Source organism: Vicia villosa, linkage group LG7 (assembly GCF_029867415.1).
Source record: "Vicia villosa cultivar HV-30 ecotype Madison, WI linkage group LG7, Vvil1.0, whole genome shotgun sequence".
Taxonomy (NCBI): domain Eukaryota; kingdom Viridiplantae; phylum Streptophyta; class Magnoliopsida; order Fabales; family Fabaceae; genus Vicia; species Vicia villosa.
This window is the reverse complement of record NC_081186.1, coordinates 101,276,513-101,331,810: the sequence shown is the minus strand read 5'-3', so window position 1 is coordinate 101,331,810 and position 55,298 is coordinate 101,276,513. Positions and strand designations below refer to the sequence as shown.

Sequence of the window (55,298 nt, the reverse complement as noted above, 5' to 3'; positions counted from 1 at the left end):
GGAAGACGGAGCCCTAGGGAGGGAGAGAGAGAGAGAGACGAAACGAAAGAGGAAGAGTGTGAGAGACGAGAGAGTGAGTGAAAGGAGAGAGGGAAATAATGAGGAAATAAAAAAACTTAAAAATTTATATCAATGCTTACCGGGTACCCGTTGGATAATTGGTCCAATTCTTCAATCTGGATATGGATTAAAATTATATCCATTACCAGACCAAGAGACGTTTCGGTCAATCCAATGGTCTGGTTCCAATGGACCGGTCCTTGGGTGGTTTTCGGTTCTGCAGGTCCAAAAACAGTCCTACAAGTGAGGCAAAGGGAGCACATGAAAAGCAATTGACAACCTCTTAATTTCAAGTCTATGTATCACTGACACTTCAGAAAAAAAGGTGTCAGTGTTGGTTATGGACACTTACATCAATATTTGTGATTACTTTCAATTTATTTATTTTTTCGAATTATGATTAGTGTTGTCGGGTCAGTGTCGGGGTCAAATTCTAGGTATTGTGTTTGATAGCTTCAAGTTATCATCTATAGGGATTTTATTATACATCATGCGTCAAACTAGCATGGATTTTGAAGGCACAATATCTCTGCACCAGAGGGTTTTGGCTCCTCTTAAGATTGTAGGTAGTTTTTATGCAGGTCCGACCCTAGGGGTAGGCAAACAAGGCCACCGCCTAGGACCTCACTTTGTTAAAATTATTTGCAAAGTGTGTATATATAACCTCCAGTCACTAATATCATATGGAATTATATGGGTCTGTTTTACAATTTGGTGGTCATCTATCTGGCTGTTTTACAATTTGACTAGTTACTATTTAGCAGTTATGTTTATATCAGTACTCTAATCAATATTATAATATCAAAAATAAAAGGAAAACCTAGAACAAAATAAATAATTAGAGATTTGAAAATCAAGAGAAAACAAATGAGCACTACATTTCTTTATTTATAGATATTTAATGAGCACAACAAATGATTAAAAAAATAAAAATATTTTTTATAGGATTAATTGGTATGCACTGTGGGTATAAATTTTTTAAACCATCAATGCATCATCACCATTTAAATAGATGACTTTAATAGAAATTGAAATAAAAGTCAAATAATTTTAACAAATCAATGTTGAGAATCAGTCATAGTGTAAAACTTCTTTCCAACATAAGTGTATTTTAATTAAATTCATTTTTTATTATCGGTTAATATATTTACAGTTATAGTAATTTTATAAAAAATTGTAATTTATAAAAACATGAACAAATTGTGGACTTTTAATATTTTTACTAAATTTTTATAAAATATAATATCTTATTTTTTTTATTAATATAAAGAAAAAATTACCGTAAAAAATAATATGAGATCTATCTAATTTAGATTATTTTTAATAAATTCATATTAGATCAATTTAAAAAATAATATTTAAATAAAAAATTAATAATTTTACTAAATTATTAGTATTAACTTTTATTAAAACACTTTTAACTAATTTGCCCTAGACCTTAAAATATGTTGGGTCGGTCCTGTTTTTATTAGAATTCGATATTGGATGGCGAACTCTATGTGTTGTTGATGATTTATAGTTACTGATAGATTAAGGGAGCATGGTGACATCCTCTATATTCAAATTTTAACATCATGAAAATCACATAACTTTTTTCAAAAATATATACACAAAATTAATATTTATGAAAAAATTATTTAAAATAGTCTCAATTTTTAGTGATATTTTAAAATTTTAATATATGAAAATCTTAAAATTATATTTTATGAGAAGTTAATTAAATGATTTATTTATTTATTTAAAAAATCTTTATAATTTTTTTATAAATATATATAACATTTTATAAATCATTTAAAAATAAAAGTAAAACAAAACAACCAAAACCTATAGGAATGTAGGTTTAAATTTCGTAAAAGTAGTATAAAACAATAACTTCCTCATATAGTGCCTACAAAAGCTTCCTCATAAAGATGTTAACTTGATTTACGCAAGTTATTAGGCGAAATAAATTGAGAGAAACTTAATAAACCTTTTAATTAGAAGAAACTAAATCATCTTTGAACAATTAGAGAGAGTTGAAGCCGCTTGCATCACTTCATTATCAAAACGGTTAGTAATTCCTATTATCATCTTCTCTGTGTTTTTCTTCCTCTTCATACACTCTATCTGAATATTTTGTTTTGCTTACATTATTAATCCTTTTATTGTTCAATCTTGTACCCTTTCAATAGGTTATAAAGTTAAATTTTTTGATATTTTTGTTTATGATGATATGATTTTGACAAAATTGCTATGACAAAGTGCCATTATTACTCATGAAGATTTTAATTTTTTTTTTGTAACGATGGAGGCCTAAGCCGAAAAAGAAAAAAACTACAAGAAAATTACACTGGAGAAATAATCCATAAAAACTCATGAAGATCTTTTGGTTTTAAAAGTGATGACTTCATTTTTGTGTCAATTAAATATTATCAATAGTGGATTAATTTTAAACAAATCATTCATAAGCCGGTCATAGTTGAGAGTTCATGTTCAAAACATTAGCATAGTGGCGGCATTGTATTTATAAGCTAAAAAATTGTAAACTTCAGCATCCAGTTATATTAAGTTATATTAATGTCAAGTTATATTAATGTCGGCATCCATAAAATACTGAAAACCAACATAGTTTAATATAACATATATTTCAAAGTGTGGATCTAAAATTTTAATCTGACCTAAAATAAATAGGTGTAAAATAGACATTATTCAACCAGTCAGTTTTGCCACCTATTACTATTTAGGTTTATTTTTTAAAAGGTGCATATTTTTTATCAAATAAATAAATGATTATATTCATACGAATATCAAATCATGAGTATGTCAAAATCAAAATTTGATTTTTTATATTATGTACTAGGCTAAAAGAATTTTCTTTTATCTTTACTAGGGTTTAACGGTTGTTTTTTTTTAATGTATATCAATGAAAATGAAAATATAAACGATATTTTTTATGTAAATATAATTTTTTTTTTAAACCTAACATGTGGAAGTTAATAGTAGGAAGTTATGTGGTAGTTAATGGTGGGAAGTTATGTGAAAGTTAGTAGTTTTTATAGAAATTATCATATAAATTACTTAATAAAGTAAGAGTAAAAATGGTAGAAAAATAAGTTACTATTTCCTTTATATATTTATTATATATTGCTAAGATGATGATTAATTCTAATGTAACTTTACAAATATAATTTTAAAATTGACTATTTTTGTATTATGTTAAAATATAAGTATTTTTAAATTTATTGCGGACTCAAATTTAAATGTTTGGGCTTAATATTTTAAACTAAAAAAAATGCATTGTTGTTTATAAAAAATAAGTATAAACACTTGGCTTACCTAAAACAAAAAAATTAAATTTTATATTAACCCTTTATTATAATTATACTGTTATTGTGTCTATATATTTGTAAAAAAAAAAATAATAGAAAGATAGAGTTTTATATATCTCTTAGTATTTAATATTAAAAGTTCTTATTATATTTCTAAACTCCATTCTTCTATTGCATTTCTGTGCCTTAATTTTATAAGTAACTTTAAACTATTACAAGTGTTTCACAGAGCTGGGAAAAATGGATACACAGAAAAAACACATAGAAGAAATAAGAAGGAAAAAGTTCTCTATTGGTGCCAAGAAACAAAACCCTTTGACTGAAGATCTTCACCAAGCTGTCAAGAATCTTTCTGCTGAACTTTATACCAAAGATGTTCATTTCCTCATGGAGCTCATTCAGGTTTCTTGTTTACCAAGTCATTGTTTTTCATGGTTTAGTCTGCGAGTTGAGTCTAATAAGTAGTCTACCAGTTGAGTCTAATAAGTAGTTATCCCTTTCTACAGAATGCTGAAGATAACCACTATGTTAAAGGAGTGAGTCCAACATTGGAGTTTATCATTACTTCAAATGACATAACAGCCACCGGGGCTCCTGCCACATTGCTTATTTTCAATAATGAAAAGGGTTTCTCTCGCGAAAATATTGAGTCTATCTGCAGTGTTGGACGATCAACTAAAAAAGCCAATAAGAACCTCGGTTACATTGGCGAAAAAGGTAAATTATTGAATTTAAATGTCTGTTACTAAAATTTTGTATTTCAAATATTTGACAGAATCTTTACTATGGTTGAATTTCAGGAATTGGTTTCAAGAGTGTGTTTTTGGTTACTGCACAGCCTTATATTTTTAGCAACGGATATCAGATACGCTTCAATGAGATGCCTTGTCCGCATTGCAGTCTTGGTTATATAGTTCCTGAATGGGTCGAGGAGAAGCCATCCCTTCTTGACATAACAAAAATATATGGTAAAGATTCTCTTCCAACTACAACGATGATCTTGCCTCTGAAGCCGGACAAAGTGAATCCTGTGAGACAGCAGCTCTCAAGCATTCACCCAGAAGTTTTATTGTTCCTTTCAAAAATCAGACACGTTTCCGTTAGAGAAGATAATGCGGACCCTGATATGAAATCTGAAACTAGTGTATCTATTTCGAGCGAGGTTAAACTTGTGACAACGAAAAACATGAATGTTGAGTCTTACACAATCCATCTATCTGCGGGGAAAAATCGTAGTGACAAGAAGGAATGCAACTACTACATGTGGAAACAAAAGTTTCCTGTGAAATTGGAAAATCTGGTGGAAAGGAGAATGGGTGTTGAAGAGTGTGTTGTGACACTGGCCTTCCCGCATCACGAGAGGCTTCGCAAGAATACAAGTTTACCAGGGGTTTATGCATTTCTTCCTACAGAGATGGTGACTAATTTTCCCTTCATAATTCAAGCCGATTTTGTCCTTGCCTCATCAAGGGAGACAATTCTCTTGGATAATAAGTGGAATCAAGGTATACTTGAATATGTTCCATTAGCTTTTATAGATGCATTCAGAACACTTGTCACGGAATTAGATGAAGCTCCGGTATGCGACTTGCTTTATATGTTCAAGTTCATTCCAATGGATAATTCTCCTCTTGAGAGCTTTACTCACATGAGGGAGAAAATCAAAGAAAAACTGGCTGAAGAAAAAATTGTTCCTACCGAGACATTCTCAAGTCAAAAGCACTTTTGTAAGCCTCGCGAAGTTAGCAGGCTCCTACCTAGCTTTTGGAATATTTTGAGAAAGGCCCAGCAGGAAGAAGTATACTTGCTTGACCTATCTTCTCAAGATGGGAGGAAGATCCTGAGTTCTTCATTTGATAAAAGCGAGTATGATCAAATACTCAACTTTTTAGGGGTGAAACTGGTGAATTTTGATTGGTATCCAAAGTGCATCCAGAGTGCTAATCTTGTGGATGGAGTATCAGAAAACCTCTATGTTGAGCTTTTACATTTTGTTGCTGACTACTGGCCACGGTTTCATGGCTCCAACATCATTCACATTCCATTGATTAAATATGTGGCTTTTGATGGGATACCGTCATTTTTCAGTATTGTTGAATTCAAATCGTCCGGTGGCAAGCGAGTAGTACTAAAAGATTCAAGTGGGACTTGCCCTTGTTCTTGGTTGATCAGTTGGAACAGTATATTTGCAAGTGCAACAAACCAATTTTTTATGCCCGAAAGCACACAACAAGCTATCCTCCAGTTGCCCGATAAGCAAAATTTGTTGAGATGGTTAGCACAGGATGTTTATGTTCGCACTTTGAATCTGTACAGCTTTGCACAAGTCCTCTTAAGTTCTATTAATAATAACTGCAAACTTGCCGTTGCATATGCTCATTTCTTATACCACTCTTTGTCAAAGGGTTATTTGACAAGTAAGCAGGTTTCTAGTCTATCTAGTTCGATGCCACTTGTGGATAATTATGGACAAATAAATAAAAGCAGATGTGTGGTTCTTCTGCCTGCAAATGTGAGCAAGTGGGCAAACTTAATGGTTTCTAATCCATGGAGAAATGAAAGATATGTTGAGCTAGGAAAGGCGTACCTAAATGCATCTTCATATGCAGGCAATAGTACGGATTCTGAGATGTTTATTGGTTTCCTCAGAACCTATGTTAAAGCCTCCGATATACCTAATCTATCTCCTCCAAATGCTGGGTTTTCAGCTGCGGATACACCACTTACAAGAGACAATGCATTTTTGCTTTTGGATTGGATTCGGAACATAAACCCTACTGCCCTACCGGTGAGGTTCTTGGAATGTATTAAAAAAGGAAGCTGGCTTAAAGTTACAAGTAACGGATACAAGCCTCCTTCAAAGTCATTCTTAATTGGCTCATCATTGGGAAAACTTTTGCATAGTGGTTCGGCTCTTGTTGACATCCACTTGGTTGATGAGAGCTTCTACGGGGAAAGGATAAATGAGTACTCTGACGAGTTGAATAGAGTTGGAGTGATGCTCAGTTGTGAGGAAGCCTGTAAATTCATCGGAAGAGAGCTAATGTCTCGTGCATCTTCTTTCTCTTTAAGCAGGAGTCAAGTTCTTTTGATGCTTAACTTCATCCAATATCTCCGGAAAAGTTTTCTTCCTTTGGACAAATTTATCGATAGCATCAAAGAGGGAAGTTGGTTAAAGACATCTCGTGGTCTTAGGTCTCCTGTTGGATCTGTCTTGAATGATTCCGGATGGAAAGCCGCGTCACAAATTAGTAATATCCCTTTCATCGATCAATCTTATTTTGGTGAGGAAATATATAATTACAAAGAAGAGCTCAAGTTGCTAGGAGTGATAGTTGATGTAAGTGGAAACTACCAAGTTGTCATTGAGCATTTAAATACAAATTTGACCTCTTTGACAGCGGAGGCTGTTCTTTTGTTAATGGAATGCATCAAATACTCAAATGTCCCTATTGAAGTCTTAAATTCGATAAAGGAAACAAGATGCTTGAAGACAAACACAGGTTTCAAAACACCTGGTCAATGCTTCTTGTATGATCCCGTGTGGGGCTGCATTTTGAAGGTATTCACTGGTCTTCCTGTTATTGATCGTGCATTTTATGGAGATAGATTATTCTCTTACAAAGATGAATTGAGGAAAATCGGGGTGGTGGTTGATTTTGTAGATGCTATCAAAAAGTTTGCTAGTCTCTTCGAACAAAAGGCATCTGAAACTTCAATTAACCAACAAAATGTTATCTCATTTCTCTCTTGTTGCAGGCTGTTGGAGGGAACTGACTATAGTTTTCCTTCTGATTTCAAAACCATCATACGTAAATCGAAGTGGTTGCGTACTAGTGTTTATGGTTTTAGGTGTCCAAAACAATGTATTTTATATGGTCCGGAGTGGAAATTGATATCTTCGATAACTTCTCTCCCTTTTATTGATTACAGTGACAAATGGTGTGGCATGGTAATACATGAGTACAAGGAGGAGCTGAAGAGATTTGGTGTTGTTACTGAATTGAAAGATGGAGTGAAGTTTGTGCCCGAATGTCTGAATTTTCCTTCAGATCCCTCCACCATTAGTCCTGAAAGTGTGATTTCTTTGCTGGAGTGTTTCCGTCTTCTAATGCAAGATAACAAGCTTTCCATTGGCGACGATTTCAGAAAAAAATTGTCCGAAAATTGGTTGAAGACACGCGCTGGTTTTAGGCCTCCAGAGAAGTGTTTGTTGTTTGATTCCAAGTGGAATTCTTTCTTGAATCCAACTGATGGACCTTTTATTGATGAGAATTTTTATGGACCTAACATTGCATCTTTCCAGAAAGAACTCAATGCAATAGGAGTCATTAGTGAAGTTGAGAAGGGGTGCTCCTTGCTTGCCATTCACCTCGAGTCTCTCTCTGATCATGATACCATTGTGAAAATATATAAGTACTTGTGTAAACACAACTGGAAACCTAAGGAGAAAGCCGCAAGAAAGGTTTGGATTGTGGATGGAAACAAAGCTGGGAAGTGGGTTGATTCTAAACAATGCATCATCCATGACCCTGCTAAACTTTTTGGCTCAAAATTTTATGTTCTAGAAGATATCTATGGTATAAATATTCTTCATTTTTTCAAAGCATTGGAAGTTAAGAATAAGCCCTTACTAGAAGACTATGTTGACCTTTGGAATGAGTGGGGGAATTCAGTGAAGCAACTGTCACATGATGAGTGCTGCAACTTCTGGATGTCTATCTCAAAACTTTTGAGTCCAAAAGAAGTGAAAAAAATTGCCAAGAGATTGAAGAAACTACCTACGACATCAGAAAATAATGATATACTTCTGGCAGATAAGAAAGATGTTTTTATTCCTGATAACCTTCATATGAAGAAGCTTTTTGAGAGCGAGAAAGTTTTTGTATGGTATCCTAAGCATAACGTAACACCGTTGTTCAAGTGTGAACTATCTGATATTTACAGAAAAATTGGTGCTAGAAATATCTCTGAATCACTATCCAAAGAAGAATCGTCCGTAGTGAATGATGATGTTAAATTGAAGCATGTTGATCCAAATAATATTTTCAACTTGAAGGGCTTGGTTAAGCTTATTCTTGGTTTCCTTGCATGTTCTAGCCTGAAAATGGAACAGAATAAGAGACACGAAGCTGTTCGAAGTCTTCTCAACTTGAGTTTCCGCGAGACAAAGGAGCCAATCAATGTAAGCTATAGTTTATCATTATCATCAGGGGACGTCATTACAAAAAAATCAAACAAAAGGGTGCGTTGGGAAAGTCAAAGTTCCATGTTTATAATCCAGAAGATGGATGGAGTTCCTGGTGATTCAATGAAATATGCTTCAAATTTCTCTGAAGCAATATCTGAAGGTGTTTTGCGCGAGAATCATGAACATATTCCTGCACTCGCTGAACTAATCACATTTGGTTTCCTTCTGAAATTTAAGAATGAAGAAATTGATTTACTAATGGAATCCAAGAATCTGCAGATTGAGCACGAGGATGAGATGTTCCTCAAGTCTGCCTTCCCTTCAGGCTAACAACTATATTGCCACTGGCTACATACGTTTTCTGTTTGAATATGTTTTTGTTTTCCTTTCAGTTGATGTTAGAAGTTTTGAACTAGTTTTTCTAATGATGCGTTACAATAGTTTGCTGGTTTTACATTTGTCTGCTTAGCACTTAATTATGGTTGAAGAATTGAAGTTTTAAAGTTAATTTTCATTATTATGTATGACGAAAGTTATTGTTTCATATTTTTTGAAATGCTTTCTAGGAAAACTTTTTATAGAAAATGTTTAGTAAAGAATCTAAATTTGGGATAAAACCAACTATATGTTCCAAAAACGGTCCTATAAACTTAACCACATGATGACAAACTACTTCATTCTAATCCTAACACATCATATGTTTTTTACATTATAACTATTTTTGTTATCTAATTCATGATTTTAAATAGCGGGTGCTGCGACATGTATTGCATCTTGAAGTAATTTTAAATTTCTACAAATTATATAAAATAAGGTGATGATATTTCTCTGTTTTAAAGTTTTTGTTAATTTATGTGTATATGCTATTGATTATTCGTGTGTTTGTAATTTGTTCGTTATTTAAATATTCACATGTTTGTAATTCTCTCAATTAAGACCTCTTATTATTCATGATAATCCGTGATCCATTTTTAGCCTAGCAAATATGTTTTTATCGTTTCATTAGGTGTGGTTTGAATTACAAGTTAGAACGCTTAAAGCAAAGTGTTGTCATTTTATTTGAATCATGTATAATGTGTGACTCGAATCATGTTTATTGAAAAAATTAGATTTTTTCTTTGGATGATTTGATTCGAATAATAAATTGAACTTGACTCGAATCACAATCCAATGTGACTCGAACCATGTTTTAAACTTGACTCGAATCATAGCTCTTCATGAAAGCTAGAATTAGGCTCGACTTACTTTGACTCGAATCATAAGTTGAATTTGACTCAAGTCAGAATATCATGTGTCTCGAGTCATGTTTTTTCACTTGACTCGAATCATGGCTTCAAAAATCCAAATTTACACCTTATATTTAAATAGTTGTTTCTTGGATCCAAATGAAAAAGAGACTTGCATTATAATATTTTTCATGATGAAATTTTTTATGAAACCTTAAGACAAAAATGTCAATTTGTCTTTTCTTCTCAAGTGTGTTTATTTCTACCACCTTTTTTTCTTTTTCTTGTTTGACAAACAACTTCTTGAATGTTAATCCATGTTATATTGCATCTTTTTTTTTGTTATATTTTGAGTGTGTAGTTTGTTGGTTGAGGGAAACTAGAGAAAGAGAGTTGATCAATCTTGTAATGATTCATTGTTGATCACGCTCTTAATAACCATCAAGATCCAAGACCCATTTTACCCATAAACTTGAGAGAACCTTTGTATGTGTTTTTCATTCACCTACATCTAATTCCTTGCCTAATCCCTTATGAATTAGAGTGTGTGAGAGATTTCTTTGGAATTATTCATCATCCTTAACCTTAGTTCTTATTTGTTGTTGTGGACCTTCATCTCTAAAATTTGAGTGGTTGAGGGAGACATTTGGTACTTTAGTGTTCTCAAATGTTTTATGTGAAGTTTGCTATTTGTAACAGGTGCATGGATAGTTTCTTGAATGTAGTTTGCATTTTGTGTTATCTATCAAGATGAGAGTTTCATTATACTCCATATACGACTTTGGCGAAGTAGAGTACAAATTGTTTGTAAGGCGGAGTTGGAAGTTGTCCAACTTTGGCGAGATCGTGTAAAAAATGTTCGTAGACAAAATTGAGAGTTGTCCAATCAACACTTAGATAATGAGAATCGCTCAAACAAGAAATCATTGGGATCAAGGTGAATGGCCACATACGAAGACTTGGAGAAGATTATTGTGGATAGCAAGGTTATTGGATCAAAATTATAGAGGATCTTATGTTTGTAAGTGGTTTGAGTATATGCATAAACAAAGGAATTTATCGTGTGATATTCGGTTGTAATTAAAATGATTGTATAAAACTTATTCAACCCCCTTCTAGACCTATTTTCGCCCATATTATAGCTCAACACTAGTCTCTCTATGAAGGATCTCCGGAGGAAACCTCTGAAGGCGCTCGACTACTATATCATTAGAAAATTAAGGATTTCTTTCCTTTCGCAAGTTCCTTCTTCAACAATCACTGTCAGATCCACAACTCCTTGAGGACGAGCAACTAAATCATTGAATACTAATAGATCTCCTCCGCCATACATATTCATATCCGCTTGCTTGATACCTATCAGATCCATCGTATTCGGACGTTACACAAACTTTCCTCGTCTACGAGAAATCCGGTTAGATTGCGATCAACTATGGTGACTGCACAAATCATAGGCACGAATCAATTTCATATGCTCGGACCTCATTTATCTTTCTATGTGATGCTGGTAGCATGTGTGTGGTCTCTGGTTGTTGCAAAGAGTGACTGTGATCCTCTATGAATTCATGAATAACAAATTTTTCATTCTTCAATACAATAGAAATCCTTGCTTTGCAATTAGTTCTTGTTTCAGCTCTATGGTTACTAACAAAAGCATCTGTTTTGTGTGCTTGTCGTAGTCCTTCCTTGCAACTAACAAATCGGCATGATGATATAGAGCTTGTTTTATTATTCTTGTTCACGAAACGTTTTTTAACGCCAAAGCCAACGTGTGCACTGTATGCGAGCCAAAATTGAAAAGCTGCCTCTGATGAATCAAATTCCATACCAATCATTGGCTTCCAATCAATATTTGTAGATGTCATTTTTTATCATACTTCCAAGTTCCAAGCAAAAGAACCTGAAATTTTGAATAATATAGTTAAATAATATAATTGAATAACATAAGTTACATACGCATAATTAGAAATTAAATACAATGAACTTTGTTTTGTCTAATGAATAATAGGAGATAAACCACAACAACAACCAAATCAACTTTGATGAACAAAAATTAAAAACAGATTCAAAGAGATAACAACTTAAAATGATTGTTTCTTGTTTAACAACTTTCATCAAAGCCAAGAGTAAGAGTCAAGAGAAAATAACTTAAAAACCTTGAAGAAGTTTATTATTTGTTATTAGAATAGATTAGATGAACATATCTTAAATTATTTTTTCAATCAAAGATATTCTAACGTTCCCGCCAAAAAGAATCCGCTTCTGATATTTGATTAGGATTTGAAACCCTAACAAACACATTCGTCATTCTTTCATTATTATGCATCTCCATCAGTGTCAAAACGACACCGTTTCCACTGCCATTGTTCTCTGGATTCCACCAGAACAACTCATTCCACCGCCTCTCTTACCGGAAGAACTCATCACAGATATCCTCTTACGGCTTCCGGTAAAGTCTCTTCTTCAATTTAAGTGTGTCTGTAAATTATGGAAAACCCTAATCTCCAATTCCCAATTCGTAAAGAATCATCTTCAAATCTCACGCATCATCCGTCCACAATTGGTCTTTTCCGTTTTAGATAAACCGTACAAAATCGAATATCACTCTTTGGCGCCATTATTTGAAAACTGGCCAACCCCTGCTGAACCTGTTACCTTCGGCTCCATGAAGAATCGCATCAGGTCTATTATAGGTTCTTGCAATGGCCTGCTATGTGTCTTTCATCACTATCATAATACTGTCAAACTGTGGAACCCTTCTATCAGGTTTAAATCCAACAAATCTCCACAAGTTGTTTCGCGTGATTGGTTTGTTATGCAATATGGCTTTGGATATGATCAAGTTAATGACAAGTACAAGGTGTTATTAGTTGCGCGAAATAAGCTTGATTTTACTCGATCTTTGACCAAAATTTATACCTTTGGTGAAAATATTTGGAAAACCATTCAGAATTTTTCCATTAGGCCCACTAGGAGGATAGGAAAATTTGTGAGTGGCACTCTGAATTGGATGGTATATGTTAGATATTTAGGTGTGATAATCCTGGATATCTTCAAGAACCGTGTTCGTTCACTTTCCGAACAAAGTATTTCGACCCTATACTTGTCTGGGTTCACGAAATCTTTGCGGGGATAATTCTTAAAGAATCAATCTGTTTCTGACAATGGAGAACAGATCAGAATGTAGAGGAAGTATATGATTTTTCGTCCTACAAATCGAGACCAAAAGACTCCTTATATAGGAGACCAATAATAGAAACGAACAGACACACCTGTTCGCTAAAACAGTTATGTTGGTTGGAAACGAAGCACCTGTTCGGTAAAACGGTTATGTCCGTTGGGAAAGGGTGCACCCCGCCCGCTGACCTGGCAGCGGGACCCCAGCCAGGGGCGCTGCCCCTTGGACCCCGCCAGGGGCTCCGCCCCTTGGACCCCGACGGGGCGCTGCCCCGCACCCCGCCAGGGGCTCCGCCCCTTGGAGCCCCCGTTTCTATTATTCGTATTCAATTGTACGTTTGGCTCCACGAGCGTGCACTCCGCACTACCCTAACTCGTTTCAAGCTTAACGCATAATTGCATTGGCCTTCAGTAAATCACATTACTACCAAAATTACATTGATGATACTAAAATCACCAACAGTATATAAAGGTGGTGTTAATTCTAATCAATTCATGATTTTTTTTCCTTTGATGTAGAGAAGGAGACTTATAGAGAAATGTTGCTACCTCGAAATTATGAGCCAGCCCCAATCTATATGCGCTCAAAACGATATCTATATGTCTTGAGGAATTGTCTTTGTGTGTGGGACTATAACGGTGTTGTGTGGTTGATGAAAGAGTATGGTGTTATTAAGTCATGGATTAAATTCATTATTGTTCCTCCAGTGAATAATGTTTCTTATTTTGAGGACCCCTTGTGCATTTCAGAAAATAGTGTTCTTTTCATGAGAACATGGTTTTGTGAATTTTACACACTTGACTTTTTTGATATTGGTGCAAATGGAATTTCTTTTGCTGAACCCTGGTACATTTCAGAAGAGGGTGATTTTATACTACTACCAGAATCAGAATGGTCTTCCCAACTTGTCTTATATAATTCAAGTATTGACTGGTGTTATCCTTTGATAAATATAACTGACACAATTGGGCTCGACCAACATATACATTGTGAAAGTTTGGTATCACTGCAATGGTAAATCACAGTTGTGGAATCTTTCTAGTTTTACTTGTTTGACTTCTGAATGAAAGTAATTTATTTGTTGCTTCTTATCATTTTTTTTAGTTGTGTCATCTCTTGGTATTTATGTTTAATGTTGATGGTTGGTTGAATTAAAGTCACTGCTTTGTTGGAATCCAGTTAATGTTAGCAGGAATCTTCTTTTTGTTCTACTTAACAGAACTTATAAACTATGTAGTTCATTTTTGCATTGGTTTTCTTTTTGTTCTATTGAATTTAGAAACTATATTTTTGTTATGTTGTTACAATGAACTCAATAATCTGATCTCTCACTTGCAAATATTAATATTATCAAAAAAAATATGATGAAAAAGCCTTGTGACGTCACGACCCTATAGAACAAGACCCTGATGCATCAACATTATGACATGTTCTATTTTTTCATGCTTTCTCCTCAATAATACATTTAGCATTATTATCAAATTGTATATTTTTATTAACTCGCCTAATTGTGGGTGTTGCAGAAACGAAATTGGAAATATAACTGAGCATGAGATCAATGTGTAAAGTGAGATAAACATTTATGATATATTTGGGTATTTGTGATATATTTGGAATCTGTTTTACTCATGATAGAATCTATCTTAAAACTTTATATAGAATCGCACACAATTTTTTAGTGAACGGTGACTGATCCTGATTAGTTGAAGAGAGCTAGAGAAGATATCAAAGAGCTTCTGATTACTAAGTTTTGTTATCCTCTTGTGGTAAATTCGAAGTGTTTTTAATTTTTACTTTGGATTTATGTTTAAGAGAAACTATGATCTCTCTGTACAAGTAAGTATACTGCTTTTGATTTAGCGTTTCCTTTGTCTGGAGCTGAATTAGTAATTTAGCTCAGTGTGACTTCAATCTTAGATTTTTCAGTACTTTTAAGAGTAGTTTTTTGATGATTGATTATTCTAGTGAGGGGTAGGTATGAAGTTGTTCTTGATGAATGATATTTAGGGATGATGAATGAAATCATTCCTTTCAAAAACCCTCGTATGCTAGCACCATTATTTTCTACATGTTATACTCTTAAAAAACACTGTTTCTTCTTTTCAAGCAAAAGAAAATATTTCTTTGTTATTGCAAATATGAGATGTGAATGTGTGTAGAGAAAATGGTGTATAGTAAACTTGATTTACAAATCACTGCAACACAGTTTCCTTAAGACACTATTCTCATGTCAGTTCTTACTCTCCCGACGAAAGAACAACCTCAGCACCAAGATGTATAGACTCTGATCCTAATCACTTTGCAAATTACAGCTTCGTGTCAAGTTCCAACCTCTCAATACTTTCGTTATCCCAGCACCAACTTTAACTTCATAAGCTGCAACAACCCCTGCCTTCCCCGTTATTCCAATCTTCTAAACCGGAATTGTCACACAACCTCCAATAATATTAACAATTTGGTTCCAACAAACTCGTGAAGAGCATCTACATTTTGGTACAATAGTAAAACATAAACCTCTTCAATGAGAGACTTCTTCATATTAAAGAGAATCGAAAGAAAATTCTTTCTTATATCGTAATTGAGATATAAGTGTTGCTAGACCACTCTAGAATTGCTCTATGGGGCTCCCGTCAAGACCGTGTTGTAGCAAAAAAGAGTGCCATAATTGTCAAAAAAAGCATCATCACTGTCACCTTGGCCATAATTCTCCACATCAACATTCGAAGACCACTTGAGGACCGGGGGAGCTACCTACAAGCTTATTAGGCATATGCCCCCACTAGAATTAAAAGTTGATTTTAAAATATTACATATGTACATTAAATTAAATGATTACTTTATTTCAAAATATATTGCATAATAGTTCATTAAATATTAAAAAAGCTCTTAATCTGTTGATGTTTATATCTTTTCTTTATGATAGTATATTTTTGGAATTAAAGAAAAATTAATGATTCCAATTGATTTTGATTTGCGGAGACAAAATTGTAAATTTAGAAGAGATTAAAGGTAGTACATTGTTGGTGTAAAATAATTTTAAACCATAATCAACACAACAGTAGACCAACCAGAAGAAATTAGATAGCAAAGAGACTGATGGACCAGCTAAGGCCTGACTAAGGTGGACCATTGCCCAGGCTGCTTCCGCTAACATTTTTTATGGACTGTAGAAAAATTTTGTTTATTATATATTTGATACTATCTTAGAACAAAAGTGGAAAGTGGAAGAGTTTAAGAAAAATAATACAAAAGTGGAAGAGTTTAAGAAAAATAATATTAAACACCCAATGAGAAGTTGACATTTAGGGTGTGTTTGTTGGGAGAGAAGTTGTGAAGAGAGAGTTTGAAAAGAGAGAAGTAAGAGAGAGATACTAAAGTTATGTTGTTTGAAATGCAGAGAAATAGGGGAGAGAGACCAGAAAAACGTGGGTCCCACTCCTTTTTCTAATCTCTTCTCTTGTGCATAGAAATAGGAGAGATGCTCTATCTTACCATTTATACCCTTTATCCTTATGTTTTGTACTGTGAGTGGTAATGATAAATTGAGACTAAGATGCACTAAAAAATTAATAATGTGATAGTGAAACCATTGAAAACAATCTTTAATTTTAACAAAAAATATACCGAAACCACCACTTTAACATAATCAAAATATTAATTAATTAATTAATTAATTAAAAATAAAATATTACAACAACTCCATAAAGTAATAACAAGCATTTTTTAATGTTTGGTGAGGGTACCATTAATGAGATGCACCGGAAGAAGAACTGATGGCGTGTTACGAGAGTAGCGGAGAACAAAAGGTTGTAAATGGCAGCCAAGAGTACAGATCCTGATTTGTTATAATATCAAAAAGAAGTCTATAAGCAGATTGTGACCAGGCCTATAGCTAAAAAGACTTCATTTAGAAGTGTTCAAAGAGTTTAAAGGTATACTAACTCAATTTGATGAAACACATCTTAATTAAACAGTTCTGCTGATTTTATGAACCAATACTGGTCCATTGTGTCTTCCCCATTATCATGTTTTTGAGCAATTAACCCGAATCCCTTGTCACACCAAGTATTCCCCAGGAATTTAATACACACGCCAATATTTTATCGACGCTCCATTTATTCTTTTCCGTCCATAACCAATAATCAAAACTGTATTTGCTCCTTCTCCCAACGGTTTGTATATTTGTCCCTTCAAAACAATAGCTTATGAGTTTTAGTTAAATAAACATTCGAACTATCAAGAAAGTACAATATGAGTTTTAGTTAAATAATCATTCTAACAATCAAGAAAATACCATATGAGTTTTAGTAAAATAAACATTTAAGACCGAGTATGAAAGTACCTTAGATAAGTATCCGAAGTCCTCGGTCTCATAAAAGCCTCCAATGACTGGACCTTTAGTGTCCAGTAGTAGCTCCACATTGTTAATTCCGTAAATTATGTCAAATCTTCTAATTTTTGCGATAGTGTCTCTGGAAATTTTTGATTTTGACCCTCTCCTAAATTTTTGATAATGTTTTCCTCTAAAAGGTCTTTCTCCATAATCAATCAAACTCTTGCTTTTCATAACATTCAAGCATCTCTAGCATCTCTTAATGGTAGTGTTATATGTTTTATAAATATCAGATTTAAGGAGATGATATACCATGTTTTTTTAGAAGTTGTAATCACGGTTTCAGAGAAGTTTTAATCAATATTGATAAAACATATGACACTACCATGACACTACCATTAAGAGATGCTTACATGATATGAAAAACACGGGTGTGATTGATTATGGAGAAAGATCTTTTTAGATGAAAAAAAGGTTATCAAAAATTTAGGAGTGTTAAAATCAAAAATTTCCAGAGACACCATCGCAAAAATTAGAAGATTTGACAAAATTTACGAAATTAACAATGTGGAGCTACTACTGAACAATAAAGGTCCAGTCATTGGAGACTTTTATCAGACCGAGTTCATACATATCAAGAGTAGATTCAGAGAAGTTTTATCCTCCCCCGATATCCAATACGTTAAGATAGCTGCAATCCCAATGCTCACTTGTCATTCTGATTAACAAACCATGGATGGAGCTTTCAGAGCTCGAAACTCACTCTCGAAATTTCTCTCATCTCTCACGGTCACGATCACGGTTCAAGTAGAAGCACAATGGTCAAACAAGCATATAATCCCAATCTCCACATAAAGATAAAAAACGATAAAGGTGCAAAAGAAAAAAAATTACCTCTTGCAAAGGCTTCAACAATGATCCTCTTCAGGTATGCGTCTCCGCTCTTCTCTTCCTTTCTGCTCCGTGAATCTTGTTGCTTCTGAAATGGATGTGTTCTGTTGGTGAATGATGAGTCTTGTTGTTGTGTTTGGGATGTGGTGAGCTGGGTTTTGATTCGCGATTTCGTTTTGAATGGAGATGATGCTGATGTTGGTTCTGAAGCGCAACGAAGATGGAAATGGGTTCACGATCTCATAACTCGGCGAGGTCCTTCTAATCTCTCTTCTTCTCTCAATTTCTGAAGGGTTTTATTGATTAGGAAAACGATGATGAATGTTAGGTTTATGATGAATGATATCTGTTTCTTTTCCTTCTTCTCATAATTTCTGGAAAATTTTTGTAGATGAGAAATTTAGGGTTTTTGGTGGATTGTTGTTTAATGGGCAGAGGTTTGGTCGAGTAACTGTTGGTTTGTGGTTTTGAGAGGTAGTTTTTTGAGAGATTTTCAGAGTTTTTCTCCTTTTTTTTTTATTTGCTTGCTGTTGCTTCAGTTCCCTTTATAGAAGGATTGGAATAGTTTTGGGGGAAATTTTTTGAGAGGATTTAAACAATTGTGGTATTCTGATTTGCTCACTTTTTGATGCAGGACCTGTTATGTCATTTTAGTGTAAGTTTGACATCATTTTTGGAATGGTGTAGTAGAGTGGTCAAGAGGTGGAGCAGCAAGGCTTGATGATATGACAGCTGTTTCCAACGTCTCTTATCCACCTCACACAGCTGTCCTCCAATACCCTAGTCGTGGCAGTCCCTCAACATGCCACGTGTCCCACACACGTTTTCCTTCAAATCCTAATCCCTCCCTTGCTTTACCCGGCCCAATTCCACAATTATCCAACCAAAGTTCCATTCAAATGGTTTCTTCTCCTGTGTACTTTGCACAATTTCTTTATAGATTTTGACAAGTTGAAAACATTCCTAAAAATCTTTTTCAGTGGTGTATCTTCGAAAACATTCAAAAATAAAGATTTTATTAATTCTTATATACATCTCAGAAAACATCCCAAAATATAGTTAAAGATTATTTATGATATATATAATCGAAAAAAATTAAAAAAATTAAAAAAATTTCATATTATTAATTACTAAAATTATTACTATTAAACAATAATTATAATTATATAAAAAATAAATACATTAATAATTATTCAACAAAAATTTAAAATAAAAGAGATCAAGTAATAGCAAAATTATTTGCTACTTTATTCATATTTTAATATAAATTTCAAATTACATAATTTTTCAAAATAATAAATAAAAATGATAAATATACAATTATTTTAATAATTAATTATGATAAAAAATCATTTACTTAGTTTTAAAAAATTACAAGAGTTTTTGTCTAATTTTATTTAGTGAATAAATTATATATTTAATTTTATATGATTCAAAATTTACTTATAAAATATAATAAGAATGTTTTTTATATATATAAGTTAGTAAAATAAATTTTAACCTTAAAATTATTTTAGAAAATTTGTTTATAAAATGAATTTTTTTTTACTATTTGTTTTTGAAAATTAGTTTATGAAATGATTTTTTTATTTATCATAAAAAATAATAAATAAATAGCAAATACTTTATTATTATTATTGTTATTAATTTTAAATATAAAAATTTAAATATTTATTTTGCTAATATTATTATTATTATAACTTGATTATGATGATATATATTTAATAATATATTTTAATTAATACAATTAATTATTCTATTAATTAAATTGATTCAATTTGATTTTAATATTCTAATAAGTATCGAGTTCTTTCGCGTATGCATATTCGAAAAATCACTAGACCAAACCTTGGAATATCTCGTATATGCATCTCTGAATACACATCTTTCCCAAAAAAAAAAGGTAACTTCGGATATGCATATCTAAAGTCACATTTTTTCTAAAAAAAATGTTTTCGAAATATAGGGGCATTTTTGGAATTTCGCTGCGGGTTCGTAAGAAGTCATTGAGGTCTATAAAGAAATTATCGAACCTTTAGGACAAGGTTTTTAACGTTGCCTTGAGTATTGATAAGAAGTTGGGCATGCTCAATAGAGAAGAGAAAATACCGGTTCTCTTTAAGGACTTTTATAACTTAAGAGATGTTGTTAGTAATTTTTATTGTAACTTTCTCTTTTATTATTTCGGCCCACTGCCTTTTAGCCCACTTAGTAGGCTTAACCCTAGCTATTTATAATGTATTTACGAATTGAAGAAGTTCTAAAACCGTTTTCCACTATTTTTCAATCATCCCTTCCAATTTATCAGCAATTTCGATAATTTGCCCCTCAAATTCATTGGCGGTTATGAATTTGAAATCATGTTTTTCAATCTTCCCTTCCAATTCATTTGTAGTTTCGAGAATCTGCCCCTCCAATTCAACGACAAATCATGGTTTCACAAAGGTATCATTCTATTGATTCCATATTCAAAACAGATACTACACCATTAACTATTCAACTGTCCTAATAATCGTGCCTATTGAACATTAAACTTTTATCTTCTGCACATTCCCACTGTTATTATAGGACCAGGCCTGTGAAAATTTTTGGGGATTTTCCACTAATATCTACTTCTAAAACTGTTTTCCACTCTTTTTCAATCACCCCCTCCAATTCATCAGCGGTTTCGAGAATCCTCCCCTCCAATTCATCAGCGGAATTCATCAGCGGTTTCGAGAATCCTCCCCTCCAATTCATCGTTTTGGGGTTTTCTATGGTTATCTACTTCTAAAACCGTTTCCCACTACTGTTTTTAAATCATCCCCTCCAATTCATCAGCGTTTTCGAAAATTTACCCCTCCAATTCATCGACGGTTATGAATTTGAAATCATGTTTTTCAATCCTTCCCTCTAATTCATCAGCGGTTTCGAAAATCTGCCCCTCCAATTCATCGTTGGTTATGAATTTGAAATCATGTTTTCACAAAGGTATCTTTCTATTGATTCCATATTCAAAACAATTTCTACCCCATTAACTATTCAAGCGTCCTAATAATCATGCCTCTAATATTTATAACCCTGAATAATTTTAACATGCATCTCATCGTCGTCGCACAAATCCTCAAACATCGAACTTTTATATTTTGCCCATTCCCACTATTATTACATGACTAGACATGTGGAACTACTTTTGCGATTTTCCAATGTTATCTACTTGTAAAACCGTTTTCCATTGTTTTTCAACCATCCCCTGCAATTCATCAGCGGTTTCGAGAATCTTCCCCTTCAATTCATAATTTCGGGGTTTTCCACGGTTATCTACTTCTAAAACTGTTTTGCACTGTTTTTCAATCATCCCTTCCAATTCATCAACTATTTTGAGAATTTTCCCCTCCAATTCATCAGCGGTTATGAATTAGAAATCATGTTTTTCAATTATCTCCTCCAATTCATCAGCGGTTTCGAGAATCTGAATTTGAAATCATTGTTTCACAAAGGTATCATTCTATTGATTCCATATTCAAAGAAGTTTCTACCCCGTTAACTATTCAACCGTCCTAATAATCGTGCCTATAATATTTATAATCATGCATAATTTCAACTTTCATCTCATCTTCTTCGTCGCACAAAATCCTCGAACATCAAACTTTTATCTTCTACCCATTCCCACTGTTATTAAATGGCCAGACCGGTGGAAAAACTTTTGGAGTTTTCCACTGTTATTTACTTTTAAAATCGTTTTCACTATTTTTCAATCATCCCCTCCAATTCATCAGCGGTTTCGAGGATCTTCCCCTTAAATTCATCATTTTGGGGTTTTCAACGGTTATCTACTTTTAAAACCGTTTCCACTGTTTTTCAATCATCCCTTCCAATTCATCGGCAGTTATGAATTTGAAATCATGTTTTTCAATCATCCCTTCCAATTCATCGGCAGTTATGAATTTGAAATCATGTTTTTCAATCTTCCCCTCAAATTCATCAACGATTTCGAGAATCTGCCTTTCCAATTATCGGCGGTTATGAATTTGAAATCATGTTTTTACAAAGGTATCATTCTATTGATTCCATATTCAAAACAATTTCTACCCCATTAACTATTCAAGCGTCCCAATAATCATGTCTCTAATATTTATAACCCTGCATAATTTTAACTTTCATCTCATCTTCGCTGCACAAAATCCTCGAACATCGAACTTTTATCTTCTGCCCATTCCCACTGTTATTACAGGCCAAGCAGGTGGAGAATTTTTTTGGGTTTTCCAATATTATCTACTTCTATAACCATTTACCACTGTTTTTCGATCCTCCTCTCCAATTCATCCGTGGTTTCGAGAATCTTCCCCTCCAATTCATCGTTTTGGGGTTTTCGACGGTTGTCTAGTTCTAAAACCGTTTTCCACTGTTTTCAATCATCCCATCCAATTCATCACCAGTTTCGAGAATTTTCCCCTTCAATTCATCGGCGGTTATGAATTTGAAATAATGTTTTTCAATCTTCCCCTCCAATGCATCAACGATTTCAAGAATATGCCCCTCTAATTCATCAGAAGTTATGAATTTGAAATCAAGGTTTCACAAAGGTATCATTCTATTGATTCCATATTAAAAATAGTTTCTACCCCATTAACTATTCAACCGTCCCAATAATCGTGCCTCTAATATTTATAACCTTGCATAATTTCAACTTTCATCTCATCTTTGTCACACAAAATCCTCGAACATCAAACTTTTATCTTATGCCCATTTCCACTATTATTACATGTGAGGAAGGAAGGGAAGCATCATAAAGAACCATGTGAGGAAGGAAGGGAAGCATCATAAAGAGTGGGCCCCTATGTACTTGATTTGTGTGAAGTGAAACATTAGAAGTTTAAGACTTGGAGTTGGAACCCATAACATTCTCAAAGGGTGTGTTTGATTTGTAAAATATGAAGTACTGGACAGAACAGTACTAGACAGTACAAAACAATACAAGATAACTTTTTGTATTGTACTGTGTTTGATGGTTACTGGACTGGACAACTGTTTTCTCGATTTTGCCTGATAAGTCTATGCACCAGACAAAATAATATAATTTCTAATATAATATTATTTATTGATATATAAAATATAATATTTATGAATCAAAATGTTAAATAATAAGGAGGAAAAAAGATGAAGAAATAGTTTTTTTATTCTACTTTAATTAATATGTTTATGGGGCAGACAAAATAATATAATTTCTTATATAATATTTTTTATTAATATTTTTGAATTAAAATATTAAATAATAAGAAGAGAAGAAAAATAATAAATAGAGATTTTTTTCTCTGTTTTATTTGATATATGTCAATAAACCGAAAAACACAGTATAATTTTATTATAATATTTTTTTAATATATAAAATATTAATATTATATATAAATTAAAATATTAAATAAGAAAGAGAGTAAAAAAAAAAAAAAAGAATGTTTTGATATTTTTTTGATAACTAGTGCTTGGGACAAAAAGTTGTCCCATATTTTTTCTGACGCAGGTTAAAGATTATACAGGGGTGGACAGGTTTGAAGATAACCGTCTGTATCCGTCCGAGCCGTGCTACCCGTGTGCAAGCGGTCGGGTCAATTACGTGTTCGGGTCAAATGGGTTTGCTAACCGGTTTCTCTTGGGTGAAGGCGGTTCGGTTGGTTGAATCCAACCCAAATAAAACTGAAACCGACCGAGTAGTAGTCTTTTTAAAGTGTTTTTATATACATTGAAGGTGGGCTAAACTAAATTATTTTGAAGCCCAATAAACAAATCCCGTTAACATAACTTTCATCTTCATCACGTGAAACCCTACCTCCGTTATCGTTAAATTCTTCATCAAAGGTAACTAGTAGGATTTCTTTCTTTCATCTCTATCCTAGTTTGTATTTAATTTCTTTGGTTTTCTTGGTTATCATTACTGAATGTTATTTTTATTTTGTTTTGGGTACTGATTGCTCAACTTGCATTGAAATTGAAACTAAGAGGTAAGAGATTTGGTTGCTCAACTCACATGGAAACTAAGAGGTAAGAAATTAGGGTTTCATTTAGGCTTATGTTTTAAATTTTAGGTAAAAACCTGTGTTCACTAATAGTTCTCACAACTTAATTTGTCTTTTTGTTTTTGTTATTAATGACTATAACAATAGGAGTAAACTAACTTAAAGTCTTAACTCTATTTTTTTAAAACTATTTTCATAATGTTCTGATTTTTTTATTTATTTATTATTTTTAGATACCATTTCATCTTTAATCTCAGATTATAAACTTTTTTTCTTCCCAGCTACAAGTATAAAGCAAAGTCAGTCAGCATTCAAAATTGAAAATGTCACCAACAACTTCTTGAAGTCACCAACAGCTCTAATTTGACTATTTTATTTTTTATAGTGAATACATGATTAATTTTAATTTTGTTATACTAGATGATTCTTATCAATTCATTATCATACAATTTATGAACTTTAATTTTGTATCTGTTTATAACTATGAATAATTGAGTTTTATTGGTTTGGCCCAATAAATATTAAACCGATGTCATCCACCCGATTCAACCGCAAAACCGGCCTAACCGAAACCAATGAAATCCGAATTTTTATTGGTCGAAATCGAACCTTGAGATTGGAACCACGGTTTAGGCTGGATCTAAGATTTGGGCCCGAAACCAACCCAAACTGACCGCTGTCCAGCCCTAAGAGTATCAAAACAATGAAAAAAATCTATTTTTTTAGTTGATACTTTTTTTGACACTTGACTAACTTTTTTGACGTTTGTCGTATGGTTCTCCTACAGGTGTTGGACACTGATGTGTGTCGGGAACTGAGTCACGCTTATTCTAAGAGGTATAAGAGGTGTCTGTGTTTAAGAAGTGAATAATTAAGGTATAAACACATGCTATTGTTAAACCAACTGAGTTCTTAGTTGAATGCAAATAATCTGTGAAACAACAAGGAGCCAGGTTACACACTTGTTAATGGCGTACATTCATGTTTTTATAGAACTAAGTTTTCGGTTAAATGCATAGAAGTTGCAAAAAAGATGAATATCCAATGTATCACATGTTTAATGTGAACAAAAATGTTATTATGAATCTAGGTTTTTAACCTAGCATATCAACTTTTTTGATATACCAGAATGCCTCCATAGTTTCTTTCCCTTTTTCATCTAGTTAAGCGACTTTACCCAAGCCTCCATCGCACCATTCAGCTGTTCCTAATCAGCCAGAACTGGATAGTGACCCCTCTGTATCTTTTTCGTCCATGGCCTACGATTAAAATAACATGTTTTTCATTTTTAATTTTAACTTCAGCTTCTTCTTCATCTTCTTCAAGGGGGCCCTTGGAATGTGAATCTCACCTTTCAAAATAAAAATGTTAAAAGTTATGATTTTGCATATGGTTTGGTAAAGAATACCAAACCATATGCAAAATCATAATTTTTAACATTTTTATTTTGAAGGGTGAGATTCACATTCCAAGGGCCCCTTGAAGAAGATGAAGATGAAGATGAAGAAGAAGTTAAAATTAAAAGTGAAAAACATGTTGTTTTAATCGTAGGCCATGGACGAAAAAGATACAGAGGGGTCACTATCCAGTTCTGGCTGATTAGGAACAGCTGAATGGTGCGATGGAGGCTTGGGTAAAGTCGCTTAACTAGATGAAAAAGGGAAAGAAACTATGGAGGCATTCTGGTATATCAAAAAAGTTGATATGCTAGGTTAAAAACCTAGATTCATAATAACATTTATGTTCACATTAAACATGTGATACATTGGATATTCATCTTTTTTGTAACTTCTATGCATTTGACCGAAAACTTATTTCTATAAAAATATGAATGTACGCTATTAACAGGTGTGTAACCTGGCTCCTTATTGTTTCACAGATTATTTGCATTTAACTAAGAACTCAGTTGGTTTAACAATAGCATATGTTTATACCTTAATTATTCACTTCTTAAGCACAGACACCTCTTATACCTCTTAGAATAAGCGTGACTCAGTTCCCGACACCTCTTATACCTCTAAGAATAAGCGTGACTCAGTTCCCGACACACATCAGTGTCCAACACCTGTAGGAGAAGATATATCAGAGAAAAAGAAGGGGCAAAAACTCAAATAAAGTAAGAAACATCATAACACGAGTCAGAAGTTTTGAAGAATTTGATGGAGAAGATGGAAGCAAAGTCATGTTTATATTGGAAAACAAGTGTCCTGTAATCGCAGTGATGAAACAAACCAAACATTTGGATACATTAGATAAGGTATAAAATTAATATTCTTTACAAACCCTATGCAAAATCATAATTTTTAACATTTTTATTTTGAAGGGTGAGATTTACATTTTAAGAGAATTTGAAGAAGAAGATGAAGAAGACTTCACGCATACAAAAAGGAAGTATACTCTGTGAAAAAATGGTATACAGATGTCAATTTCGGACAAACAAAAGTTATTTAAGAAATGGTATACACATTAACATCTGTTAGTCTTGGTGGTCTTTAAGAAAGTCATTTTGTATATTAACTTCTTAAGCACTTATGAACAACCCAATAAAATACGTCGTTCAATGCCAAGGATTTCACGGGTGGTATTAACCTACTGATTATAATCTCCTTGAAATTAGCCAAGGATTTCAGACAAAATGAATTAAAGCTGGACAATCAAGTTATAGATAGTAGGATCATTTCATGATTATCTCTAGTAAAACAGTTTAATTGATGATTTATTGAAACAGTTTTCCCATGAATTATTGAAACAGTTTTCCCATGAAATTACAAGCAAAGAAGATCAAGAATCCCTTTAATTGATGAAAAGGTAGAGGGAAAAAAATTTGACATAAAAACATTCATGGAAAAGAAATTGTAAACTTTATACCCAGGTATGTCACATGCCAAAATAGTTGGTCAAAGTCACATTAAACAAAAAATACTAATATGAAACAAGATATTTCAAAGTATATGAATGTAACCTGGGATCCATTATGATCACAAACCACTAGGCGAGGCATGGGAAATCTATCTTTCATTATTAAATCTGAATCATCATGAGGAGCTCGAAGCAACTGAGCAAATGCCTGCAAAATATTTGACTCAAATTAACTAAATTGCCAATGTGAAGATAAGATGGTCACTCATTTAGCAATGTTGTTAATAGCAGATGGCCATAGCATGGATTTCCTAATTAAAACCATAATTATGCCCCCAAATAGTTAAATGCTTAAAGTTACAAGGGCTTTCCGATATGCCAGTGCTTTAGAAGTTCAAAATTTGCATAGTTTTGTGAAGCCTCAGTCAATGAAAAGTTTTCTCACAAACATAAAAACATACTCTCTGATAATCTTGCCTACACATTGAATTCATTAATGTTTTATTCACTTGATTTTGATTCTTATCTTTCTTACCAGGATGCATTCATCAAACAAACAAATCACAGTCATAGAAACTAATACAAGGCCCAATAAACTGAAAACCAGTGCCCAGCATAAGCCTAGGGTCAGCAACATTTAGTAAAACCTTGTAGAAGCTGCAAACACATCCCTATTTTGAAATATAAACTTAAGCATAGGCAACTTACCGAACCTTATCTAGAATCATAATGATCAAGTAAAGCCCATAAATTACTACAATTTGTCTCAACAATGAAACTGCCAAAGTATTTAAATGATTTCACCTCTACTCATATGCTTTCACAATGTTATATTGTCAAAGTTCTGATAAAAATTAACTAGCAGAGATTGTATTAAATTACCAATTACTAGTCCAATTCACTGTATTCCTTTATTCTTTTTCATGAATGGAGTAAAAAAATGGAAAAACCGTCACTATACATGTTGTAATATCTCCCTTTTCTTTTGAAAAATCTCATGCTTCAATGGAATAATTAGTTTACCGAACTAGAATCCATAACAATTAAGTATAACATGTTAGAAAAATAGTGCAAAAAAACTACAATATATATGTGGAGCAGAGTGAGATACAATTATCCAAAATATAATTTCAAAAGGTGCAGAAAATATCCAGCACTCACCTCTGTTTCCATTTTGAATGACACTTGACGTGCCATGACTATAGCAGCTACTTCTTGATCAAATCCAGAAATCAAGTCCTACAAAATTTTAGACATAACTGAATTCCAGAAATGACTTAAATGATGTGCTCGAAGTTACTTGATAAATCATATTATGAAGCATTAATTTGTTATAAGAAATTAGAATATTATTCCAATAAAACCTTCACTACCATCGGATCATCAGGAACCAACGAAGTTTTAGATAGACAGGGATTCCATGTTTTCCAAACATCCCAAGAAAACCAGCTATAAAGTTCCCACGTGAATTTCTTTGCAGTATTAATAATGGATACCAAAATAATTAAATTTAGTGAATCAAAGGGTGCTAGATGAGAGCTTACCTGTATACTTCCTGGCCCAGCAACCCATCTACGTGAAAGGGTTGTAACCCGAAATCTCATTTGTCCACTGTTATTCTGATAACTGAAGCAAAAAATATGTGATGAGTGAGAAAGAGAAATATTTCAACTACATTACAACAACAGGCAGGTGTACATTAAGATGGTTTTCATACTAAGTCAAGATTTGGAAGTAAAACTGATTGCTTGTGGACTGCATCGTAGCGTTAGGAGTCTCCTTCCTCACAATGTCAAAAAACAGACATAGTGATGTTGATTTGTCAAGGCCGCACATCTTCCATGCACTAGTACCCCCTTGATCAATAACAGCATCTGAGCATAATGGGCTTTTCTGCTTATACAAAGAAGCATCTAAACATTTTTTTCTGTTGGGGGCTAAAGAAAATTTAACATATATGAAAAAGATAAAACAAAGCTTCTAGATATACCTTTTCAAGAGAAGCACAAGGGCCAACAATCCCTTGGACTTTGATGTCCTTTGAGCAGTTTATCTCAAATATCCCACTGCACAAAGAAGATAAAATAAGGTTAAGAGCCAATCAGCTTCTCCCTCAGCTTATTGATTTAATTATTTTCAGTTAGAAAACATGTGTTTCTGGTTTCCTGGTAGGATGCTTCTGCTTCTGGGATGAGGAATCTTTCAGATTTGGACAAAAGGTACTATGTAACCTTTCAAAGTTTCATTAGTTTATTCATAGCCAGAGATAGTGTTTCTGGATCCAGATACCACTGAATTACTTCCAGCAACTTTGATTTGGATACTCCTAATCTGTCGGTGGCTATTTGCCAGTGTTTACTAGGGGATACTCCTTAAACTCCAAAATTATTGTTCTCAATGGTAGCATAAAATTAATGTGGCTATTGACATTAGTATTTGATTATTTTTTGGTTAGTTATACAAGGTAAATAGGAGATAGAATCCTCCAGTAATTAGGAATAGTATCCTACTATAATGGTTGTCGACTAGTTTCCTGGTGTATATGCCGTTAAAATGGTTTCATCTTCTAAACTATCTTCAAGAATGTTTAAAAAATAAATGTGATCGACTTCAAAATCATCTTGTCCCAATTATAGCTCACCGTCTTTTTCTCTTATATACATTCCTTAACCCTAAAACTTGTAGTCTTGACAAAAATCAACTTGTTTTCCAATTTTACACAATTACACACTGGTACATGAATGTAACTAGTACTGTTTACCAAATATAAATGAGTAGTATCTTATCTAACAAATATAAATTTGTGCATACAGTAGATTGTCCCCATTAGTCAGGTGGGAACTGTTAGAGATGGACCATGCTGAATATAAATAGCAAGAGGGTTGGTTGAGAGGGAAGATATCGAGTCATTTGAGAGAAAGATTTGGGTATTTAGGCATATGCAATCTAGTATGCAATCTAGGTAATTTTTCTCTACATCTTCTAATAAAATACCAGTTTGTATCAACTAATATGAGTTACAACTCTCATTTCCAAGGGTAGGTTGAAGGTGAAATGAAGGATGGAAAGAAGAATATAAGTGATTGGGAGAGGGCTGCAAGAACTGAGCAGCAAGCAGAGGAGGAAGCTGAAAGGCACTAGAGTTCTCAGAATTTGAGAGGATATTTCTTGATAGTAGGAGGTGTCATTTCATGATTATCTCAAGATGTAAAACAGCACTAAGGCTTCATAAAAAATTATTGAAACAGTTTTCCCATGAAATTACAAGCAAGGAAGATCAAGAATCCCTTTAATTGATGAAAAGGTTACAAGCAAGGAAAATCAAGAATCCCTTTGAAACAAAGAAGATAGGTGGAGCGAAAAAAAATTGGTTAGCCATAAAAACATTCATGGAAAAGAAATTGTAAACATTATACCCAGATGTTTCAAATTCTCTCTGTTTGGTTACCACTTTCTGATCATAAAACTAGTAAATTGGTTTAAAGGTCATATGCATGGAATCCCTTTTGTTATTGAGTCGAGAGAGCAACAATTAGAGGGTCTGTCTCACACATCAGAAAATATATGGTCTGAACATACGTTTAAATGCCGGGGAAATCCTCACCTCACAAGTCAATTTTGTAAGGTTGAGTTAGGCCTAACCACAATTTTAAGATGGTATCAGTGCCTCGTTCATGATCCGTTGGATCACCTGCTATCAGGTTTCCGCTATCAGGTCACCTATCATTTATATCCATGCACCAAGCCTTAGTGTTAGCCGTGACATCGTGTGTTAAAAGTTTCACATTAGACAATATATTTGCTTGAACATATGTGTATTAGTGGGGCCAATTTTCAACTTACGAATCGGTTTTGTAAGGTTGAGTTCGACTCAACCACAATTCTAAGACTATGGAAATTACTTTGACAATTCCTATCAAAAATTACTCTGATGGCTCCAATCGAAAGTTGATTCTTCACGATTGTGAGTAGCAAATTTACTAAGTTGCAATTTTGATTCAAATATTTTTCCTTTGAGAAAAGCATGTTGATTTTAATTTGTTTTTATGTGCCAACACCTATGTTGTTAGTTTTCTACCTCCAACATATAATTTTTGTGAGCAGGTATTGGTTTGAAATTGTGGTTGCGATTGAATTGTTCATTTTTTTGAAGTGATATACTTTGATTTTGAATATTTGAATTCATATTGTGAATGATATAATGGGTACTATTTGTTGCAACAAAGAGAATATGCAGCCTATGTGCTAAATACCTGTAATATGCATGTTCATTTTGTTTATTATGCTCTCACGGAATCTTTGTTAGTCACCCCCTTTTCTTATTTTAGATTCACAGGTTGCAGAATAGGATTCTCTTGGCATTTGCATATATACCTCAAAGTTCATTCTTTTTGGAATACCTTCTATCATGAATGGTCTCTGCTATTTTTAGAATTCAATATCAATATGACGCAGTTATAGGAATATGAGTCATTCTTCTCTTTTGAGTTGTACAAAGAGAAGATACTTGTTATATACATTGTTGATAATTATTAGAAAACATAGTTAGTTACAAATTCAGTTACATCACTTGCTTTATAGAAACCAAGTGTCAACCTGCAGTAGTAGGTCACCCTATGACAAGCTGACCGGTATCAATCACTGTACAGCAGTCATAACAAACTTTCTGAGTTAATTATACTGATGCTATTCTATATAGTTACAGTAGAGCTATGCTATAGTCTCAATAATTAATTGGTCTTTGAGAATGTCATAAAAATAGATGAGAGACACTGTCAAATTTCAGAAACTCTACTTTCAAAGGGTGCATGACCTGAGATTAGGCTGAGACAGAAGAACAACAGAAGATGAAAAGATTTTGGCGGTAAACTAAAGAGAGTCTTTCAGACCTGTTATTTATGACATTGTTATGTTGTTTATTTGTAGAATACATTGCCTTTCTTTTAATGTTTGGTAGTCCCATTTCCCCATCTCCTCGGACCAACTCTTGGTTACTTGTTAATAACACTGGTGATTTTGGTGGAAATGAGGAGGTTAGATTAAATGTAACGTGTAACTCTTGTTACTATTTGGAGCAGTTGGTTAGGCATACACTCATATTATGGTTAATACATTTTCAATCCAGCCACTCATATTGAATAAAAAGATGCAAGGCCAAGGATGTTACTAAGTTAGTGAATTAAGATTAAAAATGCATACAAAATTTCAACATAAACTACTTTGAAAAACTTAGATAAATTGGAGTAAGGAAAGAACTGAAGAAGTGAATTCCAATTTACCTGATCAAGAGCACAAGCAAAAAGATCCAGCACATGACCTTGATGTACAGGCTGCTTCGAAAGCCCATCATAGAATTTCACACATTTATGGTAATGTGGCACAGAATCTTTATCCAGGTCCTTGTGGGAGCGAATTGGTTCAGAAAGTTGTCTGGATACAATCTATATGATACATAAGTTCGTAAGGACAGATACACTAGAGTATCGTCAAGTAATCAAATAAGATGGAAATCATTTTTGCCCATGATATCAGTAAAAGTCAATAAACAATCAAATACATTCCCTTGATGTAGGCACTCATAAAATAGAGGCCAATCATTATCATAGCACAACTCGAAACTATGTTGAAACCGTTAGCTTACCGTAAAAAACCAATAACACAAACACGAAACAAAACCGCAAACTTTGCTAGCAACCATAGAAATTCTGAACTGTCCTGACCAAATTGCAGAGAAAACTTGAATCAATACTGATGCTGATCTAAGGGATCTGAGGGTGCCAAAAGAAACATGGAAGAGAGTAATATGAAAGAGATAAATAAAAGAGAAGTGAAATAGAAGATAAAATCTAAGTTGTTTTGATGAATATAAGTAGGAAAAAATATTTACTAAAACTTTTCTTCACTTATTTGAATGAGTAGAAAGAAACAACTAAAAATAACAAATGACAAATTTATTCTGTGACTGGAATTTAAATACATGTAGTTGATAAGTGTCTCAGATAACTTTCGTTGTTGAAACAAGTTTCCACATTTTCCTTCTAAAATTATGCAATTTCAACTGTCAACCAATAAGTTAAGATATAGATTACCTTTATTTAGTTACTCTTCATGTCTCTCTTTATGCACCTCTAGTTACTAGTTCTTAAATACTCATTTATGGCAATCTAATTGCACTTCACTATCATGCAGTTCATGGTGCAATGCAAAAGCAAATGCAGTACGTAGATGCGAGATTTTTTTGCTAGGTCTAGATCCCATCCATAAAAATTCTCTCCCTATTTCTCTGCTATCTATCACTTTCTTATTTTTCTCATTTGCAAATCTACTGACCCATACATAGTGTTAGAGTTTCATTGCTAAAAGAATATTTCAACACATATACTCGTTGTGTTTGTATGTAACAGAATATTTCATTGCTAAAAGTAATGATCGTACATGACATTAGTCAAGAATATCAAACCAATATCAGGAATTATTATTAATAAAAACAAATCCAAACCAAATAAAACTTCCCGCGGGTGACAAATAATTGGATATGAAGAGGATATAAAAAGCAAACAAACCTTCCATTCGCAACATGAAGAATGGGATAAAAAGGACCCGTTAGCATGGCAAGAAATCGTAGGCGATATTCAGGATCATCTAGAAAGCTTGCAAGGTCTGTCTGCAATTTTATATAACTAGTAAGGAGAGTAGATCAGATGGAGAGAAATCATACCACTGGAGGAAGAAGAAGAGCTAGAAAGACTATAAGATAAGTTATTAAGAAAGATCTCAAGATTAACGATTTGGATAGAAGCATGGTTCTGGATAGAGCATTATGGCGAAAGTTGATCAAGGTGGCCGACCCCGCTTAATGGGATAAGGCTAGGATGTTGTTGTTGTATTAGCCATGTTATTTTGTTGTTCAGCGTAGTTAATTACAAACATATATTGGGCCTGGAATATTAGTATGACTAAGAGTATTAGGTTAATATTTTTGGTCAACTTATCATTCAAATGTCAGTTATTCAGAGTAATGTCTTCTCTCTTTTCCTTGATTCCATCTTTTTCCATGTAATATCATCATCACTAAAGTTTGGGGAAAAGGAAATTACAATAGATTTTGGATCTCTAGTTTTCTAAGAAAGTTTAGTGGGGACAATGAAAAGAAGAATACAAACAAGATAGGATTAATTATTATTATTTTATTAAAATTTGGAAATTTAGAATTCATTTTTGAAATATTATTGTTGAAATAATTGATTCTGCAACAATCAACGTTAAAGAAATTGATTTCTGTCTGGGAATCATATTTCAAGATGAGTTAGAGCTTAGAGGTGATTTTTCTGGGATGGTTAAATAAAATCCCTTTTAAAGTATATCTATAAGCATGATTTTAAATATTTGACATTTTTCACACCTAGATTAATTCTGCTCAACAGAATATCGAAAACATTTTCACTTATGTTAAAATAAACTCTACTCAGCATATAATTGATTTCGAACACCCAAAATATTATCCAAATGAAATCTAAAAAGGAATATCTCTACCACTCTGGTGTGAAAAATGCCAAATATTTAAAATCATGCTTATATATATACTTTAAAAGGGATTTTATTTAACCATCCCAGAAAAATCACCTCTAAGCTCTAAGTCATCTTGAAATAAGATTCCGAGACAGAAATCAATTTCTTTAACATTGATTGTTGCAGAATCAATTATTTCAACAGTAATATTTCAAAAATGAATTCTATATTTCCAAATTTTAAAAAAATAATAATAATTAACCCTATCTTGTTTGTTTTCATTGTTCCCGCTAAACTTCCTTACAAAACTAGAGATCCAAAATCTATTGGAATTTCCTTTTCTCCAAACTTTAATGATGATGATATTATAGGGAAAAGATAGAATCAAGGAAAAAAGAGAAGACATTACTCTGAATAACTGACATTTGAATAATAAATTGGCCAAAAATATTAACCTAATGCGGGGTCGGTCTCTTAGTCATACTAATATTCCAGGTCCCGTATACCTTTCTAACTACGCGGGGTCGGTCTCCTTGATCAACTTTCGCCATAATGCTCTGTCCAGAACCATGCTTCTATCCAAATAGAGGAAAGAGAATTGAGATCAAACATAATTCTTTAAATTTACATGACAGCATTTAAGCCCTAACTCAACCCTACAAAACCGGTTTGTCTGATACCATGTTAAGAAATGTGGTTAGGCCTAACTAAACCCTACAAAACCGGCTTGTAAGGTGAGGATTGCCCCCACTTATAAAGACATGTTTAGGCCATATATTATCTGACGTGGGACTCTTAACATTTACTATCTTATTTAACATTACTTGCTATCTTATTTAACCTATTCTAACATTACAGTTACTACAGAATTTAACTTCAGAACAATAACAAATGATGAAGAGTAAATATGGAAAAGAAATAATGGTATACCTGAACAAAGAAAATAGCAATGGGATTTCCTCGCAAACAAGATATTCTCACATATTGACATGGAGTGTAATTTGTAGGGTAGGCCGTGTCACGTCTGGGCCCTTCACAACGTCGGCGAAATTTTTGAAATGTCTCTGGCTAGAAAGCAAATAAGAACCAGTAAAGCATGTACCACGATATTTTCCAGCTTGGAAAAGGCATAATTAAAAGCATAAACATGTCATATCTAATAAAAGAGAAAAATAATCAATAGAATCATTTGCAACAAAAAAAATATTACTGGAGCATATATTGACATTAATAATGCAGCTTTATTAAAAACAGGAGAAATTACTGAACACAGTGTAGATAAGAAAATGGCATGCACATCAAGTGAGATTATTTTTCACAATAAATTATTTGCAAATCATTATTTCGTAAGCATAACTTGATACCACTAAAAATTATAAATGACCGGTCTTCCGAGAAAGAATTCAAAAAACATGCATCAATTTGACAATATCATGAGTCACTAAAACAACAGGAGTCTATGTGACAAGTATACAGAAACCCGAAATAAAAGACAATGATCAGACTTCTTAAGTTCTTATCAGATTGAACATAGCTAAGTTTCAACCAAAACACAAAAATCAAAATATTAATTATAGACATTATCATTTACTCCATCAACCATTACCAGATGAGTTTTTGAATTGGGTGCTTGCACTTGGGCAATGAAAGTTTAATGGAATTCAAGCATTCAAACAAAGGCTTAACGGTCATCGCCTAAATGCTTCAAAGAGCAATTTGCACAAGTATGTACAAATCCCTCTTGGGCGGTTAAAGAGATTCGCACTTGGGCGATGTCGCGGGTCAAAAAATCATCGCCACAAAATTGTATCGAACAGAGTCGGCACCAACTTTTATTTATTCCAATGGGAAAGGGAAAATATTGATAAAACCCACAAATGAGGTGAAATGGACAAAGATGGTCTTCGCAACCAAATTTGGGTTCGGGAGTCGGTTAGGTAAGGGGAAGGTATTAGCACCCCTTACCTCCATCGTACTCGATGGGACCCATTTAGTTAATCTTGTGATTCATTGTTAGCTTATTATCTACTTGCGTTCTTTATTAATATATGGACAAGAAAGAAACGGGATTTGGGTTTTTTATTATTGAGCTCGCCAAGACATTCGAGTCTTGTGCCTACGTATTCCCAAAGGGGAAAGTCAGAGCGTTCGTAGTTCAGGCTACGAAATTATATTTTTTATTAGTGTGCTCGCCAAGACATTTGAGTCTTGTGCCTACATATCTTCAATGGAAGAATCAGAGCGATTGTAGTTCTAAGGAACTACGAATTTGTTGGTTAATCTTGATGGGTCTAATCGCACTTGGGCGGAAAAGATGAGTTATTGGATGTGGTTCGCACTTGGGCGAGATTTGACTTTGGGCAAAAAGAAGATGAGTTTTGAACTGAAATTGTTTTGTGAAAAAAGTGGAATTCAAGCATTTAAACAATGGCTTAACGGCCATCGCCTAAAATACTTGAAAGAGCATTTGATAAATCGAGCTTGATGAAGTATTTAATGGGATACAAGCATTCAAACAAAGGCTTAACGGCCATCGCCTAAATGCTTGAAAGAGCAACTTGTACAAGTACGTACAAACCCCTCTTGGGTGGTGAAAGAGATTGAAACGACTCGAGTTTTGAGAAGTCCTTAATGAGATGCAAACATTCAAACAAAGGCTTAACGGCCATCGCCTAAATGCTTTTAGAACAACTTGTACAAGTACGTACAAACCCTTCTAATTTCATCCATTGTGGACTCAACTCAATTCGATTGTAAAAAAAAATGCATTTTGATTGAAAGAGGGAACTTGGTATTGACCAAGATTAGTTATGAAAATATTCGCACTTGGGCGATCAAAAGAATGATTTGATGAGTTGAAATTGTTTTTAGTGTTTTGTAAAAGAAAGAGGCAAATCGAGTTTGAATGAGTCCTTAATGGAATCTAAGCATTCAAACAAAGGCTTAACGGCCATCGCCCAAATGCTTTAGAACAACTTGTACAAGTACGTACAAACCCTTCTTTTCATCCATTGTGGACCCAACTCAATTCGATTTTTAAAACAATTTTAAGGTTTTTGATTGTGACAAAAGAAGATTGAAAATGATACTTGGTGTTGACCAAGATTTATTGAAAATTATTTGAAGTGGACTCAACATTGGATCGAGTGTTATTGAATGAAAATTGATTGAGAAAAAGAATTGATTTTTTATTATGGTATTAGCTTAACTGACCGATTGAACTTATATATTTAATTAATTAATTAAAATCAACTAACATTATTAATTAACTTTAATCAATTAACAATATTGTTGAAGTTAAATAAAAGAATTAATTAAGAAAATAATTAACTAACTAATGAAAGAAAAAGGGTGTGTACAATCTTTATAGAAAAGAAGCTTAATGGGCTTAGGGATAGTGTGTAAAATAGAGATGACATGGCCCAGAAAAAAGAAGAAGAAGAAAATAAGAAAAAAAACAATGAAGGGGTGGGCCGAACCGGGTAAGGTCAAAACCCGATCCCCCTAGCAATCACTAAACCGGGTTTTTGAACCCTAAAAGACAAAGCGGCCCCCATTAGATTGCTCTGTCGACCGCTATTGCTTCAGCTCTGAAAACGTGAATGAAAAAAGAACAACAACAATAATCACGCTTCTCTCAGTTCTCTCTCGCGGCTATGGTTTTGCTCGGTCCTCTCTCTCACGATCTCTCGCATCCATAGCTCACTATATCAATCTCTCTGTTCTTTCGATCTCGCCGCGGTTCTCTCTCGGTTTCTCTCGATTCAAACAACAGACAAAAGCGTGCAAGCAAATAGGATTCAATCAACAAGAGCCCTAAACCCCGACATAAATCCCTAACCCCAGATTCATGGATATTCCAGATTACATGGATTGATTACAACAGGGAGCAACATAAGTGTAAAGCAACAATCGAAACGAGTAGAAGCTACATCGTGAAAAAAAAAGAAATCTCTAGGTATGATTCTAAATCTAATAAAAACAGAGATGAAAGAAAAGATTAAAAAAAAAAAAAATTAGGGTCACTTTTCTAAACCATCAGATTCAGATTTGTTTGAAGGTTTAGATGAGTTAAAAATAAATTAGGAACAGGTGTATCTTTTCCTACCAAATCCCTTGCCTTACCTTTTCTCTCATGCTAAGTATTTTTATTCAGGAAAACTAACATAGCTCTTGAGGCATTTTTCCGACGACACCGTGTACCACCACCATAGCTCTCGTCTATTTATGATTTTCATCTATACAAATTATTCTCAACTTATGCACAATAACCTCCAATCTTTGACATAAATTATACATATTTGCGCTCAAACAACACTGTAATTGTCTCATGAAATTCTATTACGATCTTGTATGTGGTTATAGCCAGAAAAGCAAGAAAAATCATGGCTTATTGGTGTTCTTAAACTAGGATTATCAATTGCTTTTTGCCTTTGATTGTAACATTTTTCACAAATTCTAAATTTAATTTAGTTCAAAGTCAATGCATTTCCTCAATAAAAATCATTTCATCAGCAATAATTCCATGTTCTTTTTTATTTTAATTGAATTCTGATATTTTGAGATTCATCCATGTTTGTGTACAATTGTTTTGAAGAAATTGTTAAATTATTGAATTTATATAGCAGTAATGAAGTATCACACCGGTGTTGTTGTTTTAGGATTTTTTGTTTTGTAAGCAAGAACAACAGTAGTAAGTGAGAGAGAAAGGAAGGCGTGGGTGCCGGTGGGAGATGTCGAAACTTATTTTGAATGCAGTCGAATTGATCGATGCTGATGCGAAATGATTTCGCATCAGATGAAAAAACTTAGGTCAAAATTTAGGGTGCGACGGGCGAGGAAAAGAACAATTTGACGAGTTGGAAGTGAACCAAGTTTTAAGGATTCTTTAATGGAGTTCAGGAATTCAAACAAAGACTTAACGGCCATCGCTTAAACGCTTTAAAGAGCAACTTGCAAAAGTACGTACAAACCCCTCTTGATTCATCCATTATCAACGACTCAATTCGATTATTAAAAGAATTTCGATCGAAAAGATTTGAAATGGGCTTGACATTGGATCGAGAAGTTAATTTTGAATAAAAATTATTTTTAAATTAACATGTGTTTAATTAATTAATCAAACTAATTAAAAATCAACTACAAAATTAATTAGTTAAATAAATTTAACCAATTAATAGAAATAGTCACGGATTTACTAACAAGTTTAATCAATTTAAAAACCCATCTATTTAATTAACAAGAAAAGATGGTGTTTTAATAGTAAAAAAAAGTGTTGCACTAGGAGAAAAAAAACAGATCGGGCTGAGATGTTTTTAAAACCTATTAATTTGATTAACAAACCATGGATGGAGCTTTCAGAGCTCGAAACTCACTCTCGAAATTTCTCTAATCTCTCACGATCACGGTTCAAGTAGAAGCACAATGGTCAAACAAGCATATAACCCCAATCTCCACATAAAGCCCTAGGCCCCATTCACATCATTGGCATCTGTTACAGATTACAACAAAGATAAAAAACGATAAAGGTGCAAAAGAAAAAAAAACTACCTCTTGCAAAGGCTTCAACAATGATCCTCTTCAGGTATGCGTCTCCGCTCTTCTCTTCCTTTCTGCTCCGTGAACCTTGTGTTGCTTCTGAAATGAATGTGTTTTGTTTCAGAGTTTTTCTCCTTTTTTTTGCTTGCTGTTGCTTCCGTTCTCTTTATAGAAGATTGGAATAGTTTTGGGGGGAATTTTTGGAGAGAATTTGAACAATTGTGGTATTCTGATTTGCTCACTTTTTGATGCAGGGCCTGCTATGTCATTTTAGTGTAAGTTTGGCATCCTATGTGCAGGTTTTTGGACTGGTGTAGCAGAGTGGTCAAGAGGTGGAGTAGCAGGCCTTGATGACGATGGGTGAGGCGCAGGATACATGGAGATGGAAACATGACTTTTTTTCTTTCTATATTCATTCTTATGTAATTTACTAAAAGCTGAAGAAGTATTGTATAAAAAAAAGTACTAATAAAATGTATTATTATTAACAATATTATTAAACTAAAGTACTTAGTGAGCGTGTGAATTTTTTTTTTTTTTTGATTTTTGTGAAAAGGCAAATCAGTCTTGAGTTTGTTATAACCTGTTTTAATGTAGATGGTTAGAATAAAATGCAATTATTATTTGAGAAAAGGGGTGATGCACTCACAGTGTAAAATAGTTTTACACTGTCAACCAATCACAATCATGTATCCAATTCCATCACACTTTTATCTTTAAAATTTTTTAATGACATGGCAAATTGCTTGTTTTCTATTGGATGACAGTGTAAAACTGTTTTACACTGTCAGTGCATATCCATTAAACCCTTATTATTTACAATGTTAACTTAACTAATAATTAATTTAATTATTAAAGGAAATAATTTCGATAATAACAAATTTAACTATTAATCTAGCCGGGGAATTCTGGTTTCTTTTCTCGAGGTGGTCAATTTTTAGGGGTTGCAGGTTAGTTGATTTATTGTGGTTGCCTTTCTCTTTGGTGAGTGGATAATGATGCTGAGTTTGGATGTTGATATTTTAATTCCTGACATAGTTTTGTGTCTTTCTCTTTTATTAATCCTAGTAGTTCCAAGTGTCTTTCTCCTCTCATTGATCTTGTACTTGGTTCTTGCAGGTTGCTGATGTATGTTGTAGTTGCTCTCTAGGTTAGCAGGTCTATGGTTGATGTGATGTTCGATGGCAAAGTCTTGACCTTGGTTAAGTTGCATATCTCGTTAGCTAAGGAATTGTTTCATCGTTCTGACATTGAAGTAATTAGCTTTCAAAATAGAATCATGATTAACAAAACCAATATGGCTAAACATTTATGGGGAGAAGCTGTAAACACAGCATATTCAAAATAGAATCTCTATAAGACCTATTCTTGAAAAGACTCCTTATGAATTGTGGAAAAATAGAAAACTCAACATTTCATATTTCCATCCTTTTAGATGTACTTGTTATATTTTGAATACTAAAGAACATCTGAATAAGTTTGATTCTAAGGCGCAAAAATGCTTTCTGCTTGGATACTCTGAACGATCAAAAGGTTATAGAGTATACAATTCAAAAACTCTGATTGTTGAAGAATCAATCAGTGTTAGATTTCATGATAAGCTTGGCCATCAAAAGCCAAAGCAAGTTGAAAATTTTGCATATATCAACACTGAAGATTCAGAAGCAAAAGATAATTCAGAAGATCCACAAACTACAACATCTATGGAGAACCTGAGGAACTCTGAGGAACATTCTTATAAAAAATCTTTAGACTCAACTCAGCTCATCCAAAAGATGTCTGTTGAATGCAGTATAGGGCAAGCAACAAAAAAGATTTGGAAATATTGATCCGGGAATTATCGTCCACAGAGATGGAGAGATGCCATTCAACAGTTTCTATGGTTTCGAGCTTGGGTTTGAATGAGAAAAAGGTAAACAAATATATAGACAGGAAAAGAATAAACACATTCTTAGAAGAGAAATAACTTATCAGGAATGTAAATATATTCACTCTTCACAAACATACACTTACCAACCCGTTATACTCAACCTACGATACTCATCTATGTCATCACGTATCTCTCACATAAGCGTCCATCTCTGGAGCACAAACGAGATCATCTCACAACTAAGGTTATCTCTAACGCGAAGTCGCGAGAACATCCGTATTCTCGCGTCGGCGATCTCTCGCGCGCCGCTCAAACACGAAAGCATTAAGTACAGATACAAACGGTGAATGCTAGCTCTAAATCTATCTCTAGAGTTCAGAACCAACAGATAATCATCCTAGATAAGGATTCAAGAAGTTTATCTCTAAAGCACCCCAAATCCCCAGCATAGAGCAAAAATCTAGAACAACATCAACACAGATTTGTAAAGCAAGTTAAATATAACATTATAATCGGTAAATATACATAAGATTCAAGTAAATATACAAACAAAACCAACCAAAGAGAAATACACAAAGAAGAAGAGAAATGTGAAGGATAGAAAAACACTTAGAAAGGGGGGGGGGGGGGTTTGAATAAGTGTGACTTTAAAAACTTGGACGATAAAAATAAAATGCACAGTTATTTTTATCCTGGTTCGTTGTTAACTAAACTACTCCAGTCCACCCCCGCAGAGATGATTTACCTCAACTGAGGATTTAATCCACTAATCGCACGGATTACAATGGTTTTCCACTTAGTCAGCAACTAAGTCTTCCAGAGTCTTCTGATCACACACTGATCACTCCAGGAACAACTGCTTAGACACACTCTAAGACTTTCTAGAGTATACTGATCCACACGATCACTCTAGTTACAACCTGCTTAGAAAACTTCTAAGACTTCCTAGAGTATTCTGATCCACACGATCACTCTAGTTCCTTACAACTTAATGTAATCAATTCTAAGAGTTTACAATTGCTTCTTAAAAGCTATAATCACAAACTGTGATATTTCTCTTATCGTTTAAGCTTAATCTCACTAATATATTACAACAGCAATGTAGTGAGCTTTGATGAAGATGAAGATTCTGAGCTTTGATTTAAACAGCGTTTCAGCAAGTTGATATTCACAGAATAGATGTAGAATTCGTTCAGAGTTGGTAACCTTGCTTCTCATCAGAACTTCATATTTATAGGCGTTGAGAAGATGACCGTTGAGTGCATTTAATGCTTTGCGTGTTCCGTACAGCATTTCATTTAATGTTATACGCTTTTGTCAACTACCTCGAGCCTTGTTCACGCTGTGTCTACTGACGTTGCCTTTAATAGCTTTAACGTTCCTTTTGTCAGTCAGCGTAGCCTGCCACTTGTACTTCCTTCTGATCTGATGTTTGTGAATACAACGTTTGAATATCATCAGAGTCAAACAGCTTGGTGCATAGCATCTTCTGATCTTCTGACCTTGAAGTGCTTCTGTTGCGTGATACCATCTTCTGAGCTTCAGTGCTTCTGATCTCATGTTCTTCTGATGCTTCCATAGACCCATGTTCTGATTCTGCTTCGACCATCTTCTGATGTCTTGCCAGACCATGTTCTGATGTTGCATGCTGAACCCTTTGAGACAAATCTTCTGAGCGCTGAATTATGCATACTCTTTATATATTTCCTAAAAAGGAAATTGCATTGGATTAGAGTACCATATTATCTTAAGCAAAATTCATATTATTGTTATCATCAAAACTAAGATAATTGATCAGAACAAATCTTGTTCTAACAATCTCCCCCTTTTTGATGATGACAAAAACATATATAAATGATATGAATTTGCGATCAGAAAGAGCAGACGGCAAAAGACAAATTACACAGCTATAGCATAAGCATATGAATATGTCTCCCCCTGAGATTAACAATCTCCCCCTGAGATAAATAATCTCCCCCTGAAATAGATACTCGAAGAACTTTAATAAAAGACTTCCCTGATTATTTCGGTAGAGACGATCACATAAGCTTCTGCCTTCAGAGAATTCATAGCTTCTGACTTCTGCTTCCATTGGACAGCTTCAGAACTAGAATTTCTTTAGATCCTTAGAACACTCACAGCTTCTGATTCCTGCTTCCATCTAGGACAGCTTCAGAACTTGAATTTCTTTGATCTTCAGAACATTCACAGCTTCTGATTTCTGCTTCCATCTAGGACAGCTTCAGAACTTGAATTTCTTTGATCCTCAGAGCATTCACAGCTTCTGATTTCTGCTTCCATTCAGGACAGCTTCAGAACTTGAGTTTTCTGGATCTTTTTAGAACATTCACAGCTTCTGATTTCTGCTTCCCTCGGATAGCTTCAGAACTTTGAATGTCTACCAACATCACTTCATGCTAGATTTGTATCAGAACATTGTTGAATGTACCAGAGCATCATCAGAGCATCTCTACATCCTGAAATGTTACTGAACAAAAACTAAACGACAAAAGTCAGCATGAACGAGTCAGAACATAAAATGTATATTAGAACACATGATATGTATCAGAGCCATATATATATATCAGAGTTATATAGGCTAAAATAATGTATCAGAGCAAATAGAATTTTGTCAAAGCAAATAGACAAATATGGATCAAATTCTATTATCAGTGCTTCTGATTCATTCTTCTTTCTTGCTTCTGATATCTGAAGCTTGATAGCACTCAGCTTGCTTCAGTTTCCAAGAGCTTATTCTTTTTACAGAATAACACTTCTTATGGTTTTGCTTCTTGTGTTTGCTTCTGAAGATTCTCTTCTTTATATCTGCACAACACTTAAAAACCATATAGAACTTGCAGTTCTTGTTAGTAAAAGTGTGGGAGCTTTACCCAGCAACTGATAGATTAATCAAATCATTTATCATTTATCTTCTCCCCCTTTTTGTCATAACATCAAAAAGAATATTTCAAAAGATTCAGATGTATAAAACGACAAATAAAATTACTGGAATGTAAAAACAAAGAAACTTTTTCATTGATAATCAACAGAAGGATTACAAAAGGTTCCTATGTTTAACAAGATGAGAAACATTCCTAGCAAATACATAAAAAGTCATCCAAAGAGGAAATGACTACAAAAATTAAAAACAAAACCCTAGCTAGACACATTCTGTGTCAACCCATCAAGAGTCCCTGAGGACTTCTTGTCTTCCAGACTAGAACCTCCACTGTAGGAGAGATCCTAGAGACCAAAGAGGAAGAGAGGGACAGTTCACAAACAGAGAACTGCTGTAGCAAACGGGGCTTTCCCTCAACATAGAAGTTAAGAATATCATTCTTAACCTCTTCCCATAACTCGAGAAAGTCTTCTGTCTTTGGATGAAAGTTGATAACAACATCAAAGAAGAGATCTGACTTGAGAGGTATTAGAAGAGCCATCCCGAGATATACAGAGATCTGCCGTCTTTGAGTCATAGATTTTCAACAAACTTAGAGCATGACTAAGAGATCCAGACAAAGGATTCAAGATGAACGCTAGGTTTTAAAAAAAAACTATGTTTGAGTAAGAGAAGAAAAACAAGAGAGAGAGAATAAAAACTTGAAGAGGAATGCAAAGAGATAGGAAAAAAAAAACGTTTGAAGAGTATTTAAAAGAAAATAAAATGAAGCAATTGATGAATAGCATTTAATGTTGCGTGAAATGAGGAGAGATAATAAAGACAAATGAGGTGACTAGCACAGTTACCTATGGTCGGCGTCCCTTCAACTGCACGCGCGCTTATCCATGAACAGTAATGAAAGGTTTACTATCCCAAGATAAATACTCTATTCAATAACGAATGAATGAAAACCAAAATGATGATTTTGGTCATCCTTATTTTGAGCCTTATTCTTTGATGAATTGGTAGAATTTGCATTCTTGAAGCTTAGTCTTTGGTCTTTATTACTCAATGCTCCAAAGATGCATGAATACCTATAAAATGAATGGAAAACTATTAATTGGTATAAAAATGAATCAAAAACACATGTATGCACATATTTACACAAAAGTTAGGATTTTATTACAAAAATCATAAGAATAGAATCGATAAGTGCCACAGATATATACTCAAAATATCGACATTTTGACACTTATCAAACTCTCCCCAACTTGAAACTTTGTTTGTCCTCAAACAATGTCAAATAAATCAAAGAATCAAAAGTAATAAACCAAAGAATTGTGAATCAACAAGTTTTGAAAAACATAAACAAATGTATGGTTCAACACAAAAACGTATATACAAAGTAAATACTTACCACTATCCTACAACGACAACATGTAAATGAAACTAATCCTAAGTACAAAAAGCATACAAAACATTCTAACACAATACATGCTCACCTCATGAATCACACCTAGCAAAAATTCATCAATGGATGAAGAACACACAAAGGTGAGGGACTTTTAACACTCATCCAACAATCTTGCAAACAAAAGATTAAATTATGCATTCATCCAAAAATCACATTGAAGATACAAAAGCAAGAATCACAAGGACTTTTCAAGGTTGTAATGTGGCTTGGTTAAGAAACAAAGGATAAATCCTAAGGCTAATCGAAACAAAAACTTCCCTAAACCTAAGGGAGTGATCAATCCACCAAAGATTCAAACAACAAAATCTCGATTAAACTTCTTCCTTAGCACAAGTTTCTCAAACCAATCACAATACTTATTAGCATAATTATTAGCTTCTCTTTTCTTTTTGTTTTTCAAAACTTTTTCACATTTTTTTCTTTTTTTCTTTTCTTTTCACATTTTTTCTTTTCTTTTTCTTTCCAACCTCATAGAAACAACCAAATAAGTATATAATCGTTTCTCTCCCCAACTTGAATTCAACCACATCATCATGTGAATACTCCCTACTTCTAAGGCAAGGTAAAAATTCATACCAAAAATCATGGTTGAGGGTTCAAGAAAACAAAGAATCAATCATCCATGCAAAAATGAGAACTAAACACTCAAAGATAAGTATTTAGCAAAAACAACATGGACATTGACAAAAAGCTCAAAAGGGTTAACAAATTATCACACACTCACAAGGTGAATTGACTATTTGGTTTTGGTGGTTGTGCTCAAAATGAAACAAAATGCCTTGATCCTTTTCATGCTTTCATAAAATCAACATAAACAAAAGATTAAGCATAATAAAATCCAGTTAAAACAAAGATTGTGGCCTCCAGCATATATGAACAATGGAAAGCTTCCTCACATTTATGGTTTGGGAACTAAAGCGATTCAATCAACAAGCAAGTAATGCAAAAGAATGAATGGCATGATACTTGTACAAATGAAAAGTTTCCTAAACATGCTATGCTATAGAAAGCGATAAATGAGTACCTTGAATGATACAACTTCAAAAATAATATCCTACCATACATCCGCAGGTTGAAACACTCAAGCTTTGGAAAATCACCTCAAAAATCTTCGAATCACCGACAAAATTCGAGTCCAAACAACCAACAAAAGAATTAGAAAAACAAAACTATTATATACTATTAAACAGCCTTGGTGAAAGTGGGGAAAATAAGTGAACCAAGTGGAATGGGAACCCCTCTGGTACAGAGCAGAAAAACAAAATTCTGCTATGCTCGCTTAGCGGACACAGAAAAAACCAGAAAAATCAGAACAGAATCTGGTGTTCTAGCTCTCTCCACTTCACCTAAATACCTCAAATACTGAAATATAGACAAAAATTTACAACCGTTGGGGTGTGTGATACGGTGAACTGACTTTTTAATAATCGAAATGTCGCGGTTAAGCAAGAGTCGCCACCGACTTTTATTTTATCCAAACAAATTCAGAAAGGCAAAAAGAAACAGAAAAAAACCTTTTAAGAAATCTGAGTTCGGGGGGTAATTTATGCAAAGGGAAGGTGTAAGGCACCCTTTGCATCCATGGTTTTCCATGGGCTCTTAATTGCTTTGCTTGCTCATTTGTTTTTAGAAAAAGGTAGATGAAAGAAAAAGTGGACTTTAGCTCGTAAATGAGCGTAGCCAGTTTTCGAAGAATTGTGAGAAAGAATATTAAAGATGAGCATTGCAAGGCAATTAGGGGCAATTACCTTAAACTCAGATGATAGGTCTCTTTTTAGCCTTTCAGAATGAAAGGGTCTATCCTTGCCATAAGAGGGCAGGAAGCCTTTCGTTTGAAGGTTGAAGGGTCATCGAAGCATCCTTTGCCATAAGACTGTCCCATGCCATAGAAGGGCAGGTAGTCTAAGGCAAGGATCAGAATAAGCCTTATTCGTAGGCAGCCAGAAGATACCTCAGCCTTTTTCCGTAGGCAACTTCCGAGGGTCGAGGTCATATTTGTGTATCGAAGGCAGCATCATTTAGGGTCGTGACCTTTTTATCGAGGCAACATGGCTGAGGTATCCTCGTATTCGAGGGACTTGGCTTATTCTGCAAAAACACAAGGCAACAGGCAACAAGGCAACAAGGCAACAGGCAACAGGCAACAGGCAACAGGCAACAGAGAGAGATTACCCAAAAGTGTGCGTGTGTGCACCAATCACGTGATTCAATTCAATATATTATCTTGTAAATTAGTGATTCTAGGTTAATTACAATCTTGCACTCCCTAAATTACTAACCACGCAAATATAACAAAATACGGGGGCGGGAAATCGTAACCAGCGGATCCCTTAATCAGGGTTTGACATAAGTAATAATAAAACAGGAAAATAAGGTTTAGGGTTACCAAACTTGTAGCCTTGGCGGTCGACAAACCCTGAAAATGCAAACAGACAAAAATAGGGTGAGTGTATGGCTAGTTCAAAGGCGAACATTTCTAACCCTAAAATAAGAAGGTCGTGACAATAAATTAAAATAAGTAAATAAATGAAAGGTACTTAGCTCTGATTTGATCTGATATGGTTGATAGGGGTTGCCTCAGAGGTAAACCCTGAAAAATGGCAAGGCAAAAGAAATAATGAAGGCGAAACAAACCCTAATTCTAAAAATAAACCAAATAGAATTCCAATTAAATTAAACAAAGGACTTAACTTCGTATTTTGGATCAGGCGCGTAGTCGGGATTAATCATATTGCTAACCCTGAAGAGGCACAGAAGAAGAAGATTTTCAGTGTATGGCATGATCTTCACGAACCTGAGCGATCCAGTGTGGCTCACCCAAGGAGGTCCATGGTGCGCCTGTGCTTTTAAACGCGTTGGATGAGATAAGGCTAAGATCTGACGGCTGTAGAGCGATGGCACACGGTATGATGGTACATCATGAAGCGCCGGATCCCAGGGACATCCCTAAGCACGCGCGCGCCAAACTGGTTCAAACCAGCCAATCGGACGATGACAGCTCATCGTCTTCTCCATTCCAAACCTGCAACTCACCTTTTACACCGCTTCTGCAGGCGCGCTATAATAGGTCCTGGTTTTCTACACCTGCGAAAATCATAGCATACCCAAAACAAAGCAAAAATTTGGCGCGACCATACCTTTACGATCGTCCAGACACGACGAAGCTCATAGCAACCCCAATCGGCCCTGATTTTGCTTAGAACGAAAACCCCCAATTTAAAGTTTAAAACCCTAACATGGCATATCGCTCATAACAACATAATAACGTCCATACTTTTCCAGAATCGATTAACAAATCAGGCCAATCAGGAATACGCAATTTAAATTGAATTATGATGCATGCTTTAGGGAGATCGAAAGAATTTTAGGAGAGTACATACCGTGAGCAATTTGGGACGGTTCTGAATGTGTTTTCTCGCGTGTGAGTGATGGAATCGACTCAGTGATGTCCAGGGAACACGTAGAAACGCTTAGAACAGGTTGAATTGCCTTGTACCTCCAATTTGAATTTGAGATTTTCTTTGTTTTTTGAAGCTCGGATTAGGTCTTCCAATGGCCGAATCCCTGAACCCTAGGGGTCTGGAATGATCATGTATATATAGGTGAAGAGATTAGGTCAACAAAACTGACTTGAATCTTTGCCAATCTTTGATTGAGATTTCTTTGAAATTTGATTGAGATATATTATAGAATCTTTCTATTTTTGCCTTAATTGAATCAATCTTCTTGCCAATTCCATGTGCACGAAATTGTAATGATTATGGGATATATTTGAAGATTGGATTTGGTTCTTTTAAGCTCTTGAACTAAATATTTGATTTTACTTCAATTTATTTAATTTTAATCCTTTTTAAATTGGATAAAAAATCATAATAAATTAAATAAATCAAGTAAATTCGTGGGGATTGATTCTTGGGCTTTGGATGACTTGTGGATCAAGATTGAATCAGAATATATTGGGCCCATTTGCAAAAATAATTCAATTCTTTCACATTTTCCTCTCCAAGATAGTCCGACTTTGACAAGGCCTATCCCTCTCAATTTTTGGGATATAGAGGTGTTCTAAGACTTTTTAGAAACCTTAGAGAGTCTTCTAACCAGTGTCTTTGGTTTCATATCAAAATGATTTTCCATGCTTATTTTATGTCCTTTTGAAAAAAATGTCTTTTTGTTGACCTTTGAAAAGGACCTATAATGTTTTGGTCCATATCTCTCAAATGAAGCATTTTTGGACTTGGCATGTGAGAGACAATTTTGTAGAGAATCAAATTTCCTTCTAGATGAGCTTTGGATGGGAAATTTCTGATGTTCCATGTGAGAGTTATGGCTGGTCAAAGTTCAGTCGACTTTTCCTATACGAAACCCTAATTTAGAAACTTTTTGATTTGTTGATTTTTGATCTTTCCTTGATGAACCATGATCAATTCTTGATCAAATGGTAAATGATACTTCAATATGAGGATGTTGACAAAAAATCAGGAGTTTTGACTGTGGTTTGACCATTGTTTGACTTTTAGATCAACTAGTTGATTATTGATCGTTTGGGCCATTGACTGAGCTATCCTTTAAATCAGGGTTTGAAATTTGGCATAGAGGTTATTTGAATCATATGAGAGGTTATGAGGTCCACTTGGGTTGTCAGAACTTGGTTTTCCTCTAAAGAAATCAAAACCCTAGTTTTAGAGCCTTGTGTAAGAGAATGGGTCTAGGAGCTTTGTGTATTGATTTGGTTTTGTGTATGAAAAATAGCATGGGCAAATTTTGGGGTATGACAGCTGCCCCTGTTCAATTATCTTAAACCTGAAGATGTAGAGTGGTTTGCGCGCCAGTCGGTATCTGAAGGTGGAAGATGATTTAACATAAGAATACCAAGAAATTTGCCCTATTTGAAGTAGGGACTTTTGTCGGAGATGGGCTTGTGGATGCCATCTGGTAGTTGAATTTTGAGAAGATGTTGTTTGCGCGTTGACCGTGTCATTACCGTTCGTGGTAGATGAATTAGATCCTTGGGAATTGATCGTGTCAGTATCGTTCGTGATACTTGAATTAGATCTTGGAAAGATGATCGTGTCTTCATCGTTCGTGATGATAGAATTAGATCTGAGGAGATAATCGTGTCTTCATCGTTCGTGATGATAGAATTAGATTCTCTTGTCGTGTCAGCACCGTTCGTAGTGACTGAATTAGACTGGGAAGGCCAGTGATCGTGTCCACACCGTTCGTGATGATAGACTTAGACCTCTGAGAGTTGACCGTGTCAGTACCGTTCGTAGTAACCGAATTAGATCTTCTGTCGTGTCAGTACCGTTCGTAGTAGCTGAATTAGACTGAGAAGGTCAGTGATCGTGTCTACACCATTCGTGATGATAGAATTAGATCTCTGAGAGTTGACCGTGTCAGTACCGTTCGTAGTAACCGAATTAGATCTTTTGTCGTGTCAGTACTGTTCGTAGTAGCTGAATTAGACTTTGAAAGTAATCGTGTCATTACCGTTCGTGGTAAATGAATTAGATCTTCGAGCGTTGATCGTGTCAGTACCATTCGTAGTAGCTGAATTAGATCTTGGAAAGTTGGAGATTTCGTTCATTTGTCGGTACCTGTATTCTGAAAAAGGTAAGGTTAATCTTTATGCAATGTCATGATGCATGGGTTATGTAATGAATCCCTCAAAATAAATGAGAGCTTTTGCATGTTATGTATGAGTTCATTATGAGGTAATGTATGCAATGTATGAATATGTTTATGACATATGATATGTGAATATGATTTATGTTGCCTTTGATTAAGAAAGTAGATCTTTATGTCCTTGTAGTTGTACTGTCTGATCTTGTCTTGAAGATGCTCAGCTGGGAATTTATGATTTCTGCTTGGAGATGATCAGTGACTTGATGTTCCCTGATTGGTGATAAAAATATTGATAAATCATGTTGGAGGAGAGCGACAGTGTTGAAGATGTAAACTCTGTTGGGCAGCCATGTCTTTATCGGGAGCGTTTGAAGATATCTTCTTAATGATTACTCTTGTGGGGATATGATCTTGTGAACCCGGCTTTGTGGGGAGACATGGGTGAAAGTTGCCCCCAGTATTATAGTAACTACTACTTGATTTAGGACACGTCACTTAAAATGTCAAACGGGACTTGTATAGATTTGCCCCAGTTAGCAGGAACTTTGGAAAGATTCACCTTGCGAGGACTTTATAAGATGTGCACTTTAGGAGACATGCCCCTAGTAATCACATGCCCAATATGATGTCCTATGTTGGTTGAGAAGTAGCTTCAGATCTTCTTGGATGCGTGCCCCTGATTATTTTGGCATCCTTGAGAGATTCTCGGAATCTTGACTTGATTGCCCCAGATTGTTTGGACAAATAGTTTGAAACCCACTTGAGGTGTATGCCTTTGATTGTTTGGCTTTTGAGAGATTCTTATAATCTTGACTGGGTTGCCCCAGATTGATTGGGCAAAGCATGCCATGCCCCTTGTATACGTACGAGACATTGCTTCTTGGAGTAATCTTGTCTGTTGGGATAACTTTTAGTCATTAGTTGTGCCATGTGCAAGTTCTTTCTGATGCTAGCTTTTGAAATTATGTAGCAGAATATGTTTAATAATGAATTCATGAGATGCAATGCATACGTTTGTCTTGAGTTTTTTTTGAAAAACATTAAAGCAAGAGATGTAAAAGTGTGATGTTTGTAAAACGTGTTATTTGTAATAACGTGATGTTTGTAAAAAAGAAATATCAACTCAGCATTTTTGGTAAACCTTAAGGAGTCAGGATACCTTTTTGGTGACAGTATGCTTTCGAACTAACCATGCTTCAATTAGGACTTTCAAGGGTTGTAACGTGGCTTGGTTCACGGTTTTAAGAAACAAAGGATAATGGCTCAAAGTTTATTGTACCCACCCCTCTTCGTGATGATCTTCAGTCCTAAGCTCAGCTAAATCAAACTTATGCATTCAGGTTCCAAGAGACTTTTGGATTTGCACCTTTGATAATGATGATGGTTCACCAACAAAGATAACTTTTGAGATGGCAGTCACTTCTTCCTTTTGGTAGTCACAACGTTGTGTTGTTCAGGAATTTATTAACTTCTCTTTTTTTCATTTTTTTTTTCTAACTTTTGCCTGAACTGTCTTTTTTGAGCTTACAGTCAGCGGGATGCCTTGATTTTTCCTAAGTCGTTTTTTTTTTTATTTTTGACTTAGCAGGCCTTTCTTTGTATATATATTTTTCATTTTTTCTTTTGAAGATGTTGACTGTCTTGTTTGATGACTGACGAACCATCATTGTCTTTTGATTGACATCTCCAACACTTCTTTGATGTGTGCGGATGACCGTTTGTGATTGAAACCTTTGTTGAAAGGTGTACTGAATGATTCTCTTAAACTAGAATGCACAGCCAAATTAACTGAGAACTACCCTGCCCCAGGTTATGATCAAAGGTTTTAATTAGTACAAGAAAGAAACTTCTACTTCTTTGGCTCAAAGGGGTTGACGAGGGATTAACATCCTTATATCTCCACTGTTTAGGAATTGAAACAATGCCTGTACATCGTCAGCATAGTCCGCTCAAAAGCATACTGTATGAGGTTGTGGTATCGTTTTCGTCATCCTCCCTCAAAAGGCATACAACTTTAGTAGGAGTCGAGTATCACAAAACATATGCAAAGTAGAGACATATTTTAAAATGAGTGATAGCGAAGTAATTTATTCAAGACAAATATATGCAATGCACTAATGATGATTATTAAAACAGATAATGTCTATCATGAGTCAAATGTTTAAACAAACAGAAAAGAAACTTGCAAATGAAAGTAGATCTAATGATCCAAAAGTTTGTCCGTCTAGACGTCAATCAGTCTTGTCATGACTTAGGCATAGGAGCGGTGATCACCACCGGGGTTTTATGAGGGTTGGATTTGATTCCTCCGTCATTGATCAGATCTTGAATCTTATTCTTTAATGTCCAGCAATTGTTTGTGTAATGTCCAAGAATGTTGGAATGGTACGCGCACCTCGCATTGGGATTATAGTCAGGAATGTAGGTGTTAGAATTCGTTGGCTCGATTGCCCTGAGCGTCTGGATCATATGAGTGAATTGATTGTTGTGACTCAGTTGTCATGATTCCATTATCGTGACTCAGTTGTCGTGATTCCATTATCGTGACTCAGTTGTCGTGACTTTGTTGTCGTGACTCAGTTGTCGTGATTCCATTATCGTGACTCAGTTGTCGTGATTCCATTATCATGACTCAGTTGTCGTGATTCCATTATCGTGACTCAGTTGTCGTGACTTTGTTGTCATGACTCAGTTGTCGTGACTTCATTGTCGTGGTCTTTTCTGGTTTGAGTGTCATGATTAAATCTTTAATGGCACGCTTCAACGGTCTACCATCCTTTACACCATAACCAGGATTGTTCGAATAATAAGCGCATCTCGCATTGTAATTGTATCCCAAGAATGTGAGTGCCTTTAATTCTTCTTGCCCCCTGGACAAGTTCAGGATCAAATCTTGAAACTGGGCATTCTGAGCTTGAAGGTCTTTGACTGATTGCTCGAGATTCATGGTGCTGAAATGAACAGCGAGGAGGCGAGAAACCTGCGGTAGAAACCTTTGTCTGAAGAAATCTGAACCTTGTCTTGGAACGTCTTTCTTTGAGAATCAAGCTCACCATATCGAGTGGGTCATCGCCTCTGATTCGGGATACTTCTGAATTTGAAAGTGCATGGCTAAAGGAAAATAAATCCTCTTGCCCCTTGTTAGGTGCTAAACCTTTGAATCGGAAGGTATGTGGCTGGAGGAAAATAAATCCTCTTGCCCCTAGATAGGAATTCAGTCCTTGATAAGAGCACCTGAAATTGCGCGCCCTAAATTCCTAGGATCCTTGAAAGGGTTAGTTAAATCATGTTATGCTTATGATGTCATGATGTCATGATGTTATGCGAATGCAGTTCGTTAGACTTAGTGCGAGATGGTAAGG

General features: G+C 34.4%; 2 protein-coding genes and 2 long non-coding RNA genes across 12 annotated transcripts; 2 read left to right on the top strand and 2 right to left on the bottom strand.

Moving 5' to 3' along the window:
* The first annotated feature begins 3,608 nt into the window (after positions 1-3,608).
* On the top strand, positions 3,609-8,889 carry LOC131618058 (uncharacterized). Its single transcript, XM_058889326.1, has 3 exons — positions 3,609-3,770; positions 3,875-4,085; positions 4,169-8,889. The coding sequence occupies exons 1-3, from the start codon at positions 3,609-3,611 to the stop codon at positions 8,887-8,889; spliced, it is 5,094 nt and encodes a 1,697-aa protein (XP_058745309.1).
* A 6,211-nt stretch (positions 8,890-15,100) lies between these two features.
* On the bottom strand, positions 15,101-19,201 carry LOC131616202 (uncharacterized). 3 transcript variants are annotated; one of them, XR_009288064.1, is made up of 3 exons: positions 17,306-18,894; positions 16,707-17,151; positions 15,101-15,721 (listed from the first exon to the last, which is right to left on the bottom strand). It is a non-coding gene; the product is annotated as an uncharacterized LOC131616202 (long non-coding RNA). The 3 variants fall into 3 exon arrangements; XR_009288065.1 differs by having other exon boundaries at positions 15,101-15,714; XR_009288063.1 differs by lacking the exon at positions 15,101-15,721 and having other exon boundaries at positions 16,600-17,151; positions 17,306-19,201.
* Positions 19,202-24,034: 4,833 nt separating this feature from the next.
* LOC131616203 (uncharacterized) lies at positions 24,035-26,747 on the top strand. Of its 2 annotated transcripts, XR_009288067.1 has the most exons (3): positions 24,035-24,205; positions 26,267-26,437; positions 26,504-26,747. It is a non-coding gene; the product is annotated as an uncharacterized LOC131616203 (long non-coding RNA). The 2 variants fall into 2 exon arrangements; XR_009288066.1 differs by lacking the exon at positions 24,035-24,205 and having other exon boundaries at positions 26,229-26,437.
* LOC131616200 (protein transport protein SEC23 C-like) lies at positions 25,803-35,612 on the bottom strand. 6 transcript variants are annotated; one of them, XM_058887470.1, is made up of 9 exons: positions 33,603-34,046; positions 32,681-32,749; positions 32,319-32,480; positions 29,030-29,105; positions 28,757-28,932; positions 28,584-28,665; positions 28,201-28,278; positions 27,143-27,247; positions 25,803-26,245 (listed from the first exon to the last, which is right to left on the bottom strand). In XM_058887470.1, the coding sequence occupies exons 3-9, from the start codon at positions 32,387-32,389 to the stop codon at positions 26,198-26,200; spliced, it is 636 nt and encodes a 211-aa protein (XP_058743453.1). In that variant the 5' UTR covers positions 32,390-32,480; positions 32,681-32,749; positions 33,603-34,046; the 3' UTR covers positions 25,803-26,197. The 6 variants fall into 6 exon arrangements, with proteins under 6 accessions (XP_058743453.1, XP_058743451.1, XP_058743452.1 ...); XM_058887468.1 differs by lacking the exon at positions 25,803-26,245 and adding an exon at positions 35,479-35,612 and having other exon boundaries at positions 26,998-27,247; positions 33,603-33,703; XM_058887469.1 differs by lacking the exon at positions 25,803-26,245 and having other exon boundaries at positions 26,998-27,247; positions 32,681-32,754; positions 33,603-34,045.
* Between the last annotated feature and the right edge of the window lie 19,686 nt (positions 35,613-55,298).

Bases quoted from the DNA above. Each gene is read 5' to 3' on its own strand.
- LOC131618058 (XM_058889326.1), top strand. From the start codon at position 3,609: ATGGATACACAGAAAAAACACATAGAAGAAATAAGAAGGAAAAAGTTC. The intron at 3,771-3,874 runs GTTTCTTGTTTA...CCCTTTCTACAG, and splicing joins TCCTCATGGAGCTCATTCAG to AATGCTGAAGATAACCACTA. The intron at 4,086-4,168 runs GTAAATTATTGA...GTTGAATTTCAG, and splicing joins CGGTTACATTGGCGAAAAAG to GAATTGGTTTCAAGAGTGTG.
- LOC131616200 (XM_058887468.1), bottom strand. From the start codon at position 32,389: ATGATGGGCTTTCGAAGCAGCCTGTACATCAAGGTCATGTGCTGGATC. The intron at 29,106-32,318 runs GTAAATTGGAAT...TTCTTTGTGCAG, and splicing joins TTGCTTGTGCTCTTGATCAG to TGGGATATTTGAGATAAACT. The intron at 28,933-29,029 runs GTATATCTAGAA...TTGTATAAGCAG, and splicing joins CTTGTGCTTCTCTTGAAAAG to AAAAGCCCATTATGCTCAGA.